The sequence below is a fragment of the Nyctereutes procyonoides genome, unplaced genomic scaffold (assembly GCF_905146905.1).
Source record: "Nyctereutes procyonoides isolate TBG_1078 unplaced genomic scaffold, NYPRO_anot_genome, whole genome shotgun sequence".
Lineage (NCBI taxonomy): Eukaryota > Metazoa > Chordata > Mammalia > Carnivora > Canidae > Nyctereutes > Nyctereutes procyonoides.
This window is the reverse complement of record NW_026575123.1, coordinates 2,385,389-2,457,477: the sequence shown is the minus strand read 5'-3', so window position 1 is coordinate 2,457,477 and position 72,089 is coordinate 2,385,389. Positions and strand designations below refer to the sequence as shown.

Below are 72,089 nucleotides of genomic sequence, written 5' to 3'. Positions count from 1 at the left end.
TAAAAAAACAAATTTCTTCATTGGGGGGCACCTGGGTGGCTCAAGTTTGGGCGTCTGCCTTCGGCTCAAGTCATGATCCCAGGGTCTTCTGATTGAGCCCAGCGTTGTGCTCTTTGCCTGGTGGGGAGTCTGCTTGCCCCTCTGCCCCTGCTCTGCTCTGTGCTCTCTCTCTCTCTCAAATGAATGAATGAATAAATAAATAAAATCTTAAAAAAATTTCTTCTTGATTAAAGTGCTTCAGGGTAAAAATAAAACTAGAAGTGTGTCTTCCAGGGAAATCTCTAAATTGTTTAAAAATGATTCATTGCAAAGGTCAGAATCCCATAGCACCATTAAAATAGTTTCTATTAGAGGAATGTATAAGGAAAACAAAAATAAAGAAATGAACATATCTGAGAATTATGAAGTCACTGTGAATGAAGATGCGTGTTTATTTGTAGTTAGTCTGTCCCAATATCATCACTGCACATGGAATGTGTGTGGAGGAAGAGTGGATAAGAACAGGAAATCTGTCATTTTACATTATAAAATTCTATATCAAGAGATGCCAAGTCCAGACCGGAGATCCTAGAATGTGAGCTGTACATATTGCAGTTTTGGTCTTTGAATTATCTTTCTTGGGGAGATGAGTAAAAGTGTTCTATACCAATGAAGATGGAATAAGATTAAACTTTAGGGCTACAAGTGTGGACTGTGGAAGAGACATGTGCTCTTCACTTGTTTATGTGCTATCTCATTTTCCCAGGCTCTTGCAATTAGAGTGGGGTTGGTCCAGGCCAATGAACAAATTTTACCTGAAGCAAGATGACAGACCATTTTGGTACTGATTTATTAAAGAGATTGAGCAGAAGTTTCCTTGTCCCTTTCTTTCCCAGTGAGGAACATCAAAGGTCACTTTTTGGGTGTTACATAGTCCATTAGCCTGCATCTGTCCCTACTGTCCCTACTCCATCCTGCAGTTTTCAACTAAATTGGTTATGTAAGTGAACCTGGAAATGAAACTTGTACAAAACTGACGTTTTGGCTGCTGTAGCATAGCCTGTCCTATCACGTTTCACAGGAGCAGTAAAAAGCTCCCTCATAATAAAAGCTAACAAAAGTGAAATGAATATTGTTGTTGATATTTTTATTTATAACTCAGAAACAATTTTTATTTATATGTCAGAATTAAAGATCACAAAGTAAATAGAATCACTCCAATGTATAAGAAAGGTATACTCATGGTTTGTGAGGTAAACATTTTATATATCTTTTTTTCTTAAATAGTTTTATTGAAATATAATTTACATTGCCATACAACTCACCCATCTAATCTTTTACATTGCCATACAACTCACTCATAAAATCTTTTAAAAATATTTTGTTTTTTGAGAGTGACACAGAGAGAGCATGAGCTGGGGAGGGGCATCAGAGAGTGGGGCTCCATTCCAGGACCCTGAGATCATGACCTGAGCCAAAGTAGGACGCTTAACTAACTGAGCTACCTAGTTGCCCCTTAAGTGTACATTTGGTGGTTTTTAGTATACCCATGGATATGTACAACCCTCACCAGTCAATTTTAGAACATTTTTATATCACCTCACAAAGAAACCTGTAGCATTTAGCTATCATCTCCCTATTTCCTCATCATCCCACATCTACCCCAGCTCTAAGCAACCACTCATTTATTCCATGTATCTATAGATTTCCCTATTCTAAATGTTCATGTTAGAATCATCTAACATGCAGTCTGTTATAACTGACTTCCTTCACATAGCGTCATGTTGTCGAGGTTTATCCACGTTGTAGCACGTCTCAGTATTTCATCCCTTTTTATGGCAAAATAATATTCTGTTGTACGGATATAGTGTTTTGTTTATGCATTCATCCTTTGATGACCATTTTGAGTTGTTCCCATCATTTGACTATCACAGATAATGCTGTTCTAAAAATTCACACACTAGTGTTTGTGTGAACATGTATTTTATTTCTCTTTACATTTATACCTACGTATGCAATTGCTGGGTCATGGTGACTCTATGCTTAATCTCTTGAGGAATTGCCGCACTATTTTCCAAAGCAGCAGCATCACTTTATATTCTCAAAAGTAATATATGAGGTTCTCATTTCTCCATATTCTCTCCAATGCTTGTTATTTGACTTTTGAATTCGAGTCATCCTAGTAGATGTGAAGTGAGTAGCTCATTATGGTTTGAATTTGCATTTCCCTGATAATGAATAATGTTGAGTATCTATTCATGTGCTTATCAGTCATTTGCATATCTTCCTTGTAGAAATGTCTATATAGATCGTTTGCCTATTTTTAAAAAAATCGTACATAATTTTGCATAACATAAAAATTATGCTATTCATATTGGGGGAAAATGATAGATGGACAATTGGAGTCATAAAAGACTTTCTATCCATATACTGAATAATTCTGTTCTGGATGTCTATTGCTCTTTAAAATATCCAAAATTCAGTGGCACAGAGCAACAATTATTTTATAAGGCTCCCAGATTCTGTGAGTCAGGAATTCAGATAAAGCACAGCAGGATGGCTTGTCTCTACTCCAAAATGTCTGGAGCTTCAACATCAGAATACCCAGATGGTTGAATATGACTCAGATGGAAGAGGCTGGAATCACCAAACAGATTCTTTGCTCATAAATCTGTCACTGGGGTAGGATAATTAAAAGTCTGGGCTCAGTGTGAATGGTTGACCAGATTGCATACATGTGGCCTCTTCATGTGGCTTGGATTTCCTCATGGCATATCAGTTCCAAATTTGTCACACTTGTTATAAAGCACTCAGGACTCTAAGAGAAAGTGTTCTAGTGATTAAGGCAAAAACTGTATGGCTTTTTAGGACAGCTTTACAAGTCCTATAATGTCATTTCCACTATAACATATTAGCTGAAGCAGTCACAGCCCAATCAGCTTCAAGAGGAGGGGTTGCAGACCCCAGATCTCAATAAGAAGAAGGTTAAAGAGTTTGCAACCACGTTTCAAAACTGCCCTAGACTTCAAGAGATCCAATCGATACAGTTAACCAATATAATGAATCCATTTCCCAAAATCCCCATTATGAATTCTCCGGCAAAAATCATCATAAATACATCCTTCAGTGTACCTGCCATGACTGCTGGTAGGCAATCTCTGTCTTCAGTACTCCACTGATTTGGAAATTAAGTGTTACAGATTTGTGAAAATACAAAGTTTTAATGTCCAATAAGTTTCTTTTTCCTGTACTTTGATATTTGCTGGCAAAGAAAAGAATGCCTCCAGTATACTTCCAAAGTCTTAGTTATCTTTGGAAAAACCTCCCTCAGGATCCAGACTAGTGGATTTTCTGTATTTACAAAAACTTGGAGTCTTATACATAATATGTATCAGTAAGGTGAGTAGTAAAGATAAACTCTGACTATAAGGTGCTTGCTGCATGTGGTATTTAGGAAAATGTGCCTCTAAAATCTCTGACTTAAAAAAAAATAAAATAAAATCTCTGACTTAAGGGAGCCTGATTAGCTATGTAAAGGCAAATACAAAAGAAAATGAGAGGTCGAATTCTCCCTATCAAAAATAAGTTACGCCTGGCTCCCAGTTTCTATGGGAGGACAGGAGCCTAACATTAGCCTGACTGTAAGTGGCAAAACTACCTCCTGTTGTAAATATAAAACTTTATTTTTCCTTTGTAGAAAGCCAGTTAACTGACATAGGTGGTCAACCCAGTTACGGGGTAAATTTGGGATAAACTACTTGTATCAAATAGTGCTGCAAAGTCTTCTCACTTGAAGACTAGTGATTGTTTACCTTGAGAGCATATGGGTTGTATCTGTGGCACCGTATAAAAGGGTGAGATTTCTTTCTGCTTTTGTAAGTTGCCATGAGGTACATCTGATTCTGGCTTAATGCTTATTCGATAATAAAGCTGTTTTCTTTCTCTATGACCTTTGTGGTGAGGTTTTCTGGGTTGGTAGCAGATTTTACTTTTAACAGCTGGCAAGCCAACATTCCTTTGTTCTGAAACCCTTCTATGAGCAGCTCCCAGCCAGTGACTGAGTTGGGCCAAGATTCAATGGCAGGATCATTCCTGGGAGGCTGAGGACACCTCTGATGGGTGCCATGGGCTCTCAAACTCCCACAGGACTTCTTGAAACTCTCTTAGGACTGCACTGCTACCAAAGACCTACCTTCTTGCCTTCCTTCTCCCTCCACAGGACTCAGACCTGTGTGTAGTAGAACATCTCTCACAGCCCTCTCCTGCTCCCTGCTTGATTTTCCATTCAGGCATTCCCCCTGCTAATTTGCTTGCTTCTCAGAGCAGCCAGACCGAATATTTTCTAGATTGGCATTTAATGTTTCTAGCTTATAACTAAGGTGAATGAGTCAAAAATGTCTAAATATTAAAAGAAAAGAAAGACATTGTAAAAACATCTGTAAAAATTGATCTCTAGTTTGTGTTTTAACAAACCAGGATTCAAATCCTAATGAATAGCTTTACATACAAATTATAAGCTGTGTCAGCAGCGGGTAATATGCTATCTGCCTTGAAAATCACTAGTCTGGATCCTGAGAGAGGTTTTTCCAAAGATAACTAAGACTTTGGAAGTATACTGGAGGCATTCTTTCCTTTGCCAGCAGATATCAAAGTACAGGAAAAAGAAACTTATTGAACATTAAAGCTTTGTATTCACAAATCTATAACACTTATTTTCCAAATCAGTGGAGTACTGAAGACAGAGATTGCCTACCAGCAGTCATGGCAGGCACACTGAAGAATGTATTTATGATGATTTTTGCCGGAGAATTCATAATGGGGATTTTGGGAAATGGATTCATTATATTGGTTAACTGTATCGATTGGATCAGGAGCTGGAAGTTCTTCCTGATTGACTTTATTCTTACCTGCTTAGCCATTTCCAGGATATTTCTGCTGTGCATTATAATGTTAGGCATAGGTCTAGATATAATTTGTAAGGAAATATGGTACAATGATAATCAACCGATAACCTTTGAAGTCCTCTGGACAGGATGCAATTATTTCTGCACAACCTGTACCGTGTGCCTCAGTGTCTTCTACTTCCTCAAGATAGCCAACTCTTCCAATCCCATTTTCTTCTGGCTAAAACGGAGAATTCACAGACTGCTTCTCATTATTGTCCTGGGAGCAGTCTTCTGTTTCTGCTTGTCCCTGCTTTTGAAGGATATAGTATTTAAGAACATGATCAAAACCAAGGTAAACACTGAAAGCAATGTGACATTAAATTTCACAGCGAGAAAATATGATTTACTAACTTCTCATATATTCCTGAACATACTATTCGTCATCCCCTTTGCAGTGTCTCTGGCTTCCTTTGTCCTTTTGATCCATTCCTTATGGAACCATATCAGGCGGATGAAGGGCATTGATTCTGGGGATCTTATCACAGAGGCCCATGTAAGAGCCATGAAGTTTATGATTTCATTCCTGCTCTTCTTCTTTATATACTATTTGAGCAATATTATAATATATTTTGCCTATGTTGTTCTGGATAGTCTGGTGGCAAAAATTTTTGCTAATATATTAGTATTTTCCTATCCCTCTGGCCATCCATTTCTTCTGATTTTATGGAACTGCAAATTGAAACAGGCTTCTCTCTATGTCCTGAGGAAGCTGAAGTGGTGCATGAATCTAAGGAAACCCGCATACATAAAGCATACCTGAAATTATTGTGATTTTTCTCAAGAATGAAGATCATGACTAGAACTCTGTGTACACTTCTTTCATTTCTCTCAACTTCTTTTACTCTGTTCTGTGATAGGTATTGAACTTTTTTGAAAATATCTGCTTAGAATAAGTTAAAAGAGTTTGCTATATTTTCCATCAGAATAATGATGATGTAATTAATAATAAAATTAGAATGTATCACCAAGATAATGGGAATTTGATAAGACACGAACATAGACTTGGGAAGTCAGAAATTTGCATGTGGCTAGATTACAACTGTAAAAAATTAAGTGTAGAAGTCTCAGAGACAGAAAACCCCCAGAATTCATGAAATGAATATTCAAAAATTCTAACACCTTATTACCTGTGGCTGATGGCTAGCCATGATTTAAAACTGTATTTGGGAAAGAATGAGCTGGTAGGACAATAAACTGGTATGACAAATTTTTGGCTACTATCTATAATGTGTGCCTAAAAGTTCATTTGCAGAGCCCGTGAGAACATTACTATTTCTTAAACATATGCCAAAGCCAGTCTCAAATAAGTAAAAAGAAAAACACATGACTTAGAAAATACAAGGTGTGCTCACTTTAGCAGCCCATATACAAAAAATTGGGATGATAGAGACATTAGTGTGGCCCCTGTGCAACATTGACCTGCAAATTCGTGAAGCATTCTGTATGTTTTTTACTTCTTTCATTTGTACCATTCTGCCATGGATCCAGGATAGTCAGAGGTGGCAATATGAAGAAAGACTCAGAGTCTCATTGAATTTGAATCTGCGGAACAGGGGACCGAGACTCAGACTCGGATTCAAACCAGACTTGGACTTGGACCCCAAGGCTCTGTCCTCTCCAGTTTTTATTAAAAGACCTAGCAGGCTGGCTATAGGAATGATTAACTTTGGGAAGCAGAAAAAAACATGTTTACTTCAAAATGCAAAAGAATAGGCTATTGACTCAAGGAGGGGGGAGCAGAGGAGCTGTAGAACAAGGTGGTCAAGAGTCAGTGTGCCCACTCATGACCTCCCATATCCCCAGTGTGGCCAGGACTACGAGATTCAGTTCTCAGACTCTGCAGCTGGTTCACCACACCATTCCTTCAAATAAAATAATTTGGTCCCTCTCTCAAAAAAAAAAAAAAAAAAGAAAAGAAAAGAAAAGAAAAAGGCACTAAGTGTTGGGAACAATAGAGGTTATTTTGTAGGTAAAAAATACAGAAAATACTTACAATACAGAATAGTTTTACATTTTTCTTATTCCTCAGGAATAGTGCCCGTTTTGGTACTAAGTATTATTCATTAATACTGGGTTATCAAGAATCTTGTGTTTTGACAGAGGTCACTTGCTTTCCCCCTCACCTCCACTAAATAAAACTTTATTTCACCTTTCTCTCTCATAGGTGTTTTAGATTTTAAGCAAGAGGACTTAAGTTTACTGTTTTGTTTTTTTTTTTAAGATTTTCTTTATTCATGAGAGACACAGAGAGAGAGAGAGGCAGAGACACAGGCAGAGGGAGAAGCAGGCTCCTCATGGGAAGCCCGATGTGGGACTGTATCCTGGAACTCCGGGATCATGCCTTGAGCCAAAGGCAGACGCTCAACCACTGACCCACTCACGTGTCCCTAAGCTTACTGTTGATTTTCCATTGGTGTATGGGAAAAAATGTATTTATTTATTTTTTTAAATGTTGTTTTAAAAGCCTATAGAATATATCATAGAAAAATAGAGTGGAATTGAGTAAAGACATCATGATTTCTTTGCTGTAATGGGGCTGGTGAGGCCTTTCAGCACACTGGACTGTGTAGTCTCTTGAGTGCCTTCCAGCTGCTGAAGCACTACTATTTCGTTGTTGTTGTTTAGTTCTAATATGTTTATCTTAGATCTGAATATCTTTTTAGGAGGTCAGAATACCTAAAATTCTCAAAAGCATTAAAAAAGACTCTTAAAATACTGTAGGCTTAAATTGTTCTCATAGTGGGTTATTTATTGCAAATTGAATAAAGAATGGAGTGGTGAAAATAAAAAAAAAAAGAAAAATAGAGTGGAATTGAATTTTTTTTATTGAGATGTAACTGACATATAACATTGTGTAAGTTTGAGGTATACAATGTATTGATTGGATACACTTATATATTGCAATATGATTAGTACATAGCATTAGCTAATACCTCTACCATGTTGCATAATTATAATTTCTTTTTTGTTTTGAGAACAATTAAGATCTGATCTCTTAGCAACTTTGAAGTTTATCAATTATGATGATGACTATAATCGCTAGGTTGTGTATTAGACCTCTAGAACCAGTTTATACCCTTAAACAACATCTCCCCAGTATCTTCAACCCTAGCTTCTAGTAACCACCATTCTACTCTCTCATTTTACAAGTTCAGTTCCTTCAGATTCCACATATAAGTGATATACGGTATTTGTCTTTCTCTGTCTGACTTATCTCACTTGGCGGAATGAGTGATCACTTGCTTTTGATTCCTTCCTTGGGCAATTGAATTTAGATACGGGATGCCTACATTTTAAGATGGTAGAATATGAAAAAAGGCTTTGACCAGGTGAGATATAAATGCAACTTATTTTAAAAAAACTAGACTTAGCAGCATGAAAGCAGAAAGCAAATTTATTCCTTCCCACCTTAGCTCCTACAACCCTATTTTGTTGTTTTCTTTTTCCAGGATAAAACCTTAGGCAGAGCCTACAGCTGCTATAGTCACTCATTACATTAAGTCCAATCCAGACTAAAATCAAAGCTTAAATCTGTCATTTAATATAGCAAACTCCTCTCACTCACTTTTTTCAGATCCTATTCAAGCTTGAAAACCTGACATAGGAAAGATTGTTTCATTGCTGATTCTTGCTCTGCTCCCCAGTATTCATGCTGCTTTTGGTTTCCTTATGATTGCAAAAGAGTTGGGTAGCTAGTGTTCTCTATAGTTCTCTTTTGGCTAAGGAAGCTGTCAATCATACCAGATATTTTAGTGCAAACTCATTCTTCTGCAGGCATCTATGTCAAGGGTCCCCAAGGCCACCCTAATGTTTGATGACTCAAAGATATACTCAGGGAACTCAGATAAGCTATAATAGTCACAGTTATAATTTATTACAGTGTTATATTAAAAAAAAAAGCATTGACAGATCAACAATTGCATGTGCTGGGTTAATTTACTCCAGAATAGAAAATGATGTCTGATACAGTAGGTGGAAACTGGGTAGGAGACTATGGCTCTCTTCTGTAGCATTCTAAGTTAGGATTTTGATCACAAGAATTGACATTTTGCCCATGTTATGTGGATTAAGCAATATTTTAGTGGGCTGACCCACTTCTTTCTGGAAGTTTGAAGCACTGATCTTTATTGTTGCAATTTATAAATTTCTCCAAGATATATCTAGGTGTTTAGGAGTTTGCTTTTAAAATCTTTGTTATTACTATAATGATGAGTAGTATTAAACCTTTCTATTAAAACCTCAAGCATGTCCTCAGTTTAGCACTTGGAATACCCTTTCAATCCAGAGTTTTATTTGGCAGAGCATTTTTCCCCATTATTAAATTATTTCTTCTTTACCTTTTCTATTTTTAAATAACAATATGCTGACATTTATATTTATATTATTATTTATGGATCTCTTCATTATTCTGTCGGAGTTTTTATTTCTTATTTCTTCTGAAACATTTTACATAAATTATTAGGCTGGAAATTCCAGTTCATTAATTTGATATTCTGAAGACTCTATTCTCTAATCCAGCACAACTAAACTGATAGTTAAAAAACAGATGTGATTTTAATTCCCAAGCATTCTGTTTGCCATTTTACCATAGGATATTATTGATGTATACTTATGAAAGCCTATCAAATTCCTCTGGATCCACCAATTGTGCTTCATTGACTTAATATTTTATGTCCTCTGCATTACCTCCATTTTCTTAAAGATTAGTTCTTTTGTTTGTTCAATTTAGTGTTTCTCTTTTGTTGTTTTGATTTTCTTCGATATTGATTTTTAATATTTATATGTGCAGGTGAAGTCAGTAGGGCAAGATTTAGCCCATGTATGTGGTTTTTATTGTCATTGTTTGTTTCTTTTTTTGGTTTTGTTTTTTGTCTTGACCTACATACTGTTTTATAATTTTAGCTATTGTATCTCTAATTTTTCATTTACAACCTTCAGTGGTCTACTGTTCAGCAAATACACTACACCTTTGTGCTCCCATCCAACACTTGTAGGTATTTGATTTTATGATCTTAATCTAGAATATGCCTTAGTAGGTAGAGGGAACTAAAGTCAATTTTCTCAGTTCAAGTGAAAGTCACCAGTTGCCCAAAAACTGGAGCATCATGGTTAGGAAACCCTGAATCTGGTAATTAGGTTGGACAAAGTAGTGGAGAAATGTCTATGCAGAATTTCCTTATGGTAAATAGGCTGTTTGTTTTTGGAAACACAGCATCCTTTACACCTTGAAAGAACCTGATGTACTGCACTATTTTTTCTTAATTTAGTCATTTGTGAATATTACTCAGCCATTAGAAATGACAAATACCCACCATTTGCTTCAATGTGGTTGGAACTGGAGGTTATTATGCTGAGTGAAATAAGTCAATCGGAGAAGGACAAACATTATATGGTCTCATTCATTTGGGGAATATAAAAAATAGTGACAGGGAATAAAGGGGAAAGAAGAAAAAATGAGTGGGAAATATCAGAAAGGGAGACAGAACATGAGAGACTCCTAACTCTGGGAAACGAACTAGGGGTGGGGGAAGGGGAGGAGGGCGGGGGGTGGGCTGAGTGGGTGAATGGGTGACGGGCACTGAGGGGGGCACTTGATGGGATGAGCACTGGGTGCTATTCTATATGTTGGCAAATTGAACACCAATAAAAAAAAAATTTACAAAAAAGACAACAAAACAAAACAAAAACCAAACCAAAACAAAAAATTTAGTCATTTGTCATGAACTTTATCCCCCTTTTTTTTATAGGACTATTTGACTTTTTCTTGTTAACTCATTAGATCTCTTTATGAATTATGAATATTATCTCTTTGTGTGTTTAAAAATTTTGCAATATTTTCCAATAAATTATTTCTTTTTAAAAGTTTTACATATGGTATTATTTTTCATAGATTATTTTACTATTATATGTGCTAAATTTTTTGCTTCTTTTACAGCTCTGAGGTCTTGTTCTTTTTTTCTCTCCTTTTTAATTAAGTATAATTAACATACAATGTTATATTAGTTTCAGGCATACAATATAATGATTCAGTATTTCTGTACCTTATTCAGTGTTCAAATCGTAAGTGTAGTTTTAGTCCCTTTTATCTATTTCACTCATCCCCCACTCATCTCCCCAGTTCTGGGATTTTGAACTGAAGTCTTAGAAAGACTTTCATTGGGGCACCTGGGTGGCTCAAGTGGTTGAGCTTCTGCCTTCCGCTCAGATCATGATCCCGGGTATGGGGATCAAGTCCCACAAATGGCTTCCTGCAAGGAGCCTACTTCTCCCTCTGTCTATGTCTCTTCCTCTCTCTCTATGTCTCTCATGAATAAATAAAGTCTTTAAAAAAAAGGAAGACTTTCATATTCAATTTTTAAAAAACATTTCCCCATTTTTTTGTTTTTATTAGTTTTTTTGTTTGTATACATGTTTTTGTACACTTGTATCTTTAATCAAATTCATATTTTAACTTCATATTTTGTGAGGTATGGAATTTAATTGGAATGGATGACCAACAAACTGTTTTAAGTAATGTACTTTTATGCAGAGGTAGCAAAGTCCAATGTTAACAGGGACCAGGAACGACTATGAATATGTGAAGACATTGGTAGTAGAGCTAATTGTGATGAACTTGTGTATATGTTCCTCATAATTATGTTCAAGTCTATTTTTTAAATAGTCACTGTCAGATCAGTCTGCCAGTTTGTGGCCTCTTGTTCTTCTTTTTCAATTTCTTAGCTTTTCTACATCTTTTACTCTTCTAGGGGATTTTCAGAATCAACTTCTCAAATCTCATAAAATACATTGTTGGGATTTTGACTGGACTCGCAGTGAACTTACAGATTTCTCTAAAATATAATGTATTTCTTTCTAAGAATATAACCTACAAATTAGTTTACATAAGACTTCTCTAGGTTGTTCATAACATTTCATAGTTATTTTTTCCTTTCAGGTATTTGCTTTTTTCTACTGATTCTCTTCCTATATCTGTTTTAGTTTCCTGGCTAATTTTAAATATTACTTTTTGTCTTATATCTGAGATGAGAAAAACAAAAGTTTGGTTTAGAGAGGTGTTGTTAAAAGGCCTGTGCGGCTTGATGAACTTGTACAGAAAATTAAAATAGTCATTACCTGGTACTAATACCACTTATTGCAACAGCGGATATTATGGGATAAAGAGTTTGTAAGTAAAGAGATATTAAAGATTTTTTTTGTCTGGAAGGATAAGAGTATAGTTGTTGATTAATATTTCATTTGGTACAAATTTTAAAATATAAATTAATGACTTCTACTTTAACTTCTAAAGTTAAAAACCAAATAACAACTGAAATTGATTGATTCAAACAGAAAACAGGGAATGTGCTTATTGCTCCAATACAAGAAGAATTGGTGAAAGTACATAAGGAAACCACTAAAGTTCCTCAAATAAACAAGTTATGAATACGAACAGATATTTCATGATGGAAAATGCCATGTTCTACTTTTCAAATTAAACATTTTTAAATTAACTAATGGTAATACTTTGTATAGGCTGATAACAATTTGGATTGAAAAATATGCATCAGAAAGCATCAGAAAAATGTATAAACATTTAAATTCATAATCCCATATACTGAAGATACATCTAAGTGGAGAAATATTTTCATGTACTTAGATAATTTTTGTCATATTGTATATAATAGAAAAAATAAAGTAGAAAAAGAAAGAGATAAAAGTACCCCCATAATAAGGGATTACTTGAAGTAAAAATATTATATGCCTTTGATGTAATTTTGTGTAGCTCTTAGATTCATTGTTGTGGTGAGTTTACAAAATTTACAAAAGGCCTTAGCTTCTAAAGGTAGTAATTAAAAATTAGACCTCAGTATTACAAAAATGATATGATTATAACTATGTGTAATAATAAATAACGAATAGCTAAATATTAAAATACTGGAAGAAAATCAGGATAAATATTAACACATTATTGGCATTTTAATCTTTATTTTTATATATTTCTAAAACTTTCTGTGATTGTGCTTTTTCCAATTCAGCAAATATTTATTAAGTGTTTACTATTTGTCAGGTTTTGCATTTACTAACAGGATTTTTACAGGGAAACATTAGAATTTTTTTTCCTTCCAAAAAATTACAGCCCAGAATGCAGTCATAATAAAGGATAAAAAAAATGCTGTAATTAGAGAGACACAAGATGATAAGAAAAAAAGGGCATCAAACCCAAGTTTAAATGATGAGGGACATTTTTCCAGAAGGAATTATACCTAAAATAATGTCTGCAAGAGTCAGAAAAGGGATGAGTGCCAGGAATAAAGCATGAAAACATTGATGCATTTATCCTTAAAATAATGACTGGATTTTCACTAAAGAAGAACCTCTACATACTTAATGGAAAGAATTGCTACAAGAGGATAAGATTGTATGTAGAATTAGCAATATAAGGAGACAATTCTCTTAGTTCCCTCAAAGATGATGAGGGTCTAAATTTGATGATGAGGGGATAGATTTGAGAGCTATTAAGATCATAAAATTAACTGGGCTTGGTAGGGAGTAAAAGTAAAATCAGGCTGGCACAGATTTCTGGTTTCTATGAATAGATGACCTGCAAAGGATTTAGGGCTATAGTTGCAGAATTGATACTGGATTTGTTTGAGAAATTAAGGACTAGCCTTTGTGAATTCTCCCTGGTCCACGGAATGACTAATTCAACACTCGACAATATAAATGAAAGATATTTATTTTGGGTACACCAGGAAGTAGAGGGAATAAAAGAAGTGTAATCAATCCCCTATTCTCTTATTTTATCTCTGGTCCTTAGGGCGTGAATCTGGGTAAGCTCTGTGTATCTCTCCTTTGAATGCATTTTGCTAGCAACAAACATGATGATAAAACTCTCCTTGGATCACGTCTAGGTTGTTGGTGGGCCCTCATTTATGGTAGAGTCGTTTGTTCTTAGAGGCTGAAGTGTCGATGTTCAATTATCCCCAAGCATCATCTAACTAGCAAACTAGCTAACTAACTAGCATCTTCTTTGCAGGACTACCTTTACATGTTCCTACTCCCAGAATGGGATCTTACAGGATCTCCTCCCTTGGGTTGGTTATATCATTACTTGAATCTTTCTACTATTAATTTTCTTGTAGACCAAGTCAGAAAAGTAGGGTTGGGGATGTCATCTAACTACTATTGATACAACCAAATTTAAAACATTTAGAAATCAAACTATTTTTCTGGTTAATTTCAAATGATCAGAACAGATATCTTTCAGGTATTTTGTATTTTTTTTTTATTTATGATCGTCACAGAGAGAGAGAGAGAGAGAGAGAGAGAGAGAGAGAGAGAGGCAGAGACACAGGCAGAGGGAGAAGCAGGCTCCATGCACCGGGAGCCCGACGTGGGATTCGATCCCGGGTCTCCAGGATCGCGCCCTGGGCCAAAGGCAGGCGCCAAACCACTGCGCCACCCAGGGATCCCCAGGTATTTTGTATTTTAAGCAGAAACGTGAACAATAGATAATCCTAAATATAGTTACACTTAAAAAAATATTTTGTTTATTTATTTGAGAGAGAGAGAGAGAGGAGGGGCAGAACAAGAAAGAGAAAGAGTCTTAAGCAGACTGCACTCAGCATGGAGCCAAATCAGGGGCTCCATCTCACAACCGTGAGATCATGACCTGAGCTAAAACCAAGAGTTGGAAGTTTAACAGACTGTACCACCCAGGCACCCCCTAGTTATACCTTTTTAAGCAGTGTTTGCCAAGATACAGTAATCTTAATATTCTGTGGAAAATTTCCATACTTTAGCTAACATTTCTTTTTTCCGTTGCCCTTCTACTCTATCAAGAATTAAAAAATTAAAGATTCCTAGATACTCCCAAGAAGGCTTTTAAAGAAACAAGAGAATTTCAGTTTTGGCATATATAGTTTGGGGTATTATGTTTCATGCAAAGACTTGGTATTTTAAAAAAGAGTTTAAAATGCTACTGACAGGTGACCTGAAAAGCCTATGTCACTACAGAAAAACAAAACACAAAAAAACATTTCCTTGGGAATTATGATACTGAGGTTAGATTCACGTATTGCTTACCAAGTTTTCTGAAAATTTCAAACTCTGTATGTTACTCTGTAGTACAGTGACCTGCACTATGAGTATGTAGTAATCAGTGATGCAGAGGTTGCTAGTTTTACCTACATGGGGTAATATTATAATATGGTAAAAATCAGTGCATGAAGTGTTAAAAAGAAAATCACAAGTTCAAAGTGGTGTCACTTAGGTAAAGGCCCCAAGCCAATAAACCAAGACTTAATCTATAACCTAATTGAAGTTTTAACCCCCAGAAATGTAACCTTAAATCAATTAACATGGAAATTTTCTGGTCAGCATTAGGAAATTTATTGATAGGCCCCTTCCATTCCCTTTAGGAGGGTGACCTTGACTAAAACAATGTGTACTTTGTGAATAATTTCCTTTTTTTTACTCCCTCCCTACCTTTAAAATTTTTTCCTTTTCTGTAGCCCTTTGGAACTCCTTTCTACTTGGTAGATGAAATATTGCTTGATTCATGAATTGATTAATAAAGCCAATGAGATCTTAAAATTTACTCAGTTGAATTTTTGTCATTTAACAAAGGTACTAATTTCAGAATTTAGATTTGCAAATGAAATGAAGCAGTTCCTTGAGGTAAGAGAATCTTTTTATTCAAAAGAGTGAAAAGTAATCTGTGCCTTTATTTACATATTAGCAAATAAGAATCTGGTCTTTCAACCACCTCTTTACATAGGATATTACGATTTCTAGCTAACACCTGGAGCAAGACTGGAAATCTTTAGCAGAGCTGGATGGAAATGTTCAATGGCTGTTAAAGAGAGTGATTCCACAATTATATTGCAGATTACTGGGCCTCATAGCTATAAAGAAGAGACATAATAATAAAAATAGTAGAATACTATTGCATAACTAAACAAAATCTATATCCTAACCTAGGAATCATCTAGAGATTAGTTGACAAACTGCAGATGAGAGTTTTCTCTTTGCAGCCATGTTGAATCCACTGGAGAAAGTTCTCGTGGTTGTATTAAGTGGGAGATTTATAATAGATATTTTAAGGGATGGATTCATTGGATGCACAAATTGCATTGGCTGGATTAAATATCAGAAATTATGTTTGGTTGACTTTATCCTTATTAGTCTGGCCTTTGCCAGAATTAGTCAACTGTGGCTAACAATTGTCAATTTGTTTTCAATGCTGTTGTATCAGAAAATCCCTGTTACTATGGGAAGAAACCATATTCTAGTATCTAGATACTGGCCAACCACTTGAGAGCTTGATTAGGTACTTGTCTCACTGCCTTTTTATTCCCCAGAAGATTGTCGATTTCTCCTATTCACTTGCCCTTTGGATAAAATAGAGAATTAATGAGGTAGTTTTTGTGCTTCTGCTGGTATCTGTGACTTCTCTGTTGATAATCTTTCCTTTGTCATATAGTTTTGATGCCTACTATATCATCTCCAAAAACAACAACAAAGAGAGAAAGAGTGTGAGAGAGAGGGAGGGAGGAGGGAGAGAAATATAACTGGGATATTCAAGGTGAATAAAAATAAAAACTTAAATTATACAATTATCTTTACTAGTGGGTCTGCTGGGAGGGAGAAATCTTCTATCCTCAAAGTCTTCTAGTTGGACTGAGAATTAGATTTATGTGGGACAGATCAACAGGAGAAAAAACCCAAACTTTCTTTACATGCTCATGGAAACCCAATAATGAACTTGAAACCGAAACAAATGACCAGGGCAGGCAGTTTTTAAAATATTTTAGACAAAGAGACAATAAATTTGTGAAGAATTTACAGGACAGGAAAAACAGGTGGGAGTTTTAATTAGCAAGTAATTCTAAGCAGAATTTGGGCTGAATTAGTGAGTAAAAATAAAGTAAAAATGTTTCTACAGCTTTCTCAGTTTTAAAGTCCTTATCTCTGGTGATAGAGGATTTTTTTTTACTTTAGTGCAGAGGGGATATTTTTTATTTGAGAGAATAGTTTTCTGCTCTCAGGTGAATGGAAGAGTCAGTGTTTTTGCTAAAGTAACTTTTATTTAAAATAGTCAGAATGTCAAAGTGGTACTTCAGGGGGAGTCCTGGCTTTGACCTCTACAGGTTCCTCCCTCCTGTCTCTCCTTCTTTGATTTTCTTCTTTTCTGTTGCTCCTTTCTTTGTGGAAACACATGAAGCACATGAAGCTCATCAGGGATTCCAGATACCCCAAATATGGAGAGCCATTTCAGAGCGATTAAAACGAATTCTTTCTTTCTTGTGTTATTTGTGCTGCATTAAAAGGTTTTTTCATGACATTTTGGGGGAGGGGGACATTTTTTGCTACAGAACAAGCTGGCTTGGTTTGGATGTTTGGTTGCATAGGAATTCTATATCCTTCAGGTCACACATATGTTGTGATTTTTTGGAAATAGCCAAATGAGGAGAATCTTCTTGGGGATTCTTTGACATTTGAAGCATGGTCTGAAAGGAAAGGCACTTTCAGCTACATAGGTAGGCCTATGAGAGAAGTCAACAAGAAGTCTATGCCTGGGTGTCTCAGTCAGTTAAACATCTGCCTTTGGCTCAGGTCAAGATCCCAGGGTCCCGGGATCGAGCCCCACATTGGGCTCCCTGCTCAGGGGGCAGATTTCTTCTGTTGCTCCTCCCTCTCATGCTATCTCTGTTGCTATCTCTGTCTCTCTCTCTCTCTGAAGTAAATAAAATCTTTTTTAAAAAGTCTATGTAATCTTCCTTGCTTCATTGGATTCTTCCTTTAGTATATGTACCATCTCTCTGAGTATCATTTAGATTCTTCCTAGACTTAGATAGACCTCTAATCCAGTAATCAGACAAAAAATATACATAGAGAGAGGAACTATCACCTGTCTGAGCTGTTAGAATTTCTGCCTATGTATGTATAAATTACATTCCACTCACACAGATCTATAGAAGAGAGAAGCTGGTAAAAATTAAACAGGAGTAATCAAAAATGAATAGGTGGGTATAAGATATGGCAGAGGAAAAAAGTTAAATAGGGAAAAAAAATTCAAAGACCAACTGAAAATCACTATCATTAACACTAAGTCATTCACAAAGCTCAGAGGAGGCCAGTATGAATCTGGATATAAACTGTCACCCAGGGATATTAATATCACATTAATGTGCTTTTACTTAACACTATTTAATTCCTCTAGATAACCACCTAGTTTCTGGAATAATTACAGATTTAGCCATTTAATTCATGTTTTGATAATCTTTTGCAATAGACTGTATTTGACAATATTTTTGCTAATGACATAACTGCAGAAATCAAATTGTCTAGAATTTATTGAAGTTGTTAAAATCCTTTCATATCAAGAGCTACTACTGCTGGAAATATTATTATAATAGCATAGTGTACAACCTGAGGGATGTGGAGCTATCATATTTGGAATGTGTATCAAAGTAATCCACAGGAAGGATGGGTAAAGGTACATTGGTCGCACGTTGGTAACTGCTGAAAGTAGGTGATGTGTACATCAGACTTGCGCTCTCTGCCCTTGTATATGTTTGAAATTTCATGATAAAAAGTTAAATAGAAAATGAAAAAAAATTCTTTGTTTAGATCTTAGTCTTTTGCTGGCATAAAATGTAGATATGAAAGAGGGAAATATGATAAGAAGCCAATAAAGCAATTAATTTCTTGAAAATATTTGTTTTACAAGTTATGCCTGGGAAGCTTAAAGTCTGAAAAAGTGTTTAGATTGTTTTTACCACATTTATATATTCACAATCCAGAATCCCTACTTGATAGCTGACCCAGAAAGAGGAGTCCTCCAGTAAAAATCAGAACAATGTTACTAATATAGATAAACCAGCATACTGTACACAAAAATGCAGACTTTGCCATTTTCTTATGTCATCCTCCCAAGAGAAGGACATTATAGAAAAATGATAAGATTTCTGATTAATTTCAGATATGCTATAAATCTCAAGAGTCAAGAAGATGGCAGTTGATAGAAATCTTCATTTTTTGTTGAAGATTTTATTCCCCAGGGAGCACCTGCATGTCTCTTGAGAACTAAGAGTTTCCCATACAAAAGGAAACAAAGCACTGTTTTTTTATTATAGAGTTTTTAATAGTCTTTATTATAGATTTTGAGACGAAAAAGAGAGAGAGGGGAGGAAGAAGAAATTCTATTTCTTAAAATATACCAGGATCAAGTTGTTTAACAAGTACTCTTCTAAATATACTGTTAATATACATAAGGGAAACATTATATTTGATGGTTTTCAGACATATACTCTTTAAAAAATTTTCAACGTACATTTTATTTTTTTAAAGTAAGGTCTACACCCAACATGGGGCTTGAACTCATGACCCTGAGATCAAGGGTTGCATGCTCTCCACACTGAGTTGGCCAGGTACTCTGACATACAATCTTAATAAACAAGTAGAAGAAAACACTTATTTTGCCTGACAAAGAATACTTACTTGAAGTTACTCATTTATTTATTCATTTTTATATTTATGTCAACATCGACATGCAGATTCATATTCTATTCAATGGATTCTTATCTATTATTATCATGATTTATTTTAATGCCTACAAGGGTCTAGATTTGTCAAGTAAGAAACACTTCAAGTTGATTCCTGTGTCCTTTTGACATGTCCCCACAATGCTTTTAGCATTTCCTAAATTGTTGCATAACAAAATATTTTAGGCTTGTTTTGTATTTTTTTCTAATTCTGCCCTGGATTCACTATTTCTCCAAGGAGCCCTGATTTTTTTTAGTGGGGAAGTGTATTTAAAAACCAAGATTTGCTTATATACACACACACTTAACTATTATTCTCTGTGTCTATCTTTCTATGTAGATTTATATACATATGATAAATCTACCCTGGTATCTGTAATACCAATTGAAAACTACAGACTAGTCTTTCCATTTTATAAATCCTATCTTCTTTCCATGTTATAAATCTTATCTTTCACAGTGAAAAACATGGCTCCCATTTAAAATATATATATATATATACTCAGTTGTATAATCCTAAAATACACTGAAAATAGTTTCAGATTGGTAACACATATCACATATATAGAAAAATAGAAGATGAAAGAAAGAAAAAGAAAGTAGTAACTACACTTCAATACTTCTTATAGTTCATATGCACCTATATGAGGACATATAATCAAAATACTGTTCAAAGTTATTTTGGCTGGTTCTCTTTTTTCCCCTTCAGCATTGGTTATATTATTAATTTGAAAAAGTAAGGACTATGTTTTAATTTCATTTTGCTTTAGATTTTTTCTTCAGCCCTTCTTTTATTCATTAACATCAAGACTCAAAACTATACAAAAAGCATATGATAATAGTGTCATCTCCTTCCCATAATTTCCATCTCATTTTGAATTGCTCCCTATCGGTAATCAATTTCACTTATTTCTGGTTTCTTCCTCATTATTTGCATTTTTGAGAAAATAAACAAATATGGGGCACCTGGCTATCCCAGTTAGTAGAGCATGTGACTCTTGATCTCAGGGCTGTGAGCTTAAGCCCCACATGTGGCATGGAGCTTACCTAAAATGAAATTTTTAAAAAAAAAGGAAAAGAAAAAATAATAATGTACATATTACATTTTTCATAATTCTTATAGAAGTGATAATTTAAACTTTCTTTTTTATTTAATAATATATAAGAAATTGCTTCATCCATTTATAAATTTATTTCTTATAATTTTTCGTAGCTTCATAGTACTCCATTGTATGAATGTGTCAGAATGGATTGAACAAAGTTATGTTTATATTTGTTTGGTTCCAATATTTTACAATTATAAACACTGCTGCTATGAATAATCTTGTGCATATGTATTGCTGATTCTAACACCCAATTCCTGTTTGTATGGTGTGGGGAGAGGTTTCCTATACCGCCAACTAATTCATTCGGTTCTGACACTCTCTACTCAGAGACAGCATCAGGTACTATGGATTAAGGGCTCAGTAGCATAAGACTGCCAATCAGATGCCAATCTCAGGCCCAGGTTGTTACTTATACTTTGACTGAATAGGTTATAAATCAGGGGTTCCCACAATCCCCTTTTTAGGGTCTATTAATCTGCTAGAATGGCTCACCGGAACTCAGGAAACCAGTTTACTCACTAGATTACCAGCTTATTACAAAGGATATTAAAGGATAAAAATAAAAAGTCAGATCGAGAGATATACAGAATGAGTTCCTGAACAAAGGAGCTTCCATCCTTTTGGAATTTGGGACCTGGTACTGTGGCACAGGGAAGCATTCTGGTTCACTAGACAGAAGCTCTCCAAACTCCATTCCTTTGGTATTTTATGGACGCTTCACTACATAGACATGATTGATTAAATGATTGATCATTGGTGATTGACTCCACCTCCATCTCCAGTCCCCTTTCCCTGGAAATCAGGAAATGGGACTGAAAGTCTCAACTCTCTAATTCTGGTTGATTCTCCTGAAATCAGCCCCTATCCTTCCTTACAGGCTTTCTAAATGTTGCCTCCTTAACATAAACTCAGTTGTGGTTGAAAGGGGCTTGTTATGAATAATAGGACATTCATTTCATCTTTATGGCTCTAAAAAATTTTAGGAACTGAGGACAAGAGACTATGTATTATAATGAAATATGCTTCCACTGTTCTATCACTTGGGAAATTCTGAGGGTTTGGGGAACTGAGAGCCTGGAAACATGGATAGAAGATAAAAATACATATTTATTTTAAATTACAATATTACAGTATTTTTATATTTTTGGAAGTTCATCTTCAGTATAAATTCAAATAAATCCAAGTTGAAATCAATCCAACTCCAGAAATAATTACTTTTAATTGTTTTGTATATCTAGTGTTTCCTTATACAGACTTAAGCAACTATATTTGTATTTTCCAACATTTTTATAAGAAAACTGAATGAAATAATTGTCTTATATTCTCCTCTTCTCACATGCACTTAATAGAAAAAATATATAGTCATAGTAGTATACTACATTTCATATTTTATCAAAGACTTTGAGCATCTAACCAAAGCAAGTATGTCTGAATTCACTTGAATCTAGTGATGTTCTCAATTAGCAGTTGAAAAAAAACAGTTTAATGTATTACCTAATAAATTTTACCTTTTCAAATAATATAAAAAGCACTCCCATGTGTTAATCACTATTCTCTATCTGAAAAAGGCAGGATTCAGCATTTGGTGCACACCTAAAGATGTGGGGACAGTGGCACTCTTGGAGAGGTCCCAGAAGCTCTGCATCCTTTCCACATACTTGCCTGATGCCTCTCTTCCATCTAGCTGTTTCTGAGTCAAAGCATTTTATAATAAATTGGTAGTATAGTAAATAAAATGTTTCTTTGAGTTCTGTGGGCTTCTCTAGTAAATTAATCACACCCAAGGAGGAGTTGTGGAAATCTCTCTGACTTATAGTTAGCTCAGAGGCACAGGTAACAGCCGGGACTAGTGACTGGCATCTGAAGTGGGGGTGGAGGAGGGCAGTCATATAGGATTAAGCCCTTACTCTGCGGAATCTGATGACGTCTCCCAGTAAATAGTGTGAGACTGAGTTGAATTGTAGAACTCTTGATGTCTGGAGAGTTTCTTGGTGGTGATATGGGAAACAAACCCTCTCCACACATTAAAAACTGCTCTCAGAATGAGTTTGCCCTGGCACTAAGAGCATCCCCATAAAGCAGCTGATAATGTCAGAGCAGTTATAAATATTTGTCGATAGAATAATTGTTCTCATAACAAATGTGTCAAATGAAGATAAACTGCCTTGGAGATTTTTCCTGGTAGCTCATATTTAATTAAAAAAATATATCTAGGGGGATCCCTGGGTGGCACAGCGGTTTGGCGCCTGCCTTTGGCCCAGGGCGCGATCCTGGAGACCCGGGATCGAATCCCACGTCGGGCTCCCGGTGCATGGAGCCTGCTTCTCCCTCTGCCTGTGTCTCTGCGCCTCTCTCTCTCTCTCTCTCTCTGTGACTATCATAAGTAAATAAAAAAAAATATATATATATATATCTAGGGAATGCCTGGGTGGCTCAGTGGTTGGGTATCTGCCTTCAGCTCAGGGGATGATCCTGGAGTCCCGGAATTGAGTCCCACCTTGGGCTTCCTGCATGGAGACTGCTTCTCCCTCTGCTTGTGTCTCTGCCTCTCTCTGTCTCTCATAAGTAAATAAATAAATCTTTAATATATATATATATATATATTATTTATTTATTTATTATATTACTTTATTATATCATTAATTATATTATTATATAATATATATTTAATATATATATATATAACAGAATGTGTGTATGAGTTTGAATGTATGTGTCTAAACTGAGGGTACTCATTCATATGAAAATCAAATCAGAACTTGCAGCAACGCTAACTAAAAACAAATTCTCTACACTTCAGATTTGATTTTGATTTTTATCAAAAATATGGGACTAGGGACGCCTGGGTGCCTCGGCAGTTGAGCATCTGCCTTCCACTCAGGGCGTGATCCTGGGGTCCTGGGATCCAGTCCTGCATGGAGCTCCCTGCAGGGAGCCTGCTTCTCCCTCTGCCTGTGTCTCTGCCTCTATCCCTCTCTGTGTCTCTCATGAAAAGTGAATAAAATCTTTAAAAAATATATGGGATTAGTAGTGATGTTCCCTTTCATTTCTGATTTTAGTAATTTGTGTCCTCTTTTTCTTCTTTGCTAACCTAAGAAGCTTATTAGTTTTATTGACCTTTCAAAGAAGTAGCATTTCATCTTATTGATTTTGTCCATTGATTTCCTATTTTCAATTTCATTGTTTTCTGCTCAAATTCTTATTGTTTCCTTTCTTCTGCTTATTGGATTGAATTTGCTCTTCTTATTTCTAGTTTTCTAAGGTGGAGCCTTAGATAATTGATTTTAGATCTTTTTTCTTTTCTAGTACATGCATTCAATGCTCTATATTTCCCTCTAAGCACTGCTTTCCCTGCATCCCCCAGATTTTGATAAGTTGTGTTTTCATTTTTCTGTAGTTCAAAGTTTTAAATTTCTCTTGAGATAGTTTCTTTGACCTGCATGTTATTTAGAAATGTGCTATTTGTTTTTTATTTTGTTAAATATTTTATTTATTTATCTGAGAGAGAGAGCGCACACATGAGCGAAAGGGGCAGAAGGAGAGGGAGAAGCAGACTCTCCGTGGAGCAGGGAGCCCTACAAAGAGCTCAATCCCAGGATCTGGGATCCTGACCTGAGCCAGAGGCAGACGCTTAACCGACTGAGCCACCCAGACACCTCTAGAAATGTGTTGTTTAATCTCCCTGTATTTGGGGATTTTCCAGTTTCTTTGTTATTGATTATGAATTTCATTCTGATCTGAAAGAAGATATTGTAGGATTTCCATTCTTTACATTTGTTAAGGTGTCCTCTGTGGCCCAGAAGGTGGTCTATGTTTATAAACGTTCCAAGTGAACTTGAGAAAAATGTATAATCTGCTGTTATTGGATGAAGTAGTTATATATGTCAATTATATCCTGTTGATTGGTGTTGTTGAGTTCCAACTATGTCCTTACTGATTTTATGCCTACTAGATCAGTACATCTCTAACACAAAGTGGCAATTTTTCTCTGTTTCTATATAATTGAGTCATAATCTATTGTCCTCTTTATATTGAGACTTGAAATATACTTTGCCCAAATTATCAGGAAAATGATGAATATGCATTTTTATGCCTTTAATTATTTACAGTAAATGTCTACAATGGCTAAATTCATTTGTCACCTCTTAAACTATTTTTCCTTTATGTATATTTAAACTGTCATAAATACAACATAAACGATGATGTTATAGTTGCTATTTAAAAAGATGAAGTCCAATTTTTGTTTCTGTTATGTTTTGTTTCCTTTGCACTCCTACTCCACAAGTCAGGTTAACAAATGCAAAATAGTTTCAGGAGGACAAGTGAAATCCATGAAACAGAAAGCTTCATTTGCATCTTAACAAATTGCATGTAGGCATTCAGTCTGGACACACGTTCTCCAGACTAGCTAAGTCTGATAGATGTAACTGAGGTGATCTCCATGAAGACATTTCAGATCCCATCACAAGGCATTATTAGGGTACTTTTAAGTCTTTATGTATGAAAGAGAAGAAAATAATTCTTCTACCAAGCAGCTAACCTTTGTCTCATTCTGCAGCAGGTAATCTAAAATAGATGTAACAGAACCAGTATTAGGAACTGGCAGATATGCTAAGCATACTGGAAGGCCTCCTCATTTTTATAGTTGTTAGTGAATCAATACTGGGAGTTTTAGGGAATGGATTTATTGGACTTGTCAATTGTATTGACTGTGTGAAGAACAAAAAGTTTTCTATGGTTGGCTTTATTCTCACTGGCTTAGCTACTTCCAGAATTTGTCTGATATTGATAATAATTACAGATGGATTTATAAAGATATTCTCTCCAGATATGTATTCCTCTGGTAACTTAATTGATTATATTAGTTACCTATGGGTAATTATCAATCAATCAAGTATCTGGTTTGCCACCAGCCTCAGCATCTTCTATTTCCTGAAGATAGCAAATTTTTCCCACCACATTTTTCTCTGGCTGAAGGGTAGAATCAATAGCGTTCTTCCCTTTCTGATGGGATCCTTGTTTATTTCATGGTTATTTACTTTTCCACAAATTGTGAAGATTATTAATGATAATAGAATGAAGAGTAGAAATACAACCCGGCAGCTCAACATGCAGAAAAGTGAATTCTTTACTAAGCAGATTTTACTCAACCTAGGAGTCATTCTTCTCTTTACTCTATGCCTGATTACATGTTTCTTGCTAATCATTTCCCTTTGGAGACACAACAGGCATATGCAATTGAATGTCACTGGACTCCGAGACCCCAGTACAGAAGCACATGTGAAAGCAATGAAAATTTTGTTATCTTTTATCATCCTCTTTATCTTGTATTTTATAGGCATTGCCATAGAAATATCATGTTTCATTCTGCCAGAAAACAAACTGCTGTTTATTTTTGGTATGATGACCACAGCCATCTATCCCTGGGGCCATTCATTTATCCTAATTCTAGGAAACAGCAAGCTAAAGCAAGCTTCTTTGAAGACCCTGCAGCAACTCAAGTGCTGTGAGGCAAGGAGACTGCTCACAGCTGCACAGATCCATGTAGGGGGAAATGGATGTTTCAGGAGAATAATCTAGTGAAGAAGCCCCTGAAGACCTGTTTCACCTTCACCACATACACTTACATTGGTTGTAGCTTTGTTATTGAACATCACTAAAATCTTCCATAATTATCTTGACTACATTTTAGGAAATTTCTCTTTTCAACAAGACAACTCGGTGGCTCAATCAGCTTCTCTATCCTGCAATTTCTTCTTCCCACACACCACCCACAGGAAAACAGCTTGGAGAATATTCACTGTAAATGTTATGATGGTGACAATAAGTACCTAAAACAGAGTTTTCACCATGCTTTATCTGACTTCCCTGAAGCACTGTCAGCCTTTCACCAAGAAGACTCAGAAAAAGAAAGCAAGACAAAGGGAATTGTAATCAGTTTTGACATTTAGAACATGGATGTAAGAGACAGAGACAGAGGTGTGTCTTTGGAGTGTGTAATTCTAATCCTTTAAAATTGTATTTTCACTGTTTAAATTAATTTTTTTTATTGGCATGGGTTTGATGGAGTAGCAGTAGTGATAGTAGATTTTCTACAGGAAATAGCTCAGGAAGCAGAGTCTAGACTGGGGACAGGAGATCAGAGCACTGATAAAATGAGTCTTTATATTCTTTAAACCAACTGATTTGAGATGAAGTAGAATCATGAACTAACTAGATTTGAACAAAGCTTCTGCTAGAAGTACAGATCCAAAAGATTCAACATGGTCACTGAGTTATACCAAGAGAGGTAAGTCTGAACCTAGAATTAGTATAAGCATGGAATGTTCTGCTCTAGGCTCTTACACATACTTATGTTCATACACACAAACCCACAGACATATTAGATGCTGATTTTTGAAGTGAATATTTATGTCCAACCCAGAATGTGAACCAAGTAACTTATTTTGGCAACTTGCAATAGTGCATTGATTGATACTATGGCCTATGGCCTAGAAGATTTCTAAATATAAGGCCTTAATTTATTCAAATAGTTTTTGAACACCAACTCTGGGTATAGTAGTGAAGAAGAGACGAATATAATGAATAAGATATTCTAGTAGAAAAACAAATGAATAGAAAATAATAAATGATTATATGTATGGAGTTGAGAGAGAAAAACTAAAGGGTGCTAAGCAAATGACCTGACGTAGTACTGAGAGTAGAGAAGGTGTCACTGAGGTTGAAAAAAAAATTTTTTTGAGATCTAAACAATACCTAAGAGTAAGGTGGGCAGAGCAGGAGAGATTTGGGGTGGGGGATATGAGCATATACATAGGTGTTGAAGCCAGAAGAAGTAGAGGGAATTATAGGAACTGAAAGTCCAGTATGACTAGTAGATAGTGCAGTATTTGAAATTATTTTTTCAGAAACATTCTAATATGGAAGACCTTGATATATTCCTTGCGGAATTGATGTTGCCCTGCAGAAAGAGCAAACTAATATTTTGATAGTGAAAAAAGTAACCCATCCTATTTCAATCTCAAAATCATTCAAGATTATTACACGTTGTTATTTTGATCACAAAGCATCTTTTATATTTGCATATATTTGATTACTAATGAGGTTAAGCATTTGTACAGAATTATTAACCAGTGGGATACAATTTTTGGGAATTGTTCATTTGTTTTCTATTTCTTTTCTCATGCCTTATCATGTTTCTTACCAATTTTGACACTTTATATATTAACATTATGCTATATATGTATTATGGCATATATGTATATATATATATTTGCTATTTAGTAAATAACTTAGTTTGTTATTTGGGGAAATAAGTTTGTAATTTATATGAACTCAAATCCATTTGTTTCCCTTTATGATTTCTTCTACTGTCATTTTTACAAAAATTTGGTTTTGTTTTGTTTTATTGGTACATGTTCCTTTGATCAATGAATCCATTTTTTTCTGATTATAAAATAAAAGTTTCACTGCACCTAAAATTAAAAACACAGAGAGATATGAGGAGAAATTAAGATTGTGCATATTTGTGACACTCAACTAACTACTGCTTAGCATGTTTCTATGTAGATTTCGAGATAAATTTCAAAATACATATAGATTCATAGATATGTTGCTTAAAAATGTTTTGACTAGGGCAGCCCGTGTGGCTCAGTGGTTTAGCGCCGCCTTCAGCCCAGGTGTGATACTGGAGACCCAGAATCGAGTCCCACGTCAGGCTCCCTGCGTGGAGCTGGCTTCTCCCTCTACCTGTGTCTCTGCCTCTCTCTCTCTCTCTCTGTCTCTCAAGAATAAATAAATAAAATCTTTAAAAAAATAAAAATGTTTTGACTATATTTATATAGGAACTAGATGGATACAATCCTTTATACATAAATAGTGAAAGTATAGTGAAGTCTTTTAGGCAGTTCTCATGTGGAGCAGAACTCAGCTGAGTCAGTACCCCACTCAGCTGAATTAGAGCTGACAAGAGGACAGAAAAAGACAAATGCAGCATGACCTAAGTGACAGATAAGTAAACCATTCTTCACTGGTCTGCTGAAAGCCAGTTCATCACCAGTGATATCCCAAATCAGAACTCTCTGCTGCCATGCTAAGTACAATGGAGGTAATATACATCTTCTTGATTGCCGGAGAAATGACTATAGGAATTTGGGGAAATGGATTTATTGCACTGGTTAACTGCACTAGGTGGCTCAGAAGGAGAGACATCTCCGTGATTGACATCATCCTGGTGATCTTGGCCATCTCCAGAATCTGTTTGCTGTGTGTGATATCTTTAGATGGCTTTATTTTGCTGCTCTCTCCAGATATATGCCAAGAACGAGCTAATGAATATTGTGGATGTTGTCTGGACACTTAGCAATCATTCAAGTATCTGTTTTACTTCTTGCCTCAGTATTTTCTATTTACTGAAGATAGCCAATATATCCCATCCGTTTTTCCTCTGGCTGAAGCTAAAGATTAACAGAGTCATTCTGGGGATGTTTCTGATGTCTTTTCTTACCTGTATAATTATTAGTGTTTAATTGAATGAGGACTTCTGGGATCCCTTCAAAGTCAATCATAAGAAAAACATAACTTGGGAATTCAAAGTGAGTAAAATCCCAAATGCTTTCAAACTGGTTATCCTGAATCTGGGAGCTATAGTTCCCTTTGTTCTTTGCCTAATCTCAGTTCTCTTGTTACTTTTCTTCCTATTTAGACACACTAGGCAGATGAAACTTTATGCCATAGGGTCCAGAGACCCCAGCACAGAGGCCCACATGAGGGCCATAAAGACAGTGATGATCTTTCTGCTCCTCTTCATTATTTACTATGCAGTCTCTCTTGTAGTAACCTCTAGCTTCCTGATTCCTCACGGAAAATTAGTGGTTATGTTTGGTGGCGTGGTAGTTGGCATTTTCCCATCGAGCCATTCGTTCATACTGATAATGGGCAACAGCAGGCTGAGGGGGGCTTTCCTAAAAGTGCTTAGAATTGTGAAGGGTTTCCACAAAAGAAGGAAACCGTTTGTTCCATAGAGAATCCTGAATACAAGGAGAAAGAAATCAACAAAAGACTCTCCCTTCTCTCAATTGATTACATTCATTGTTTTTACTCCATGCTAATAGCAATTATTAGTATCTAGCATTATTCTAAATTTTCCTTTTTTCTTTCACCTTTCTGTTCTGTTTAACTTTAAATCAAATGTTATTGGGCAGCCCCGGTGGCCCAGCAGTTCAGCGCCGCTTTCGGCCCGGGGCTGTAATCCTGGAGTCTAGGGATCAAGTCCTACGTTGGGCTCCCTGCATTGGAGCCTGCTTCTCTCTCTGTCTGTGTCTCTGCCTCTCTCTCTCTTTCTGTGTCAGTCGTAAATAAATAAAAAAAAAAACTTAAAAAAAGAAAAATAAATCAAATGTTATCATTGAACCTCATGTATTTCTTTGTCTTTGCAGGAAAAATGACTCCAGATCCCATGCTAACATTTTATATATTTGCCTAATGCAGAAAGATTCTACGCCTTTCTATAATATTCTGGTAAAGGCCTTGAACTCAAAACAGAAAAATTTCGGGTAAACAGGCTGTGGGGAAGAGATTTTAAAATCTATCAGCCTTTCCTATAAAATCAATCATGTAAAAAACTGTCTACTTTGTCTAAGCTGGAGGTCAGTCCTTATCTTTTCTGCCCTGTCCCCTCCATTTCTAGAATGGTTTGTCCTCATAAGAGGGAGAAAAAACACTCTGGCGAGTTCCTCACTAGGGTGAAATATAATGTAAGAAAAGAAGTATGATCTTAAGGAAAGGTTTGACCAAGAAAGGGGCTGGGGGCTGTACAGTTAGAAATATGTATACCCAAACCACCCTAGCTGGTAATGCCAGTTTTAGGAGTCAGTTCTCAAAGATTGTTTGGAATGTTTTCTCTACCCTTTTAGACTCAAGAAACTTTGACACTTTTTTTTTCCTCTTAGCATCATTCTCTTTTGTATTCTGTTTCTGATAACATCTTACAGATAACTAGGTTTTCTTAAATTATTAATTTCATGCTTTCCTATTACATACTATGTACACATAAGAAATAGAAAAAATACTACATATGTTATTCACATTATAAAAGTACTTAAACAGGGATCCCTGGGTGGCGCAGCGGTTTGGCGCCTGCCTTTGGCCCAGGGCGCGATCCTGGAGACCCGGGATCAAATCCCATATCGGGCTCCCGGTGCATGGAGCCTGCTTCTCCCTCTGCCTGTGTCTCTGCCTCTCTCTCTCACTCTGTGACTATCATAAATAAATAAATAAATTAAAAAAAAAGATTTAAAAAAAATAAAAGTACTTAAACATAAGAAGAATGCTAATTTATGTGATTTGTATTACCCGAACTTAAATTTATTATGGGTTGGGTTTTCCAAGAAAGAATAAACCAATTTAATGGTAGAATTAGTCCTATTCCTTGGAAATATTATTTAGTAAATATTTTTTAAAAATATGATTGCCCTATCTACATTACAATGTAGAATGTGAGATTATAAATCTTACAAAAGGAGCGGATTCCAATTTCAAGTGTATTTCCTTAATTATATATGAAAATATTCATTATCCAAGAGACAACATTTCAGGAAGTGAATTGTCATGGATAGCATTTCCCATATTAAATAAAACTAAGCATAGCAAATCCTCATCTAGCATCATTCACTTCTATTAAAAAATTTCATGGAGAAAAAATTTTTAGTAAATATTGCCATGTGCCTGCCTAACTAATAATACTGTGTCATTTATAATTAGATTTGTATCATATCCTTCTCTAGTTAAGCATTTATATGAAAATGAAAATTATCATCCTCTTAATTTTGTACAATCTGGTTGTTCTGATCATTTCCAAAATGAAAATTCATTTCCACTAGGAAATCTGACTTTGGATTAATTTATAATTTATAGTGAAGAAAATGGACTTTTATTTATACATTGCGATTTTTATGGAATACATTGTTTTTGTTTGCTTTCTGTAGTTCTGTATTCAAAACTCAACTTGACAGGTAAAAATGCATAGACCTTAACAGTAAGAAGCCTGTTGCAAATTCATGAAGTACGATCTCTTTTAATTTGTATGAGAGCAGTTTCAACCAAGTGATTTCACCTATCACTAGCTAAACAGTGATGATTATAATTTGCCCAGGCTCAAAGCTAGTCAAACTATTAACCAGTTGGTTTAGTCCTCAATTTTATCTCAAAAGAGAGCTGGGTACTTCTGGGATTATATCAAAGTTAAAATAGTGGATGAAATAAAAACATTATTATGTGATTTGAAGAACTTACTTAACACGCTTCAACTGAGAGTCTATTAGTCTATCTGCAGTGATATTGGAGATCAGGGGTGTTCTCTCTACCAACGTGCTCAGTATGGAAGACAACATCTTCATGATCATAATAACTGGAGAATTCATAATAGGAATGTTGGGGAATGCATGCATTGGACTAGTAAACTCTATTGACTGGATTAAGAAGAAAAAGATCTCCTCAATTGACTATATCCTCATCAGTCTAGCCATCTCCAAAGTTGGTTTGCTCTGTGTAATGATACTAATTGGCACCAAAATGGTACTCTACCCAGATTTTTTAAAAAAGGATAAGCTACAAGCAGTCATTAATATCTTCTGTATATTCACCAACTACTTAAGTATATGGTTCGCCACCTGCCTTAATGTCTTCTATTTACTCAAGATAGCCAATTTCTCCCACCCACCTTTTTCTCTGGCTAAAGAGGAGAATTTACAGAGTGATTCACTGGATTCTGCTGGGTTGTTTGGCTCTTTCTTCCTTAATCAGCCTTATACTAGCAATGTCACCAAATTATGATTGTGAGTTTCGTAACATTGCAAAACATAAAGGAAACTGCACTGAAATGCTCTCTGTAAGTAAAAGTCAATACTTCAAGCCATTGACTCTCTAACTTGTTGGCAATTGCCCCATGTACTGTGTCATTGGTCTCATTTTTCCTTTTAATTATGTCCCTGTGGAGACATATCAAGCAAATGAAACTCAACGTTACAGGCTGTGGAGACCTCAGCACAGAGGTGGGAGTCATGAAAACTGTGACTTCATTTCTTTTCCTCCTTTTTGTGTACTATGGGGCTTCTCTTTTGGTAACTTTTAGCTACCTTATGAAAGAAAGCAAGTTAGCTGTGATGTTTGAAGAAATTATAGCAACACTCTATCCTTCTGGTCATTCACTTATTTTGGTTATTGGAAATAACAAGCTGAGGAGGCATTTATCAGGATGCTGAGATACAGAAGAACAGTCTGCATGATGTAAAATTTTAGCTTTGTAAGTGGACTTTGCTAATAAAAAATACATTCTCATTTATTTTGGATACACATCTTTAAGTGGTCTTGAGACCTATTAGCACATGAGTGTATACATCCCTTTTGTTTGTTTACACCCCAGATTCTCATCTTCACATGCCCTTTCCTCCAAGAATTTCAGAGCTCATGTTTCTTTTTGCCTTCTTGCTGCAGATGCTCGGCATGTGCTGCCTAGTTAAGTTCCTTTAAGATTCTACTTTGGCCCATAGTAAAGAGTATTGAACTGCAGTAACTTTTTTTTTTTTCATTTTTTCCCCTATCATACATTTTCACTGCTGGCCTTAATTTTGTTTCCTTCATGGCTCTGTTGGGTCACTCCCATTTGGCTTTTTTTTTTTTTTTTTTTAAGATTTTACTTATTCATGAGAGACAGAGAGAGAGAGAGGCAGAGGGAGAAGCAGGCTCCATGCAGGGAGCCTGATGTGGGACTTGATCACACCCTGGGCTCAACCGCTGAGCACCAAGGCATCCTTTCCCATTTAGCTTATTAACCAGGAATTCAGATCTTCCCTGTCCCATCTCTGGTTCAGTTTCCCAATGATGTATCTGTCTCCTCCCAAGTGAGTGATGCTTTTAGGTGGTCTCCTAGATAATATTTTCTGGTTGACCTTATTTTGGTACCTCCTATTCATTTTCCTTGAAATTAAATCTCCTTACAAACAACTTGCTGTTTAGACAGCAATAGGATGGGAATAGATCCCATTCAAGTATTTCTCTTTAAGGACATTCCTAAGTGCTTCTCACAATTTGGATAAAAGGAGGGCACAACTAATACTGATCAGACTGCTTTACTCAGGTTCCTTTCTTAATAAGACCTGCAGGGGTTCTTTTCACTCAGGACTAGAAAAGCAATTAATTGGAAAGTAATAAACATACATAATGGAATAACTACATGCTATCACTAAAAAACACAATGTATGCTTATAACATATACAGAGTAAATTACAAAAAAATAATAATAAATAACTACTAAAATGTTGTTCTACTATGAACATCAAATTCTTCCTCACTAGAGTAACATTGAAACACTTGGTCTGGCATGTCTAAGTTCATGTCTGTTCTGATATGGTTGTGCGTTTTATGTCCCACCATTTGTTTTGTTAAAATCTGGTCTATTTCAATCTACTCATTTGTTTTAACTAAAATATTAATTACCTGAAGATTATTGATTTTTCTGCATATGATGATGTAAAATTCACTCTGGAAAGTCCCAATCTTTATAGTCATACATAAACTTCATCAACTATATTTATAATATCCAAGTATTAGTTGTTATTTGTTTGTACAAGACCAGAGAATTGATATTCTTTTGATGGAGTATATTAGTATAATCTACAAAATACCTGTTAAACCTACACTAGACTGAACTTAACATTCTTCTGCAAGTTCAGATGAAATAAATGTTTTGTTAAGATTAGTACTTCTAGGGCAGCCCAGGTGGCTCAGCGGTTCAGTGCTGCCTTCAGCCCAGGGCCTGATCCTGGAGTCCCGGGATCGAGTCCCGCGTCAGGGTCCCTGCAGGGTGCCTGCTTCTCCTTCGGCCTGTGCCTGTGTCTCTCATGAATAAATTAAAAAAAAAAAAAGATTAGTACCTCTAAGAAGATTTTCCTCCACGAGTGTGAAGTCCTTCCTTCCATATTTAGTTTTCTGTGTCTCCCATATTTGAAATACCTCCACAGACCATGAAAGTTCAAAGTAGTTAAAAATAGTAAGGGTTTGGAGTAGTAAGCTGGAGACAAAGTACTCTCTGCAAAATTTTTTGTTTTGTTTTCTATTTTTTTATTGTGGTAAGGCATTTAATATGAGATCTATACTTTTAACAAATTTTTAAGTGTACAGTATAATGTTATTAACTATAAGCACTACATTATTTAGCATATCTCTGGAATTTATTCATCTTGCATAACTGAAACTTGATACTTACTGAATAACAACTCTGCATTCTTATCTCCTCTCAGGCCCTGGCAACCACTGTTTTACTCTTTGTTTTTATGATTTGACTATTCTAGATACCTACATAAGTGTAATCGGGCAATATTTGTCCTTCTGTAACTAGCTTATTTCACTTTGCATAATGTCTTCTAGGTCCACCTATGTTTTTGCATTTTGCAAAATTTTCTTTTTTTTTTTAAGATTTTATTTATTCATGAGAGACACAGAGTGAGAGAGAGGCAGAGGCACAGGCAGAGGGGGAGCCCGATGTGGGATTCAATCCCAGAACCTTGGGATCACAACCTGAGCCAAAGGCAGACACAACCATTGAACTACCCAGGAGCCTAATTTTCTTCTTTTTAAGACTGAATGCTATCCATTGTCTGTATGTAACACATTTTCTTTATTTATTCATATGTCAATGGGCAATTAGGGTGCTTCTACATTTAGCTATTGTGAATAACACTACTATAAACATGAGTGCCAATATCATTTTGAGATCCTGATTTCAATTCTTTCAGATAAATACCCAGATTTTGGGGATGCTGGATCATCTGGTAGTTGTATTTTTAAACTTTTGAGGACCTATCCTATTTCCATAGTAGCTGCACCATTATCTCTATGCTATACAATACAGATGTGCATAAGAACTATACTGACCTGCAAAAAACAAAAAACAAACAAACAAAAAACACACAAACCCCCCAAAAACATATTCTAAAATTTATTTGAGTAAAGGTACTATCATAGTTACTAGGGCCCTTTACTTCCCAGGACATTGTGGAGAAGAAAACGATGTTCTTGGGTCAGGGATCATTTCTAAGATCAGAGGAAAACAGTCATTTGTGATAATTATAGAATGAGACAGTTTATCCAAAAATTCAGAGCTGCATCTCAGGCATGAAGGTTTGTTCTTTAATGAATGATGGGAAGATATGTGTTCCCCAAGAAAGTATCATCACCTCAGAATTATTCCGTGGAAATACTATGTAGCAAAGTGTTTCTCAATAACTCTAAATTAGAGAAGCTACTTAAAAATAAGAGTAACCTGTAAGAATGAGATAAACTTAATTATCAGTCTTTTACCTGATAGTCTAGAAGGGCTAAGGATCTAGATTCTCAGATGCAATTTGGCACAGTGGAGAGTGGGGAGTAGATCAAAACACAGCATTTTAATCTCTTCTGTCATATGTCATAAAAGAAAATATAAAGGTAATTAATACTCCATTATTGCTCCTTCATCTTATTATATATAACATCACAAACTGAATGACCATTAAATATCACTTGAATAATAAGACAATGTATTATTTTAAGAGACCTTGTGCATGTAACTGTTCATCTGAACAATGGAGATAAATGGGCTAAGATATTTTTTAGACCCAAATAATCTATATTTAGTGTTAACCTTTTAAATTCTCTGAAAATGTACAGTTGTCAATGTTAACCCAAACTTTGGATTATTAGCGGTAATCAGTGTTATCATTTAGCAAAATGAAGATTCCTCTACAAAGTTCAGTTTTGACCTGTTTTCTAATTGCTAGAAAATCCTTGGAGTGCAGATTTGCCAGATAAAATATGGGAAACCCAATTAATTTTGAATTTTAGTACTTCTTGGAAGTACTAATCTTGTGCAATTTGGGATATACACCAAAAACAAACAAACAAACAAAAACAACAACAACAACAACAAACCCAGATCATTCATTGTTTATTTGAAATTCAAGTTTAACTGGGTGTCCTGTTTTGTTTTTCTAAATCTAACAGCCCTATTTAAGTTACTGTATGTGTTGCAGATAAATGAATCCAAAACTTGCAAAACATAGTGTTGCAAAAACATTGACAGTGCAGGACCATGAGAGGCAACAGGTCTAATTTGCATCCTAAAATGTAGCTCAGACTAAATTAACCATATGTGGAAAAGTAAAACCTGCTGATACAGGTTTTACATACAGGTGATACATGCAATGGCCAGGCCAGGGATTGCCAATGACATTTGTTTCTCAAGACTAATTAGGATTTAATGATGATAGCTACAGTCTTCATTTATCATTCCAGTCTCCATCACAAGACAGAGTACAATAAAAAAGGCAAAGAAAATTATAGCAAAATCTAAAAAGTAGGTGTGCCTATCAAACTACATCAGTTCAACTAGAAACAAATTGGATATTTTTGTATTTTACCATGCCGGATAAAGTGGAGAGCATCTTAATGCTCGTAGCAGCTGGAGAATTTTCAATGGGGATTTTAGGGAATACATTCATTGGATTGGTAAACTGCATAGGCTGGATCAAGAAGAGGAAGATCGCCTCCATTGATTTAATCCTCACAAGTCTGGCCATTTCCAGAATTTGTCTATTATGTATAATACTATTAGATTGTTTTATATTGGTGCTGTATCCAGATGTCTATGCTACCGGTAAACAAATGAGAATAATTGACTTCTTCTGGACACTAACCAACCATTTAAGTGTCTGGTTTGCCACCTGTCTCAGCATTTTCTATTTCCTCAAGATCGCGAATTTCTTCCATCCCCTTTTCCTCTGGATGAAGTGGAGAATTGACAGTGCGATTCCTAGGATCCTGCTGGGATGCTTGGCCCTTTCTGTGTTTATTAGCCTTGTTGTCACTGAGAATTTGAATGATGATTTCAGATGTTGTGTTAGGACAAAGAAGAAAACAAACTTAACTGTGAGATGCAGAGTAAAGAAAGCTAAATATTCTTCCATCAAGATTTGCCTCAACCTGTTAACGCTAGTCCCCCTTTCTGTGTCCCTGATCTCATTTCTCCTCTTGATCCTCTCCCTCTGGAGACATACCAGGCAGATGAAGTTCAATGCCACAGGGTGTAGAGACTTCAGCATAGAAGCCCACATGGGAGCCATGAAAGCTGTCATCTCCTTTCTCCTCCTTTTCATCGCCTACTATTTGGCCTTTCTTGTAGCCACCTCTAGCTACTTTATGCCAGAGACTGAATTAGCTGTGATCATTGGTGAGTTGATAGCTCTAATCTATCCCTCGAGCCATTCGTTTATCCTAATTCTGGGGAGCAATAAATTAAGACAGGCATCTCTAAGGGTACTATGGAAAGTAAAATATATCTTAAAAAAAAGAAACTTCTAACACCATAAACAGATCTGGAGGTAGATCTGTTAGATAGTTAACCTATCATCTACTAGGATGAAGGAAGACAAGATGTTTCTTAGTTGTCTTCAGTTCTTACATTAATGTTAGTTTCATATGGTTAATTACGTTTAAATGTATTTAGTATATCTATAATTGTAACTTAGAAAGATCTCATGTGAAGCTGATTTTGTCTTTCTCTCTCTCTCTCTCTCTCTCTCTCTTCCTCCCTTCAGAATTTTTTTTTAAAAAAACATGTTTTGGAGCTTATAAAAGTTAATATCTTAATATTAACTGTCAGAAGAGAGAGTATTTTCATAGTTAGTTCTAAATCATTTCTCTAGATGCAAAATTGTATAACTGGTTCAGAACAATTGTAATACAATCTAGTTGTTATTTGCATCCATATGAAAAGCAGCTCACTCATCCCATGGTCTTAGATTCTTTTCTCAGATTATCCAATGGACTCCACCTTTGGAAAATGTTCAATATGGTGACAGTTCTTAATAAAATGCTATGCAATTCTGTGAATGTGGCAGAAATTAATACTGATTATTATCATAGTTAAGATATATAAATGGTGATTAAAATAAATCTTGTCACAAGTTCAAAAATCATTTTAGGACTATAGATCAATGAAAGAAAGATACTCTGTAAGTGTGAGAGAAGAGTTTATATTAAGAAAGTAAAACAAAATTGGCTTAAACAGGAATTATTGATTGCTTATTGAAGTACATTTTTCTACAAAAGACACATGTAAGTTTGCCTTTAGCAGACTAGGGTGTAGCAGGCACTGATTGTCAAGATATCCTTACAAAATGAGACATTCAATCAAAAACTTATGTGTTGAGATGTTAAAATGTCAAAACTGTCAAAGGAAACATTGATTCAATATAGATTATCACTATTTGGACTATACAAATGTTATCTATGAAATATCTACTTGGGAAATTCCAACAAAAGCACATCATTTATGTTGCAGAAAAGATATTTTGGAGTGACCGACTCTGTTATTAATCAGCCTAGATTAGCCATAAACTTTGTGTGTAGAAAAGAAAATGTAAACATTCTCATCAATAAGTTTGGCAAAAATAAAAATTAATTCTACATTAGTTTCATATGTTAATTTTTCTTCTCTGAATCTAATAGTGCAAGATACACATTGATTAAATTGATAAATTTAAAAAGATTTATATTGAGTACTTTGTAAGTTAAAGAAACAGCAGAAAATTAGATGCATACCCTGAAACTTACATTTTAAAAAATATGGTCTTAAGGAATACCTGTCCCCACCACCCACCTATGCAGAAACCAGTTTATTTGGATTTATTGGGCATAGGACAAAAAAAACAGCTGAGGGCTAAGGGAATCCTTGTGTGATGTCTTTATATTGTGGACCCAAGAAATTTGATCATCTACTTACATTAGAAACATTAACACTTCAACATTCAATTTCTCTGTGAACAGTAGCCAGGCAAAGGATACTAATGTGGAAACAGAAGCCATATTAGAAATCTCTTACTGTACATAATTCTACTTACTGGCATATGCAGGATGAAAGTGATGTAACCAAGGCAAGTGGTTTATCTTCTGAGATCATATTAATTCTGACAAATCAGGCAAAAATGATAATAACTCAGGGTGAAAGATTTGTACTATTTCTTTTACTCCCAGTTTGTGGAGTAGTTTTTCAGGCTTACTCTAAGAGAATGTAGCAAATACTTTACAGAGAATGCAGGCAAGTTCCTTCTTGTTTTTATTCCTTGTTTAATAAGTACATATACACTCACACTTCGAATATCTGACTGTTAATACATGATCCTGGATGCTATAAATACAGATGAAATGTGACAAAGTTCATGCTGTCATGTAATGCACAGTTGTGGAAAACATTATGGAAGACAGATAGTAATCAAGTAAACAAACTCAGAATTACAAGGTCATGATTGATACAGTTGAGAATAATGGGGGAAGAGAAATAGCTTTATAGAGAGTAGTCAGGATAGACCTACCTGAGAAACTGATATTTCAAACTGAAACTTGAATCACAAATATAATCCAGCCATGTGCCATCCTGGACAAAATAATATCCCCAAAAGATGACACTGCAAACGCCAGTACCCTGAGGAATAAGTGTTTGAAGAAGAGCAATGAGATCTGAGTGACAAGAGCATGGTGAGCAAGGGGTGACTGGCAAGATCATGAGAAAGCCTTATAGACCATGAGAGGGAATTTAGATTTAAGTGCAATGGGAAGACATTGAAGGGATTGAAACCACAATTAACATAATTTGATTTATATGTAGATTTAAGTTTACTTCGGTTATAAGAATGAATGTAGTATGTGTTGGAATGGGGAGGAGTACAATTAAGGGGACCAGCTAATAAGTTATAATGTAGTAAGTGGTCCTTATGAGAAATCATAGTGGCTCATGTTTGGATGATGGTCATAGAGTTAGGACATTTTTAAACAGATGAATTCTATATATTATATAGATAAAGCTGATAGATCTTATTCTTTGATTAAAGAACAAGAATTGAAGAAAAAGAAGATTTTAAAAACTTTTAGATTGTTTTTACTTTAGCCATTGAAACTACACTCTTCCCTAAGTTTGAGTGGCAAATATTAATGAGGGACAAGAGAACAAAACTCAAAAATTCTTTTTTTAACATGTATGTTGAGAGATCTATGAAATAACCAAGTGAAAATTTCAAATAGATAACTGATTATGTGAATCTTTAACTAAGGATAGAAAAAACAGATAAACATTTGGAAGTCATCAACATATAAGTGGGATTTCCTAAAAAAGTTATAAAAAAGTGACACCAGATGGGTACTCTAAGATATTCAAATCTTTAGAGGTTAAATTACAGCAAAAGGCCCAGCAAAAGAAAACAAGCAAGAGCTCTTAGAAAGATAAGAAAAAAGCAAGAAGCTACCTGGTGAAATGGAAATAAGAGAGATGTCATTCTGTTAGGCAGAGGAAGAGATCAGCTTTCAAATGGTGCTGAGAAAAACAGTAAAATTGATATAACAACATAACCAATAGATCTAGCAACATGGATGTAATTGATGAGCCAATAAGAGCAATGGTAGTGAGGTGTAGGGGCAGACACCAGGTTCAGTGGAAAAGGTTAAGGAGGGAATGAAATAAGACAGAGAGATGGTGAATGTATATCTTTTTAGTCAGTTTTGTTATTAGGAGTAGAGAATGGAGCATGAAAGCAAGACGAAATTTTAGCATTTTCATTGGTTTTGTTTTTAAGTTGGATAATACAGTGAGTACATGCAAACTGAAACAATATAATAGAAAGGAGGATAATAACATAGGAGAAGGGTAGTAATTGCTGGAACAACTATGTGATAATCATGATTTCTGACATTAGAAAGTGGAACCCTGATACTTGAGATAGGGGTAGTTAAGTGGATGAATCTGAAAATATGAAACCCCTAGATTCCCTGAAACCTTCTGGGCCACCAAGAGCAAACCCCTACCACTTACAAGGTCAGGAGAGCCTCCCCACTCCTGAAAATTGCTCAATTAACTCATTTTGAGGGAAGGTAACATTTATTCTCTTCAAGATATCCCCTACCATTCTTCATTACTTCAGGACAAAGTTTCCACACAGCCCAATAAGCTAAGTACAATTTCCATTAAAAGAAAAAAAAAAAAGGCTTCAAGCTAATACTAGCACGTATTGCTAACATAGCAGAAATAACAGAACATGCTGGAAATGGGTTTTGAGGGTGATGGATCAAAATGTTCTCTTTATTCAGTCTGAGTATGGAGAATTTATCGACTTGGGGCCCCTCAATAATGACTTAGGGCTCTTAATCTGGCAAGGGCAAATAAATCCAGCCCTAATATCCTATTGGGACAGCTCCATGAAATTTGGACACAATACTGGCCTCATATATAAGGTAGACTTGCTGCAATTCCCTTGACATAGTATTCAAAAGAATTGGAAAGTTCAGGGAGATGGTAATATCAGAAAGGATTAACTACAAAAGACCCAAGAAACCATCACGTATATTCCCCAGGAGATCCCTAAAAATATTTTCTTCACAGAGGCAACAATGAATGCTCTGGTGAGGGAACATTCGCGTTGCTGAGAACTCCATGATGGGATGTTCTCTGTGGGTTAGAATTGGCTGATGGAGAAGCTGCCAGAAACCTGGGCTCCACATATCTATGGATACATTGGAATTGTCTGTTGTAGCACTGAACCGTCATTAGCATACTGATCAGCAAGGCCAGTCAGAGTGCTATTCCTGTACTGATCTGCAGGAATCTGTGATCAGTACTAAGAAAAATAATATTCCTAGGATTCTGATAGATAGTTAAGTAAGGTGCTTTTTGAATTATGTAATAAAAAATGAATGCTAAGAAATAATGTAATATAAATAATGTAATAGAAAGCTTCCAACTCATTTCAATGACTAAAGGGAAGGCTGAGTCCCACTGAGGAAAGACATTACCAAGTTTTCATGGTACAGTTTTCACAAGTTTCAATCCTCCCCAAAGGGAATTGCACTCATTTGATAGAATAATTGTGAACTGGGGAAAGAGAGTAATTAGATATTCTGAAAGTTTTAAAATATCAGATATGACTGGACAGTAATACCAGAACAACCAAAATGGCATCATGATCTTCCAGGTAGAATGTAAGTCTAGGCAGAACAAATCCTTCAGCGGCTCCAGTGGATCCACGTACCCAACCCTGTGGTTATCTACCTTGTTTTCAAGAATGAAATTGGGATAAATGTGCTTAGCATCTGTCCGAATGAAGTACTGACCTTTCTAGGGTTTGGGTAGATAGAATGTCTCATCTAGTGAATATCAGCAAGCTTTTTTTTCTTATTAATACACTGTTTATTTGTCTTTTCTCTGTCAAATCCCGAGCCAACCACTTGCCCCAGGCTTACTGGGGAGATAGAGGAAAAGGAACGAGACATGAGAGAAAGAATTATAGGAGGTGGAGATGGCTCCTTTGTGTGGTGGAGAGGATGTGAGAGGCCACCATTAGGCAAGAGAACCACCTACCTCTGAAATGGCAAAGTCCAGAATGGTGTAGGAGAAGAGCTGTTGCTTCAGAGACAAGCTCCTGGCATAACCAGTCATGAAGCTCCCTAACACAGCCCTTATTGTAGCCCCAGAACCAGCCACCCCCACAGTGGCAGCCCTAGCGCTACTGAACTTGGCTGCTATCTCAAGATCCTTTGAAATGGCACTGGTTCAGAAGCTGCATCTGGGAATAAGTGAGGTCAGGGGATGTGGGGCTGCCAAGCTGCTGAGGCTCTCATCTCTCAGTGTCTCTGGTGGTTTTAGCACCATGGCAGCAGTGATCGCTCAACAGCTGAGAGGCGCTCCTCACCAAGAAGGAGGTACAGGTGAACTTTGCACAGGTCAACATTTTCAGGGGATGAAGGGTAGGAGAGCTGATCCAAATACAGAGAAGACAGAGCTGCAAGCTTTTGTCTTCAACCCTTCAAAGACAAGTACTAATCGGGTGCCAAAGAGGTAGAACTACACATAGACTTGGCTTTTTCGAAAAGCAGTTCCTGGATAGTGAGGTGTGCATGGTCAAGTTTGGGGTCAGTCTTATTCATCACTCCCAGGGCAGACACTAACGAAGACTGCAGTCTCTCTGCCTGCTTTAGAACCAACCATATAACTTCCTCTCAAAAGACAAAACACGTGCAGACAACCAACTGTGAGTCTCATTCAGGCCCATCATCACTGAACGTGGGGAAAATTCTTCCTCAAATTGAATCAGGATTTCTAAGTTTCGAAGTATCCAGAAAAAAACAAGACAATTTGACGTTTAATGTTGGTATGGTAAAATTTAAAACATGTAATTAAAATTTACCTGCAAATACCCACTGCTATCCTTAAAATATGACTGCTTAGCAGAATCCTTTTTGTGACTGGCATTTAAGTGTGCCTGAAAAGAAAAAAACTATCCTCAAATTGCTAGAATTTTTTTCCCTAGAACTCTAAGTCTGGCAGTAGAAATTAGTCTTTAGGGAGCATTTCTCTGTTCAGTTAGAACAGTATAATTAAGCCCCCAAGGTCAATACCGTATAATTTTGACCCCAAGGTCAAAAGTCTGCAAAACAACAGCTTCTGCATTGTCTTCTTCATTGTCCTTAAATAGTACTGGTGACATGAAGGTACATGAAACATTCATTGTTCCTGTCCTTAGAGGATGCAAGGTCTCATGGGAGATTTAGCTTTGACATAATGATGATCACTATTGGAAAAGTGGCAAAAGAAGGAATTTTCAAAGTTCAGAGCAGGGGAGAAAGGAAAGCTTCATACAGGAAGGAGATGCCGTGGCAGCTGTACCTCTGGAGAGCAGTGTGGAAGAAGGCAGAGTGAAAAGCATGGCTAACCCTATGTATGTACTATAGTATTTTCAATGGTCTAGGAACACTGAATGATCCAGTAAGATTGAAGAGAATATAAGAAGATAAAGCTCAGATGTGGGTTAGTTCCAGATTGTGAAGAATGTTGTGAATGTCAAACTGAATTTGTGATCGATTCTATCGGCAACAAAGACATTTTTGGAGAGTAGGAGTAGCCCGATCATTTCTTTGCAAATACTTCAGACTGGGATATAACTTTTAATATAAAGCTGTATTTTAGGAGGAGGAGTACCTTCAGAAGTACTCCCAAGGAGTACTTGATTTTAATGTGAGCAAACAGGAAATTCCTTCCAGTGGGCTGGGAAACAGGTCTTCCAAGTAATATGAGGGGAGAAGAAATGGGGACTAGAGGTCTGAACTGAAGATAATATTGCTAGGCATGCAGTTTTTAACTAGGAAAGACAATTTTGGGGATCTCTTTCTGAAAACAAAGCATGCCAGGTCATTTGTGAGTGACCTTGCCTGCTCACTACTCTTGCATTATGCAAAACTGTACTGATTTGGATACAAGACTATGAGCTTTGCTGCCCAGTATTTGGATTGAAATGATAGAAGCCCATTATTTAGTAAGTTATTTTCAATTATCTTTAGTTACTAGTGTTATCATGAGGCTTGTAGGTTTTTATCTTTTATGGTTTTTTTTCCTCTGTGCTTTTAGTAAATGATGGTAAATTGAAAAATATTGCAGCTGGGACTCCTACCCTGTTTGCAGAGTAAAGAGAAAGCTGCTCACTTATCCTTGAATCCTCCCTGAAGTCACTTTCAGATGTTTCTACCCTCAGGTTTACATATCTTCACATATGTTGCTTTGTGCAAGGTACCCAACTCCACCTGCAGAATAATCACATTACTTCCAAAATTGTATAGTAAGTCTATCATGATACTGAGAATGCCAGAACGACCAGATATTGTTTCTGCTTCCAAAGAGAAGGTCAGTTCTAGGTCTGATTTCAGAACTGAACCTGGCAGGAAGTGTGGGAATAAACAGAATTGAACATTTTTACTTTGTGTCTGTTATCGTAACCTGTAAATTCTTCACTAATACTCATACTGAAGGCAAACTACTTATATTCTTCTTAGCATTGTCCACTACAACCTTCTTTTTTATCCTCTCCTGATTTTTATTGTCAGCCTTTTGGGGCAACCTGCATTTCCATGTGTGAGCTGCCACAGGGATTGTCACATTTTGACACTCGAGAAACAAGGACTTCTGGGTGAAGCACAATTCCTAGCCTGTCTCTGTGGACCCCCCTCCCAACTGAGGGATGCTTCTCTGGAAACCCTCTTTCTGTGGCTTTCCACTCAGACGCTTCAGAGGTAGATGGATTAAGTGTAACAAAGTAGTACAAAGTGAGTGACTTAAATGACAGAAATTTATTTATTAACAGTTCTGGAGACCAGAAGGCCAAGACTAAGGTGTTGGTTCAGTCTGAGGGCTCTCAGGAAGAATCTGTTCCAGGCCTTTCTCACAGCCCCTGGTTGTTTGCAATCTTTAATGTTCCTTAGCTTCTGCTACATTGCCCTGATCTCTGGCTTTATCTTCACATGGCCACTTGTGTGGCTTTATCTTCCTGTGTACACTTGTGTGTCCACATTTTCCCTGTTTATTTTTATTTTTCTTTTCTCCCAGTCACATTTCTCTCTCAAAAAAAATTGAAGCATAGTTGACCTACAATATTATATTATTTTCAGATGTACAACATAGTGATTGAACATTTCTATACACTGTGAAGGATCACCAAGAAAAATCTAGCTATCGGGATCCCTGGGTGGCGCAGCGGTTTGGCGCCTGCCTTTGGCCCAGGGCGCGATCCTGGAGACCCGGGATCGAATCCCACGTCGGGCTCCCGGTGCATGGAGCCTGCTTCTCCCTCTGCCTGTGTCTCTGCCTCTCTCTCTCTCTGTGACTATCATAAATAAATAAAAATTAAAAAAAAATCTAGTTATCACCTATCAACATACAAAAAAGTTACACATTATTAACTGCATTCCTTATGTGTATGGTGTATCCCTGTATCTTATTTATACATTTATAAATGTATGTCATACCTTTTGATCTGCTTTTTGATCCTATTTTGCCCATCCTCCCTCCCTCTGCCTTCTGGAAAGCACTGGATCATTAGTTCTCTGTATCTGCAAGTCTGTTTTTGTTTTGTTCTGTTGGCTCATTTATTTTGGTTTTTAGATTCCACGTATGTATGAAATCATATGGTGTTTGTCTCTGACTGACTTATTTGACTCAACATTATACTCTCTAGATCCACGTGTTGTCGAAAATAGCAAGATTTCCTTCCTTTTTATGGCTGAGTAATATTCCATTGTGTATACACACCACATCTTCTTTATCCATTCATCTACTCATGGACATGTAGGCTACTTCGATAGCTTGCCTATTGTAAATAATGCTGTCATGAACATTAGGGGTGCATGTCTCTTTACAAAATAGTGTTTTCATTTTCTTTGAATAAATACCCAGAAGTGGAAGTGCTGGATTGTATTGCAGTTCTCTTTGTCATTTTTTGAGGAACCTCCATCATGTGTTCAATAGCCACGGCACTGGTGTACATTCCCACCAACAATTCACAATGTTTCCCCTTCTACACACCCTCACCTCACAATAGAACACACGTACATCGAAGGACTACCAGAAGTCAATGGAAATTACGAGGTAATTCTTTCTGTGTTTAAGCTAAGAAAAGGGTAGTATTGGTCATCTGAAATTGGCAAATTCCCTTACTGGTCTCAAGAAAAAATGGTTCTGTTTTGTAATATTGGTGGGAGTTAAGTCCCCACAAAATATTAAAATCAGAGCTGCATAAAGCTGCATAATACACAACATTTGGAGTCCTTCAGGGCTTGTATCTCCCAACTTGGCCTTCTTATACCCTAAGAATCATGAACTTAGAAGAAAAACAATAGCCAGAACTTTAATGCTAATGACTTTATTGATGATTTGAAGTCAGAGAAAGGAAAGGCCACGTTGACACGACTGAAAACTCCATGGTCACCAGTTCATCTCTCTCAATTTCTAAGACAAAGAGAAGAATTTTAGACAGAAATATTAATTTGGCCTGGACATGATCTATGTCAGTATTTCTACTAGTGGGTACTAGAGGACATGACAAGATATCATGTTAAGAGAGAATAGAAGAAGCAGGATGAGAGGAGGAGGCCAGGAGAGAGTAAAGGGAAGGGAATACAGGAGACAAGAGGAAGAGGGGAAGGGAGGTAAAACTTGGGAAGGCTGTAGGCCAATATAAGAATGAGGGAGTCAAAATATAACAAAACAAAAAACTCTGAGTGGAAGAAACAAGAAGAATATTGGGAAATATCAAAAGAAATTACTAATCTTACTAGATTAGTATGAATAGAATTAATACCTAGAGAATTGAAGGAGGTCTTCTTTAGTTGGTTTTCCTTGTCACTGGCCACCATGTTGACCATGCTGGTCATTTCTTCCCTGCTGCTCTCTTTGGCCACCTGGGCCCTGTTAGCCACCTGGACCCTGTTGGGTTCCTTGACCACCTGGGCTACCTGGGCCGTGTTGACCACCAGGACCTTGTTGGCCTTCTGGACTCTGTTGGGTTCCTTGACCACCTTGGCCACCTGGGCCGTGTTGGCCACCTGGTTGCTGTTGGCCACCTGGTTGCTGTTGGCCACCTTGACTCTGTTGGCTTCCTTTACCACCTTGGCCACCTGGATGGTGTTGGTCACTTGGGCCCTGTTGGCCACCTTGACCCTGTTGGCTTCCTTGACCACCTTGGCCCTCTGGATGGTGTTGGTCACCTGGGCCCTATTGGCCACCTGGACCCTGTTGGCCACCTGGACCCTATTGGCTTCCTTGACAACCTTGGCCACCTGGGCCCTGTTGGCCACCTGGATGCTTTTGGCCACCTGGTCCCTGTTGGCCACCTGGACCCTGTTGGCTTCCTTGACCACCTTGGCTACCTGGGCCCTGTTGGCCACCTGGACGGTGTTGGCCACCTGGGCCCTGTTGACCACCAGGACCCTCTTGGCCACCTTGACCACCTTGGCTCCCTGCGCCCTGTTGGCCACCTGGGCCTTGTTGACCACCTAAGCCCTGTTGGCCTCCTGGGCCCTGTTGGCCACTAGGGTGATGTGGGCCACCTCTGCTAAATAGGCTTCCAAGGACTCCCTGGACACCCTGGTCATGAGGCCTCTGCTTTTGTCCATTGCCTTTGTCTTCCTCTTTGCCCAGCTTACCATTCTGATCTCCATTTTCTTCTTGAAGTTTTACTTGAGATTCCTCTGAGTTTTCTTCAAATAGTTCATCATCTTCTTAGCCAAGAGGACAAAGATTCAGAAAGGAGCAAGTAAAAGGAAAGGTTAGCCACAAACTTCAACGAGGCAAGCATGGAAAGTATGATAGCCTAAATGGAGTTAGAAATAAGATATTACTGGATTCTGTGATATTAGGTAATGACCAAGGCCTAGACCCCAGAAGAGGAGAGGCAGAGAGATCCTGGCTTTGTGACAGTGCATGTACTTGGCTTAGCAGGTCTTCTTTGCCCACTCACCATTGAATCTCCTCTTTTGATGCTTCTGCTTCTTCTCTACTGTCATTCATTCTGAACTTGCCATGATAGACATCAAATCATCTATAGTTACTAGATATCTCATGATATCTGAGAAAAACCACCACTCATCTTCACTGTGTCTATCTATAGCTATGCGTGATATTTTGACACAAATCTATTGAATGAGGGGAAATTATCAGCCTGCCTGCCCCCCACAATGGTCCAACAATCCTAGAATACCCACTCTGCCCTACCTTCTATCACCTTCTACAAATTGTGAAGTCTAATTCTCTAGTGTTTCCTTTTGTACATTTCTGGTACCTATATCGAGTACAAGCCCTAACCATCTCCCTCTCTTTTTTTAAGATTTGGTTTGTACACCAAATCTTATACCTCACATGGCACTAAAACTTACAACCCTGAGATTCACTGTCACTTGCTCTACCAACTGAGCCACCTAGCCCCTCACTAGGGAATTTTACTTTTAAGTAATCCCTCACCATCTCATGTATCAACTTTCAATCATATCTTTGTAATCTCCTGGCTCTCACTCTTCACATTCCAATATAGAGTTTATTGAGAGCTCATATAGTATAATTGCACCTTTTGTCAGATGCTAAGATTCCAAGCTGAAAAGACAGTCTGTGCTCTCAGGATGCTTATTCCTCATTGTCGTCAGATCAACAAAGAAATTGGGGTGTCACTTTGTTTTTCAAAAATTTCTGTTGCCCATAGAATAAAATACAAAATCACTTGGCCATTTGTTAATACCTTTCACATGATGAAACTAACCCATGTCTCCAGCTCTATCTTCCTAGATTCACTTCAGCCTTACTGGTTATTCAGTGTTTCTAGATTATTGTAAATTAGTATATGGATAGATTTAGCCTTGTATTTCACTCTTCTTTCCCTTGGGTCTCTCCTCTCCATGCTCCAGATCATATGGCATCTCCTGTATAAGGTCTCCTCTTTTTTCCCTTGTTCCTCTTTTTTCTCTGTAATAACTTCCTTTGTCCCATTTTTTACAGTGACCATTGTTATGTGCAAGATAATCTTCCATTGGATTCTGTGTTCCTTAATGATAGGAACAATATTTTATTTATTCTTCAGCCTTGATACCAAGTACAGGATCCTGTCATGGTTATTATCAAGTATTGCATTTTATTGACTCAGTGATGGGATAGAGCATGTGGATAATGAAAGCATTTCTTTGAGGAATCCTCAAATAGGCATGTTCTTACTAAGACAACCAAGACCAGGTAACTGAAGCATGAAAAAATCAGAAGGAGCAAAATGACCACACTGTCTAGAGCTGAGAGAACTCTTAAAATGAATGCGAATCATTACCCCAGCCAACTTTTCCCCTCTCATTTGGTCTTCTGTGCTCCTTTTGCAATGTGGAACTAATAAGATTAAACTATGAAGTATGATGGTTGAAAAAGGAATTTTTCAAGGTTAAGTATGATTGTTTAATGTAAAAAAGATTAATAGGAATTTTGGATTATTTCTATTTACCTGGGGTTCCTAGAATCCATCTAGAAAAATTCTAAATAAGTTGATTGAATTAAAAATAACTCACCTACTAATTGGGGTGTATCCTCTTCCTTTTGAAGGGCTTCCACAAAGAAAGAACAAAAGAATGACATGAAATGACCTCATAACCTGAATTGAAGGGTCATTGAGAAACTCGGAATGGGGAAAATCATTAAACTTCTAAAGGTTTTCATTAAGCACAAAATGTTTGTTTGACATTTGCTTAATTTTGCCACTTCTTTGGTGGCATGAGTTACAATTCATTAGCTCCCCCAAGTACTCTGGTCTTTTCTGATCTTCCCTTTTACACATATTCCCACCGCATGATTAAAACTGACTTCAGTTTTTTCTTTCATGAGAAATGTGTGCCATTAATAGTGGCTTCAAATTTCACCTGCTCTGAGAAAATCTATTTAAACAGGTATCAAGACCTCAATAACAAAGGCACAAAGCATGAGTGCTATAAATGAATAAGGTGTAATGGTAAGGTTACTGATTGAACAAATACAGGACTTTAGTGAAATTACATAGTATCTTTATACTTCAAATTAGTTAAATGTCAATAGAGATAATTCTCTTACAAATGTAAGGCATTTGTGCTATTCAATAATTAGCCATTGGTTGTAGAAAGATTTAGAGAAAGACATGTACGAGTGGTTGGGGTATCATGTTCTGCTGACCTTCAGGTACTGTTTAGGTCTCCGACATAAGATATTCAAAAGTGAAAAGGAAGGATGGAGCCTTATCTAACAATATGAGTGAAGAACCCTGAAACCTAAGGGCTTGTTATTCCTTTTCACCCTTCCCGAGAATCTATTTAGAGAGCTCTCAAGAGACAAAACACTAAGCAAAAATATAACATATGTTCTGAGGTGAAAAAGAAAGGAACATGTCCTTGAACAATTTTATCTGGGTCTTCAGAAACAGTATTTGTATTTAAAAAGAAAAAAAAAGAATACAATAAATTTAAAATATGATTTGATAAGACTCCATCTCTACATTTGTAGAAAGAAAAGTAAATTGAGATAGAAGGAGTTAAGAAAATGCCTAAGAGAACCCAACATAAAAATGTTTGGTTACAATGGACCAACATTTCCCAAACTAAAATCCTAGTCCTGATCTTTGGTTCTGAAGCAGACATGAGAGAGTCATATAGTTATTCTAATTCCACATGATGCATAATGAAGAGCTGTAATGTTTGTAGATATACCAGAGATTATGTGACTTCTTAAAACAGAGAAAATTTGAGAAGGGAAACCGACTACAACCATGTAGCTTCCTGGCTACATTAATATGACTTTATTATTCCAGAAAATCTTGCCCAGAAACAGAAATGTTTCTAATATTTATCATTTATTTCCAGAACTTGTCCTAAAGTCATTTAAACAAACATTAATCTATTCAGCTTGTTAATGGCATCAACCGTTTCCTCCAAGACACTTGCCATTGCCTCAGTCCATTTGGCCCCTAAACTGTTAAATCATGGACCTTGTTCATCCCTAAGAAAGCTCTCCTTAAAGTAGACCCTAAAACCTTATCTGTAAAGATCCCAACTTTCTCCTTTTCCCCCAGAGACTCTCTCCCTTACCAAAGGTAGAATAAACTCATGTTAGCCTTAATGACAAAATTTTGATGGTATATTCTGAGCATCTTCCTTTTAGAATTCTCAAGCTGTATTTTACTAGTTAAGTTACTCAAGAGTTTGAGAAATCTTTATGCAATACTCAGAGGAACATAGCACTGCAGTGTATTAAGTGTAATGCTGCCCGTGGGAAGTGGGTGAATTCAGGATGGAAGACAAGAAACAAATCTATATGGGAACAGGAAGAGATCTGGGGCAAAGGAATTTACATGTTGAATAGATATATTAAGTTGAAAATAGTGGACATACTTCAGAAAATTCAGTCATTGCAGATGAAGTAAAAGCTAAAACAGAGGTCAGAGGATGAGGTAGAAATATCATGGGCTTTGAAAGCTGACAGGGCTGAGTCTATAACACAGCTTTGTAACTCTAATCATGGATGTTCTGCAGAATATTTAAACTCCAAAGGTAGGGTTCAAGTGTCGACTGTGAATAATAATGTCTATTTAAATTGGTGCAGTGAATAATTAATGACATAAAATATATACAAGACCAGGCATAAACTAAATTCCCTGTACAGACTATTTAAAGACAACTCTCTCCTCAGAATTTTACTGTTATTTCCCACCTAATATCCAAACTAACACAAAACATAGAGATGGAAGCTCAAAATAAGATTGTAAAAAAATAACCATTTATAGATCCTTTTTAAAGTTTCTGTGCCTTTCAGAAAAGTCAGTAACTACCATTTTAGAATTTTGAGCATCAACTTTGTCTCAGCAGACGGCAGCAGATTTAAAACTCAAATAATCCATTAGCATTTCATGTCTTTAAGATTCCAAGTTTTTGACTTGGGCTTTTCCTATACGATGACAAAATATTTAATAAGAAAATGTCATTTTCTTTCAACTTGTCATCATTTGTCTTAAAAAAGCCTAATATCTGACTGTTTACAGTCATTGAAATACTTATCTGGATTTTGACTTTCTATCTGGATATTTGGTACCTTTAAAATATGCCATCCATGTTTTCTGTTTAAAAGAGCCAAAGATCCATAAATAATTAAACTTTCTTTTTTATTATGTGTACATTCCTCTATCGTTTCCTGAAAGTATCCATTTTTAGGACCTTCTAGATCTCAACATGCCTGCCATATTGCTCCCAAACCCGACATAGAGGTTAAAAAAATAAAAAGTTAATACAATGGAGAGAATTAATAGTGCCTACTTATCTATTGATGAAATAAAGAAAATTTAATACAAATTCTCAATATTTGTAAATGGCCAATTGTTCAATGACAAGGAAATGAGATATCTAGATGAATTTTAAAATATCCACTCCATCTAGAATTTTTTTTTCACGCAAATAGAGTGAATAGGTGAAAGTCCATATTTCTGAGTATAGCAAAGGTCACCTCATGAAGATACTTACTTGAGACTCAGGTCCCAGATTTCAGAGAGATATTTGCAACCAGTGGAAAATAGAAACTAATGCTTTCTCCTCTTTGATAAACCTATTCTTGGAATATCAAGTACTTGATTTCTGAGAAAGCTCAATTCAACCTTACTCTTTTCTATGAATCTTACTCACATGCTTACATGATCTTCCATTTCCCCAACTTACTGTCATCGATACCCTGAGCAGAGCCCAAGGTCAGCAAAACCATTGACAGCAAGAGCAGCAGACTCTTGGTAGAAGTCATGTTGTCTCTCTCTCCCTCTCCTGATGCTGCAGGAAACTCAAACACACTCCTGGGCAAAATCCAAGAGAATGATATCACTATTCAAAACCATGGATTCTTACCCACCTCCCACCAATATCTGATTTTCCATTTGTGTTTTAGTCAACCTGTTGGGATCAAGATATGGTCAAGCTCTTCACTGGAATACCATCAATTAGTCAGGTTTTTAAAAACAGTTGTTTATAATCCTCAATTATTAGTTATAGTTGTAAGTATTCCATTTTGTAATATTCAGTTCAGAATTGGTTCTGTTTTACTACCCTATTCAACATTTTTTAAGCTGTCCAAATGTTGTTTACTTCAGGCCTCTTTCCTATAAAATGAGCCAAGAGAATCATCATGAAGTCATCGACTAAAATAACAGAAAAGCAATCTATAGCGTGAAAGAACAACAAAGCATCAAGAAAGGCTAATATAAGGTATTGAAAAATGTAAACATCTGTCAGTAAGAGAATAGAACCAACTTCAGACTCAGGAAACTATATATATACTTACTCAGAATACACCTGAATTCATGAGTTCAATGGACTGTGAAATCTTAAAACTCGAAATGCCCAGATTAATGAGTGGGTTAGAAAATAATATTATGCAAAATTTCATTGTTAATTAGGGTGTTCAGCTTGAAAAGATAAGAATATGAGTAAGTGTGATAATTTTATTTACATAGAACAAAGAGTAATCTCATATGGACAGTTCTGGTAGAAATAAGAAGAAAGATCTATTGATTGTTAAAAGAGGATATTTTGAAGACAATATAAAATAATTTTTTAGAATGGCTTAAATAATCTTAGATTTAATTAAAATTTATTTTAAAACTATCTCAGAGAAATTTTAAGTATCTTAGATAACATAAAAATAAGATTCTTTGGATTATTGAAATTTGAAGCAAGGTTGAGTTCTTAAGGGGAAAATTAATCACTAGCTGTGTTCATACACTGAGTGATCTATAAGTAGTATGTTAAAAAAGTAGGGATTCAAAGGGGTACAATCCTTTGTATCCAACAAACTCTGCAAAATATCAGGGTAAAAAAGGCTTCTCCTTTCTTTGGGTGAAAATTCAAGAAGTTACAAGATTTTTCTGATCACTCAAATTACCTGGCTCATTATGAACCAATTGGGAAAAAAATTATTCCCTCCTTCCATAAAAATTCAGACCATACTTCTTCTGAAAATTAATGTTTGCCTTTGTAAGATGTGAAAGATACCCTCTGTGTACTGGGAGGAAAGAAGACATTCTTATCCCTAAAGACAGGTAATTTGGGACTGATAGGTCCGTATAAACAAATCTTGTTCAACTAGTCTTTATCTTCTAGCTATGAGAAAGTCACTCAATCACATAGACTCCATTTTTGCCCTTTTCTCCTTGCCCTCTTAATCTCTTTTTTATTTTATTCTAACAACTTACTACTGCCTTAGTACTACAATCCCATAGGATATATGTCACTTATTTCTATCAGATACTCTAGCAGTAAAATGTTGAACTTAGTACTTCTTTATACACTACTCTACTAAATATATTAAGTCTAACTCTAAGTGAAGATTGTTCCAGAAATAAGCCACATACCACATTTCCTTTGTATCTTCTATAGGAATATATCTTTAATTTAAAACTCATAGTTTGAAGAAGGCTACATTTCTAAAATTATATTTCAATTAACAATTTCATCAAATTAATTACTTATATTTTCAAATTTTATTTTTATTGCCCAAAGTGACAAGTATATCAACATGAACTCTTGTCTTTTCATTGATTAATCCATTACCTTTCAAGAATACTACTTTAAATAAAACAAATTGCTCCCTAAAATTTCAGTAGCATATAACTAAAGTAATAGGGTACAATTCTCGGGAGATGGTAAGACCAAGTTTAGGAATGTTAATCTGTCCTAGTGATTGGAATAAAAAATTATAAACATTAATTATAAACATTATAAACATTATAAAAAATTGATAAAAGTTTCAAGAGACCTGAACACAGATGAAGTATAACCATGGTTAAACATTTTAGTGGCTGAGGAAATTACTCCTCATCATATCTTTTTGGAATTGAAATGATATATTTAGTTGACTTGAAGTAGAAAAGGCTACAATTTTTTTAATTGATTGGAAGTCAATTGTACTAGTTGTAGTATATATTAATCTAATTCTGTCACTTCTTGTTCTCTGATTGCTTTCAGAAAATGGAACGCAAAAATAATGACTGAGAGACAGTAAAGTCACTAAAATATCTGCTCATCAAAATTTTACCATACCTCTTACCATATCAGATTTACCAAGCTTGGTCTTTTGCCTTTTACTGGTCTGTGCTCAATTTCAAAAGAATTGGGAAGACGCAGAAGCAGAAGAAGAAGAAAAGAAATAAAGAAGAAGAAGAAGGGAAAAAGAAGAAGAAGAAGAAGAAGAAGAAGAAGAAGAAGAAGCAGAGGATGAGAAGAAGGAGAAGTAGCTACTTACCTTTAAATTACAGGTATACTCTTCTTTCTTGTGGAGAAATTCGGAGTTTCTCACTTATATAGCTCCTAAAGAACAATAAGAGTATTGCTGTTATATAGGAAGAACCTCTAGTCTTTCACTGGGTTGCTTCAACCAGAACATTTCCTCTATAGGTTTTATCACTAATCTCATTGTTTTCCATATTATTAAACGGTCAAGTGATAATAAGTCTTCCTTAATTGTGACAAATAATGAAAGGTTAAGAAAATGCAAATGTGGGATCCCTGGGTGGCGCAGTGGTTTGGCGCCTGCCTTTGGCCCAGGGCGCGATACTGGAGACCCGGGATCGAATCCCACGTCGGGCTCCCAGTGCATGGAGCCTGCTTCTCCCTCTGCCTATGTCTCTGCCTCTCTCTCTCTCTCTCTCTCTCTCTCTCTGACTGTCATAAAATAAAAATTAAAAAAAAAAAGAAAATGCAAATGTGATTGCTTGATGACACGGGAACTACATTGGGTGGGAAGATTTAGGAAGAACATTTTGATTTGTCAATAGAGCCAAAGGAATCACTAAGTAGTGCCAAGGCAAGAGTCTACAAAGGAGACTCGCCTCAATATATCTAATTTTAGAATTAATTTAGTACATAGAGAATTAATAAGTGAAGATAATTTTGACACCAAATTCCCTTAGCAAAAATGTTACAACTGAGGAATGGACGTTGTAGAGAGGGTCCAGAGAATCATCTGGTGGTGGCTGGTCCTTTCCAGAGCACCTTGGAAGGGAAGTTAAAACAAACTAATCTCCATGGAAGGGACTTATGGGGTTAAAAAAATAAATAGAAGTTGACTTTTTAACTTGCACAAACATGAAAAATCAATTCCAAGGATTTCTGTAACTTAAGACTCGTTTCCTCCATTTATTGTCCCTTTAAATTTGAGCATTAAAACCTAAAGAATTGAAGATAAGGAATGAGAAACAAATGTCAACATAACAATCCTAATTAAAAATATTTTTTAAATCTTAAAAAAAAGGCTAAAAACCTAAAGAGCTAAATGAAACATTCTTTGAAGAAATGCTTATGTCACATGCTGGGAATCTGAACAGAGTTTCTAAGAATAGAAATTGCTATTTTATCAATTGTCTATGGAAAATTACAAAAAAAAAAAAACCCAAAAAACAAAAAACTGAAAAACTCAAATCCAAACTGTTTAGCATGGACTAGAAAAATACTTGATTGGAAGAATACACCAAGAAAGGAGGCTCCTTTGGTTCTAAGAAGTAGAATATAGGGGAAACAATTGTGTCCTGAACACATGTGGTTTCAAAATCTGTCTTCCTCACTTATTAGTTTTGTAATCTGGGCAAAATAGTTCAGCAGTCTAAGGCTCATTCTTTTTGTATATAAAAGAGAAATAGGAGTAATTAGCTTACAATATTTTTTGAGAACTGAGGGAAATGACATGTATAAAGTTTTTATCCTGACCTACCAAAATACAATAAATATGACTGATGAGGACAATGATGATAGTGACATGATCTTCCTTAGAACGTATGAATTCTTTCTTGTGATGTGAACAGCTGGATGAAAGAGAGGATCATCTCTCATCTACTGAGCATCTAACAGATTATAAGGTATGTGTGGCGTGGGGATGGGTGAGTGGGGAGTGGAGTCGTTAAAAAAGTCATGGAGAAAGTTGAAACAAAAATGTGAACCAAGGCAATAAAGACAATACATGGAGGGTAAGGGGGGTATGGACAGCGAAGAATCAAAGCTATCCCCTAAAGGAAGTAACATTGCAGTTGTTTGCGAGGAAGAATTTCCTCTGCTGTTCAGCATCCTTCTAGCTGAACTAAGAATAAAATAAAAGTATGTAGTAATACAGGTCCAAGAGCACATGGCTGTAGGGGCTCCAAACAGACAGGTTTGGAAACTTGCCACTGACAAAAGCCGAAGGAAGAGAAACAAGTGGTGATGAAATAAGAAAGGAATTTATTTCAATGAAGCTAACATCGGGAAGACACAGGCTAATGTCTCAGAGACTGTCTTCAGGTGCTGAAACTATTTCTTGGTTCATATGAGGCAAATGTGAGACAAAGGTCAGAGGTTGTGCATGTAGGCAGTAAAGGTCAGCTCAGTCATTGTCTTGGGGTCAATCATGCAGGGTATTACTAGCTTCAGGGTTGGGGGTAATTTCTATTCTCATCACAGGATGCCTTGCATACATAGTCTTTTGCCTGAATTAAAAGATATGCTGTAAAGAAGAATTAAATCCATTAGAAAATACAGATTATGGTCAAAATTGAGGTAAAGTCCTCCACCAACAAAAGACAGATTTATAGGAGAAAATAAAATTTTATTTTCTATATATGGGGAATCCACACAGACATGAGAATTCGAAAGACAGGCAAAATGAGGTATATATGGGATTCTGAACTAAGAAGTGGGTAGAGGTCTGAGACTTCTAAGGGAAAGAGTTCAATTTACAGGAAGATGAAAAAGAGGGTTGGTAAATAATGGGACATAGAGGACTTTGATCAAGCAGGCTTCTGGGGTTCCTCTCTGTCTACCATAGCTAGGTATGTACTTATCTAACTAAGGTGATAGCTCTCTTGCTGGAGCAAGTCCTCATCTCAATTTTTCTTATGCAGTTGAAGGGAAGGTAAAGAGCTTTTCCTGAATCTGCTGAGTTTTGATTGCTTTTTAACTCAAAGATCATGTTCTTGCCAAAGATGTTCTCTTGGGGTGTCTGCCCTGGTCCTGCACAGCCAATTGTCTTTCTGTTTCTATTTTTTATGTAAATAAGGGTAGAAATTAGAGAACAGGCTGATCAGGCTCAAGAACTGTGTTCAGGGCAGTCTAGTATTGAGGTGAGGTGGGCAGCTGATGGTAGGTCACAGGGACAACTGCAGGGGTGACTGGAGAGCTTTAGAGATCAGCGACCATATGAACATGTTGGTATGTTTCAAGTAACAGAAAAGTAGCCCCAGTAGGTAACTGAAGAACAGTTATTAGAAACATAGACCCATTGCACACTGTGGTTTCCCTACCATCTTTCCTTAAATTCTGCATTCTTATATTGATGTGGCCCTTTAGGTGAATTCCTACGACTATCTTAAAGTTTAATACAAATATCTATTTCTACCTTTTCATTTCCTTTGCTGTTTTAAATGGCAACATTTTTTAGTATTACATGTGCCATGCACTGTGTGAAGGACTTTATAAGCTTATCTCATTCAATCCCTACCAAAATATCGTAAATATGTACTACTATTTTTCTAATTTTGCAAATAAGAATACTAAAGCATATGTAAGGTCAGGCAGAGAAGGATTAGTGGGACTCAGGCAGTCCATTTCAAGAGCTATAAGCATCTTAGCTCTCTCTTATTCTGGTTATGATGGGCTCCTGATTTACCTAACAATGGATAGAAGATAAGCTGGAAAAACCATAAGGAAAAGAAAATCCACATTTATTAAGCAGCTACTATGTGCAAGGCACTGCTGTCTCACATAGGCCTTGTAAAAACCACAACAGTTCAGTGAAATGATTCCCATTTAATGGGTAAGGGGACTGAAGCTCAGAATCGTCCAAAGATGTGATGTGGTCATCACTACAGTAAAAAGGAAAAAAAGAAAGAATCCAAGATATTTGTGGTTCATTAAACTTCCTTTTCTCTATGTATAAATCCCCAGGGCTTTCCTAAGCTATAGTTCAGAATATCTACTTCACATTTTTTAAAGATTCTTTTCTTTCTTTCTTTCTTTCTTTCTTTCTTTCTTTCTTTCTTTCTTTCTTTCTTTCTTCTTTCCTTTCTTTTTCTTCTTTCTTTCTTTCTTTCTTTCTTTCTTTCTTTCTTTCTTCTTTCTTCTTTCTCATTTCTTTCTTTGTTTCTTTCTTCTTTCTTCATTTCTTTGTTTCTTTCTTTTTCTTTTCTTTCTTTTTTCTCTTTCTTCTTTCTTTCTTCACTTCTTTCTTCTTTCTTTCTTTTCTTCTTTCTGTAATCTCTACCCACTCTGGGGCTCAAACTCACTATCCCCAGGTCAAGAGTCAGCATACTCCCCTACTGAGCCAGCCAGTCATGCCCCACCTCCTGTTTCTGAAAGAAAGACTCAATATTGGTCTGTGAGGGTTTTCTCTGAATTTGACACAATTTGATTAAAAAAAATATTTAAAGCTTTCTCTAGAAACTTGTAACTGCTCTTTAGTAACATCCCAATAGTATTAGTAAACCCAGAAATAGATGGAGGAGAAAACCACCAGCCTTGCTTAACACCCTGTTTATCCAAGGCCAATTTAAAAGAGCCCATCACTCTAAGAAACAGCCTTTTGGGGAGGTAGGATTGGGAACTTTTATGGAAATGGGACTCTTCCATTTCAAACTGAATCCTCAAATTTCCCTCTCCTAAAATGCTACTGCTCCAAGGACCCCCTCTGGTGTGAAAATTTGAGAACAAACTGCGGGCCTTACCCATGGAAAATCAAACACATGTTTTCTAAACTGATTTCTACCACTTGGGGTATGTTTAGAAAATAATAATGTTTCTGATATATGTGAATGAATGTGCCTATAATAAAATAAAACCAGTTATCTCCAACTAGATTTGATTCTTTTATTTTCTCCTTTAAAATATAAATGTCTAAGTCAATTTTATAAATCTAAATTTAATCATAATTTGAAGTTACAATGAAGTGAAACTCAGAGTGTATTAATGATTCTTCCACATTCATATTATTCATTATGGGAGAAAACTCAGAAGTCAAAACTGGGTCTTGACTCCCAAGAATGCTTTCTTTTTATGTACTGTATACTATAAGACAATTTGCAGTAGGTGTACGACAGCAGTTTAGGGGTCTTTTGCCCTATCTGAGTGCTTCCTTGAATACAAGGGCAGAACAACAGTGCTCTCTTCACTTAAAAACCTTAAGTGACCATCACAACCCTTTGGGAATTGTATACAGAATTTTGGATTCTGAATATAGTATAAATTTGAGAAAAGTTGTCTAGGAATCATAAAAGATGGATTGACAGAGACAAAAATGCTAATCAGAAAACAACAACAAAATGAACATATTGGCAAATCCTTGAGAAAGGCTTCTCTCCAGAAGTTAGAGGAAACTCCTTCAATCAGTTAAGAAAATTGGAAAAAAGAACATATAATAATAAGTAAAGGATCTGAATGGATGCATCAGAAAAGGAAACCCAAATGACCAATAACATAAGAAAAGATGTTCATCTTTATTAATCATCATGGAAATGCAAATGAAATAATTAAGTCAGATAAGCTTGAAAAAAATTAGAGGCATATCTAAAAACTAAACAAAATAAAACACAAACAAACAAAAAATTGAAAAGAAAAAAAAAAGGAAACGGAACACTGGTAATCCAGTCTAGTTTTTCAAGATAGGAGTTGTAACAGATATATTTCTGCTGCTCCTGAAGGAAAGGGCTTATGGAAGGGATCTCTTGTTTCTCACCTAGTCCTTGAGGCACTGAGTTTGCTCCCCATACATCAAGAGCTTCATTCAAGAATCAACTGACAAGTCCTTTAGCCTCATTGAGGAGGCAGTCACCAAGTATGTTCATATGTACGATGGTATCAAGCTATAGACTTCGATCTGTGCACTAGACTGTGTGTAAGTTACTCCTCAACAGAAAGAGAAGTTGGTTAAAAGCATAAAGTAAGAGTAATTCTCCAGCTGAATTCTCCTTGAGCTCAAGAAAGAAGCTTCCTCCAGGGACAGAATTCATGGGCCTAAAGAATTTCACTCTAGGAAATAACAGTGACAAGACACAGTAATAAAGGGCTGAGAGGTTTGAGGCTCCTACTGGGGCTGAAGACATACATCATTCAAAGCAGAAAACTTCATGAAGACTAAGGATGTTTAGACTTCCTTTTGTACATAAGGGAATTGTGTTTAAAATAATCCTGTGGGGGCCCCCGGGGGGTTCAGGCTGTGAAGCATCTGACTCCTGATTTTGGCTCAGGGCATGATCTCTTGGTCAGGAGATTCAGGCACCTTGTGGGGCTCTGTGCTCAGCAGCTTGAGGTTCCTCCCTCTCCCTCTCCCCCTCCCCCTGGCTCCAGTGCTCTTTCTCTGTCTCTCCCTAAAATAAACAAAGAAATTAAAAAAAATACTGTGGAAGAACTCAGACCCCACTTAATATTGTGATGCTAGGAACATGAGATTCCTAAGGAAATAGAAATTCAGAGGCTTCTCATAACCTAATGGGAAAGAGGTATTTCTGAAGTAAACTGTAGACAATGTTCCTAAAGATTTAAAGTCAGAGGTTTGCACTCCACTCTCTGACAGAGAATCTATAGAGAAACCATAAGATCTCTGTTAACTTCTTAAAGGAGAGATTTCTTCCAGTTGATTTTTAGCTTAAGATTTGTGGACTGTGCGCTTCTGGTAGAATTTGATAGTTGAAGTTTAAAACAGTATTTTTTCTTTTTCATTTTCCCATGTCTGTGCCTGGTGATAGTAACAAGGGAAGATTGTTGTACTCATTAAATGTTATTGCTCAAGGCTTATCCTAAACTTAAGTCCAGAGACATTTTTGTGAATTTTTATGTTGCAAATATTTTTATTGTATTTAAGGAAATAGAACATATGAGATGCTGTGGTTGGACAATAAGGGGCAATTTTTCAATTTTGGTGATTCAAGGATCTAAAATTGTTCAAGTGACAGAGGGCTCAAGCACAGTTACAACAAAAGGAAAGTAGAATCCAACTAAGTATTTGAATGGCTCAGAGAAGATGCACAGAAGTTGACATTGAAGAGGAGACTACTTTGGAATCTAGAGTCATTTTTTTTTCTGTTGTTTTTTTTTCCTTATTACGGTAGAAGGTATATGTAGAATGTCTTTTGAAAAAGTAATAATATGAGGCATTTTTTCTTTGGTGATGTTTTTCATTGGAAGCCTTGGGTTCATTATGTTCCTATAGCACAGTTGATTTGTAATGGGGTTTATAGAGAGAGAAGCTTGTTTACCTGCTAAATACACTTGTGTCCTTCCTCCTATGTCTCCAGTCCTTCCTCTCACCCTCTGCCCACCTCTCTTGCTGCTCCCTCTCAGGAGAGGAAAGGATTTATTAATCTTTTTGTTCAGCAACAAAAATATCATGAGAGTACACTTTCTTGTTCATGCGCTTCCTGGAGTAAATCCTAGCTGGCCTTGGTCCCTTAAGGCAGACTGATCATTCTCTCCCCAACATGTGTCGAGATCAGTAAGGTCTCAAGGGTCCCCTCTTGGGCTCAGCCTTTGTGTCAGACAGAGAGAGAGATAAAGAGGGCCAGAGGCCTCACTTAAACCTCCAGACTTCCAATCCAGTTTATCCCAAAGAGTCCTGCACTACCTACTGCTCACCCAGATGATTTCTAATCTTACAAAGAAAGTTTTCATACACAAATTTAATTTATTAAAATATTGGATATTAAATTGAGCATCACTTAGACTAAGTAAGTCCAGTCAAACTGAAGAGAGTCAATGTGTATTAGCAGACCTAAGGACATTGGTGCAATTGATGTGAAGGATTTTTGATATAGAAAGAAAGGAGAAAAGAAATGTGTGGGTCATGTGGCCAGACATGTGAGTGATGCTGGATTTGTTAATATTCCAGAAAGAAAGATTGAGGAGTTGAGTAAGGGCATAAAAAAAAGTGACTAAGGGGGCACTTGGCAGGATGAGCACTGGGTGTTATGCTATATGTTGGCAAATTGAACTCCAATTAAAAAAAAAAAAGGTGACTAACAAAGGGTGATAATGCTTTGCCTGCAGATAGAGAGGCCCTGTGATGCTTGGCATGGTACGTGACCACTGAGAGAACATCCGTGGCTGCCAGTGAGCCCACAGTGCACACCCTAAGGAGGATGTCCTGTGAAAATACCTCAGGCCAGCAAACCTCATCGAGACCATCAAGAGGAACATTTCAGTGGTCCTTGCCTTGATTGGAGCTCAGGTGTCTTTATTCTTCCCTCACTTCTGTCATCAGTAGCAGGGTCCTGCCCCTTCCTCATCTCTCCCCAGAGACAGTGGGTAGAGAACAGGGGGTATTTTCTGTTGCCTACTTATAGTGGCAAAGTCAGATATCATGACACGTTTTTCTCACTAATATGCCCCCAAATGCCTAGATATGTGCCTAGGACATTGTGAGCAGCCAGTCTATATCTGAAATGGTAAATATTATTTCTGTATTAATTGCTAATTATTTTGATTGCACACATATCCATACTTATACTCTCCTTATTTGAATTTTAAATATTTATATAATATATACATATACTTATATACTATTTATATAAAAATATAAAAATGTTTATATATTATTATGTTATTTATATATATATTTATATATTAACAAATACTTAGTACCTGAAGGATATATCTTATTGAGTCACCGGGGAATAAAATACAAAGGAACCAACACAAGTAATGAAAGAAATTTTATAGTCAGTGATCTCTGATCAAGTATTAATTTTTTATTTCCATAGACCATTCATGCTGCCCATAACAAAATACCACAGACTGGGCAACGTAAGAACAACAGAAATCTATTTCTCACAATTCTGGAGGCTGGAAGTCCAGGAGCAGAGTGCCAGTGTGATTGGGCAAAGGCCTTCTTGTGATTGCACACTGCCAACCCGCTCCCTGTGTGCTCACATGGTGAAAGAGGGGGGAGGGTGTAACCTGTGAGGGGTCTCTCAGAAGAACAACGATCCCATTCGCAAAGGCACCATCCTCATGACTTTAGCATCTCCTTGAGGCCCTCCTCCTAATAGCATCATCTTTGGGATTAGGATTTCAAGATAGGAATTTGAAGGGACCCACAGCACTCAAAACACAGCCGTTTGGTAACATCCTACCTGTAATCCATGAACACAATGATGCATATTTGTTCCGCTCAAGCATCTCCCTCTGGAACCTTGCATCAATAAAAACAGAAGACCTGTCCTTCTTTTCACAATTGAGAACATGTGTCCAAAGAGATGACCTGTCAGATGCTCTGTTTCCTTCACTGAAATAGTAAAAGAAAAAAATGATAAAGTTTTGTTTTTGACTCTCTTAATAGAAGCCATTGAATTGATATTCCACACTTTTCAACATTTTCAAAGGCACTTATTAGGGTGCCTGGGTGGCTCAGTTGGTGAAAATCTGACTCTTGATTTCAGCTCTTGTCATGTTCTTAGAACAATGGCATCCAGCACAATGTTGGGCTCTGTGCTCAGTGGGGAGTCTGCCTGGGATTCCTTCTCTCCCTCTCCATCAGCCAGTCCCAACACTCACTCACACTCTCACTCAAATAAATAAATGCATAAATCTTTAAAAATAAAGGCAGTTATTTTCTAGATATGCCTTTGGGAAAATAAAATTCTAGTCACTGCAATTGACCCTGAGTATTTAAGTTTTATAAGTAGTACATTGTGAAATGTGTCATACATTGAGGCTCTTAGTACAACTCTAATGACTTTGTTTTAGTATAATAGTTTTATTAAAGATTTTAGGGCAGCCCCGGTGGCGCAGCAGTCTGGCGCCGCCTGCAGCCTGGGGTGTGATCCTGGAGACCCGGGATTGAGTCCCACATCAGGCTCCCTGCGTGGAGCCTGCTTCTCCCTCATCTCCCTCTGCCTGTGTCTCTGCCTCTCTCTCTCTCTCTCTCTCTCTCTCTCTCTGTCTATGAATAAATAAATAAAATCTTTAAAAAAAAGATTTTATTTGTAAGTAAACACTACATCCAATGTGGGGCTTGTACTCACAACCCTGAAATCATGAGCTGAACAAAATCCAGAGTCAGATGCTCAAGAGTTGTATGCTTTTCCAATTGAGCCAGGCAGGGGCTCCTAGTATAACTATATTTTTATCACTTGCCTCCTTTTCTGGTATGTAAGCTCCACTCTGCAGAATATTTCTTCTTCAATACTGCCTCCTTGCCACATTTTATACATTGTCTAGAATATAGGTTAAGTTAGCACGGCAAATGCTTAGACAATACTTATGTACTGTGTGCGTATTTGCACTTTTGGAAGGTTCTCGCTTTTCATTTGATCTTATGCCTAAATTCAAAAGGACCTTTATAATTAGTCTAGGGTACCTGAGTGGTTCAGTGAGTTGAGTGTGTGACTCTTGATTTCGGTTCAGGTCACAATCTCAGGGTTTTGGATGGAGACCTACAGTGAGCTCAGTGCTGCCCATGGATCCTGCTAAGGCTTCTCTCTCCTTTTCTCCTTCTGCCCCTCCTCCCACTACAGCCCATGTCCCACATGTGTACTCTTTGTCTCTCAAAAACAATTACCCTTACCTATAATGATACAATGTAGTAAAAGATGCTGGATATGTGGTGGCTGGGAGGCTCAGGCTCCCAGTGGCTACCTTCCACTGAGGTAAAGAACTAGGGTCCTGTGATGAAGCCCCACACTGAGTTCCCAGTTTATGGGGATTCTGCTTCTCTCTTGTTCTTTTCCCCTCCCTTGATAATTACTCAGTTTTACTCAGTCCAATGATTTCCTAGTCTATATATTCATTGGAAATTGCTGGAAACAAATATCCTTCACTATTGCTATTGTTAGTGTGGTTTCCTAACAATTGAGCCAATAACAAATAGCTAGGAATGAGAAAAATGATTAACAAGTGGTATTAATAATTAGTAGGTGGGTATTAGTAATAGAATGAAAAAACAACAACATTCATTTCATGACGAATATTGAAATATGAACAAAAATAAGGAATAAATTTGTAACGGTACTGGAAAAAAAAACAAATGTCATAAGGAAAGCAGAATTGTTTATCTACGTCTAAAGGATAGAAATCAGACAGGATTGAAATGCGGAAGGAAATTGGGGACAAAGACAGACACCACATAAAATGGCAGATATGGGTGACTTCTATTACTTATAAAGGCTTCTCTAACTCATAACTAATGAAATGAAAGAGGAAAAGGGAGCCAAGGATATTCAGGAGAGTGACTGCATGGAGAAGGAATGTAAGCAGACAGGCAGGCTTGCCCTGATACCACGCCTCCTGCACACACACACACACACACACACACACACACACACACACACACAGGGAGTCAAGCAGTCCACAGTTCAGCAAGTGCTTCTAGACTGAAGAAGCCAGTATGAATAACTGGGTCTCGGAGTCATTATCCGTTCCAGGTGGCTGGCAACACTCAAAAGGAAATGAACAGCCTGGTAGGAATAACAGGAAGGTTCTTTGCTGGTAGATTCCAAGCACCTCTACTCCAACATTAGCAGTAGGCGATATGAAATTTAAAAGTGTCTACAGTCAGGAAAAGGCAAATTCTCACAGGCAAAGATAAGCTTACCATCAAGTTAATGAAATACACAGGGAAAAACAATTTCCTTAAATGGAGGCACCAAATAAGACACAATGAAAAAAAATTAAACAAAAAATAGGCACAGATATTGAAAAAGAAAGCAAGGAAGCAAATAACTAAGGTGATATAATTGCACTTACTGGTGTGCAAGAGAAATCCAGTGACAGGAAACTTCCAGGTAGTAAACAGACTCACCAGGTAAAAAAATTACGAAAGGATATGAAGTTCCTTAAAGACATACCAAGATGTAAAAAATAGAAAGATAAACAATGCAGTTCCACCAACTAGAATTCCACATATGCTATGAAAAAAATTTTTTTTCAGTGCATTCCCAAGCTGGACAATATGAAAGGAAATGCTCGTAGATGTAACAAAATTAAACAAAAGGAACAATCCACAGAGGGAAGTAAAGCCTCAAATTGTGACCTACCCTAAGGGAATCTGCCCAACCAGGTAACAGCCCATGTGGAAAAAGAAAGACACAAAACTGAATACTCACTCAAGATCCCTAATAATGAACAATCATTATTCAGCTGGATGATAATTCATGGGCATGAACCCCTCCACACACACATGCACGTGGAACAAATAAAGCTACACTCTCATTGTGAGCGGAACTAAACAGAAACAAACATATTAAAGCAACAACAACAAACCACTCCTCTCCTCAGGTAAAGAAGTAGTAAACTATAGGTTTGACCCTTGGAAATGAAGGGAGAAAGGGAAGGAATCTCCACTGAGGATTCATACCCACAAATCAGTCTTCAAATGTCACATTTAGTTCTCCAAACCTCCACCTGAGAGTCTAAAGTGATACCAGCAGTTGCCTGACAGAAGGAAATAAGAAACCCTTAATGGGGAAAGCACTTGAATACAGATCCCAATTCATGGAAACTTGCTGGGAACTGGAAATTATAGGAGAAGTCAAGCTCTCTACCTCTGTCTTGGGCTCGCTTGTCTGCCACCTAAAGCAATGTGCACAAATGAGGACCCAGGTGACACGAAACCAGTGGAAACAAAAAGCATTCATCTTAAACAGATCAGAGGTTTTTCGGCTTGCCTAGAAAGATGGCAATGTGAACGAAAAGGGAAATGACAGCTGGGACATGCCAATGAATCAGGCAATACGTATTAATCATCTATAGGCTGGGTATTCAAGTGCTCATAGGAACACAATTAAGACCCAGACTTTGCTTTCGAAGAGGGCATAGAGAAGCGAAAGGAGTGATAATATCCATGTTTCGATAACATGTCAGTATTATGAGTCCCCAAAGGAGATAGCACGAGCCATGGTGGCCTGAAAGTCTCAAAAGAAGTAGCAGATCTTGAAATGTGCCTTAAAAAAATAGCATTTGCATGCATGGGAGATGGGGAGGAATATTTCAGAAAGCAGGAGGAATCCACAGAAGTCGAAATTTGCAAAGGATCTTCAGCCGACTTGGGCAGCGTATTAAACCTTTACCCAAAAGTTATACGCACAGGCACACACAAACACACACACACACAAGTGACAAAAAAAATGATTAGAAAGATAAGAAATTGGCATCACCCAGGAAATAACTAGAAGAGAGCCTGTAAATAGGGTGCCATAAGGCAAATTAATTAACTGATGAACAAACCGCAGCCCATAAAATAATATATAAAGAAAAAATAACCCTCAGCTAACTGCGGCTCTAAGCTTCTCCTATCCAATTGTGTAAGTGGGAAGTGTGTTCAACTGGAAGTCAGGAGGCCTAAAATTCCCTTTCTGGGGTGACTCCTGGACATTCAGATTCCTTAGGATTGAGCATTCGAGTCTAACCTGAGGAGGGGCCAGGTCTACAAAGGAGGATGGATGCTTTAAGGATTTCATTCCCTGACCCTGCTCTACACACATCCCACCTCACAGACCACACTGGAAGGCTGCCTGTGCTCAGTCCTCGCATGCTCACAAGGGGACTCTCAGGAAGGTTACAGGGACAGCAGTGCCCCTTTTAATTTCTCAGACTGTTTCACTACCCAAGACATCCACAGGGCGGCAGTAGCCCTGAACTAAACTAAATTCAAAGCTGAATTCTAAGAAGCAGGTTTCTTCAATGGCTCATGTGTCCAGATTTCTCTTCCCGGTTCTGATGACGTCACCCAGGCCAGAGGAGCTGAGAGAAGGAGGCTGCACACAGCAGAATGGGGAGGACTCGCACCGTGGGACCAACTGCCCTCCAGACTTCCTGCCTTCCTCACAGTCCAGCAAAGGAGACTTCACCATCCTCAGCCTTATTTTGCAGAAGAAAGTAGGCAGGGAGAAACTAAGTAAATTCTCAAGGGGATGAAGAGGAAGTGATGGAGCCAGAATTCAAAAGTTAGTGGCTCTGGTCAAAGTCCATGGTCCTTCCACCACACTTGAGACCTCGGGGAAAAAAACAGAAACAAAAAGAAAAAAAAAAAAAACCCAACCTATTAGAATGACACAGATTCACCCTCCTTCCTCCTAACCAATTTATCATTGCTTTAGAAATGAAATGTTGGCTATTTTCTTTATAACAGAAGGGACACTTAAAAGATTATATTCATTTTTAGGATAAGAAAATACAAATAACTTTCACAGCTACTATTAAATAATAGTTTCATTTCTATAGAAATTTCACTTTAGGGATTATATCAGGATCATTCAAAATTCTTTCCAGCTTCTTAAATGGAGCAGGACATTTCATTTGTTTTTTTTTTTTTTTTTTAGATTTTATTTATTTATTTATTTGAGAGAGAGAGAGTGAGAGAGAGAAAGTGAACTTGATTTGGTTGTGGCAGAGTGAGAGGGAGTCTACTTCTCACCCCCACCCAATCCTGAGCAGGGAGCCCCACTCAAGAAGCCAGGATCATGACCTGAGTCAAAGGCAGATGCTTAATCAACTGAGCCATACAGGTGTCTCAGGAACATTTCTTCATTGGCTGTCATCTTGAGGCACTTTGAGTTTAAAATAACAGAATTTCATTCAAACTTAAAGGATGTGTTTTTGGAGCACGTGTGTGACTGAGTTGGTTAAGCATCTGTGTTCAGATCTGGTCCAGGTCGTTGGGTCCTGATATGGAGCCCCAGGATAGACTCCTGCTCAGTGAGGAGTCTGCTTCTCCCTGTCCTGCTTCCCCTGTGTGCCCACTCTCTCTCTGTCAAATAACTAATAAAAATTTTAAAAGGGTGTATTATAGATGGAATAAAGATGCATTAGCTCCCCGTGTTCTATATTGGACCCTAAGATTTTATTCATGTGTAGCTGAAAGTTTGTGCCCCTTTACCAACCTTTCCCTATTTCTTCTACCCTCCAGTCCCTGGTAACCACTTTCTACTTTTTTCTCCCATCCTGGGGGTTGCCTTTTCATTTTCTTAATGGCTTCCTTGGCTGTGCAGAAACGTTTTAGTTTGACGTAGTCTCACTTGTTTATTTGGACTTACCCTTTTGTTGTCAAATTTCAATATGTCCTCATCAAGTCTAATGTCAAGGAACTTTGAGAACTTTAAGAACTACAAACAGGGCAGCCCGGGTGGCTCAGTGGTTTAGTGCCGCCTTCAGCCCAGGGTGTGATGCTGGAGATCTCGGATTGAGTCCCACGTTGGGCTCCCTGCATGGAGCCTGCTTCTCCCTCTGCCTGTGTCTCTGCCTCTCTCTCTCTCTCTGTGTGTGTCTCTCATGAATAAATAAAATCTTAAAAAAAAAAAAAAGAACTCTTACACACAGCTCAGCACAGAAGAATCATTTCTAACTGATATTTTCCTGGGCTCATACAGTTATACCAAACACAACCGAAGGCACTCAAAACCCTAAGTAAACAACAAATAGTAAAATAAGTTACTGCCTTACGTCTCAAGATCCTGGTTGACACAAATTGGACATAGGGATCACGGTGGTCAGCAGAGTTAAATGCATATACACACATTCACAGATAACATCCCAAATCCTCTCAGTGATGAATGAAAGCTCAAAAGATGGCAACAGGGCTAGTACTAGACAAAATGAAAAGCCAAGTTCTATGTGTTCCTTTTGTCATGTGTCTCTGAAGGATGCTGGTATAATGGAATTGTTACATATTTGTCAGTCCAGCCAGGGTTATAGCCTACGTCTACTACTTCCTAAGTTTGTAAATGTATGTACTGGATTTCATCATACCGAGTAAAAGTGACTGTTGAGAACGCTATCAGGTAACGTTAAAGTGTTGTTGGGCACATAGTACGCATTCACAGGTAAAAGCCACCATATAGGGAGTCCTACTACGTGGGTAGCAGCCCACTGGCATGTTAGCATGTGTCATACTCATGAAATCCCCTCCAGTATGGTCATCATGATCATAACCATCATCATTTCCATTTTGTAAACCCAAAAACAGAATCCCCAGAGCACACAGGGCAATATGCAAGGTCAAAGCCCAGCAGATCCTGACCTGAACAGAGGGCACAGGCGTCACCAACTGAGACACCTAGGCACCGCAAGATTATGACTTTTCTTGAGACTAATTTATTTACTCATCACACATTTGATGCTTGCCTCTAGCTGGTCACTCTGCTGCAGAGTCTGTA

At 36.9% G+C, this 72,089-nt stretch overlaps 4 protein-coding genes across 4 annotated transcripts; all 4 read left to right on the top strand.

The window, feature by feature from the left end:
- Positions 1 to 25,167: 25,167 nt before the first annotated feature.
- On the top strand, positions 25,168 to 26,139 carry TAS2R10 (taste 2 receptor member 10). The gene has a single exon (XM_055336697.1). It carries the CDS (start codon positions 25,168 to 25,170, stop codon positions 26,137 to 26,139), a length of 972 nt encoding a protein of 323 aa, XP_055192672.1.
- Positions 26,140 to 28,648: 2,509 nt separating this feature from the next.
- TAS2R9 (taste 2 receptor member 9) lies at positions 28,649 to 29,582 on the top strand. The gene is given in 2 exon segments (XM_055336826.1): positions 28,649 to 28,866; positions 28,868 to 29,582. Coding segments are annotated over 2 exon segments (933 nt in total).
- A 460-nt stretch (positions 29,583 to 30,042) lies between these two features.
- On the top strand, positions 30,043 to 32,848 carry TAS2R8 (taste 2 receptor member 8). The gene is given in 5 exon segments (XM_055336737.1): positions 30,043 to 30,113; positions 31,908 to 32,277; positions 32,279 to 32,481; positions 32,483 to 32,799; positions 32,802 to 32,848. Coding segments are annotated over 5 exon segments (1,008 nt in total).
- A 4,166-nt stretch (positions 32,849 to 37,014) lies between these two features.
- On the top strand, positions 37,015 to 37,953 carry TAS2R7 (taste 2 receptor member 7). Its single transcript, XM_055336716.1, has one exon. The coding sequence runs from the start codon at positions 37,015 to 37,017 to the stop codon at positions 37,951 to 37,953; it is 939 nt and encodes a 312-aa protein (XP_055192691.1).
- The last annotated feature ends 34,136 nt before the right edge of the window (positions 37,954 to 72,089 follow it).

What these genes read in the sequence shown, in the direction of transcription:
- TAS2R10 (XM_055336697.1), top strand. Translation starts at nt 25,168, where the DNA reads ATGCTAAGCATACTGGAAGGCCTCCTCATTTTTATAGTTGTTAGTGAA.
- TAS2R7 (XM_055336716.1), top strand. Translation starts at nt 37,015, where the DNA reads ATGCCGGATAAAGTGGAGAGCATCTTAATGCTCGTAGCAGCTGGAGAA.